This window comes from Aphis gossypii, unplaced genomic scaffold (assembly GCF_020184175.1).
Source record: "Aphis gossypii isolate Hap1 unplaced genomic scaffold, ASM2018417v2 Contig00201, whole genome shotgun sequence".
Lineage (NCBI taxonomy): Eukaryota > Metazoa > Arthropoda > Insecta > Hemiptera > Aphididae > Aphis > Aphis gossypii.
This window is the reverse complement of record NW_026083025.1, coordinates 129,536-199,777: the sequence shown is the minus strand read 5'-3', so window position 1 is coordinate 199,777 and position 70,242 is coordinate 129,536. Positions and strand designations below refer to the sequence as shown.

At 30.6% G+C, this 70,242-nt stretch overlaps 1 protein-coding gene across 3 annotated transcripts; it reads left to right on the top strand.

Annotated features, from left to right (window-relative positions):
* The first annotated feature begins 19,945 nt into the window (after positions 1 to 19,945).
* On the top strand, positions 19,946 to 44,712 carry LOC114129215 (uncharacterized). Of its 3 annotated transcripts, none has more exons than XM_027993873.2 (5): positions 19,948 to 20,477; positions 32,681 to 33,266; positions 33,629 to 33,769; positions 41,243 to 41,473; positions 43,061 to 44,712. In XM_027993873.2, exons 2-5 carry the CDS (start codon positions 32,772 to 32,774, stop codon positions 43,334 to 43,336), a joined length of 1,143 nt encoding a protein of 380 aa, XP_027849674.2. In that variant the 5' UTR covers positions 19,948 to 20,477; positions 32,681 to 32,771; the 3' UTR covers positions 43,337 to 44,712. The 3 variants fall into 3 exon arrangements, with proteins under 3 accessions (XP_027849675.2, XP_027849674.2, XP_050064403.1); XM_050208446.1 differs by lacking the exon at positions 19,948 to 20,477 and adding an exon at positions 28,055 to 28,190; XM_027993874.2 differs by lacking the exons at positions 41,243 to 41,473; positions 43,061 to 44,712 and adding an exon at positions 36,819 to 39,056 and having other exon boundaries at positions 19,946 to 20,477.
* Positions 44,713 to 70,242: the final 25,530 nt, after the last annotated feature.

The following is a 70,242-nucleotide window of genomic DNA, read 5'->3' as shown; positions in this document are numbered from 1 at the left end:
TGTAGGCTATGTTGAAGTGTTGGTCCGAGTTGATTATTGCGAATTTCATTTACAAGAGATTGACAATTAAAAAGAACCTGTATGACAGAATTAGCATAACATGATACACCATCAGTGTTAGTAAAGCCACAAAATGTACTACTTGATGTTATGTCAAATTTATTCTTAATACTAGATATTTTTATTGTTTTTGGATTTTTTGACACAGTTGCATTATCACTTATTGTTTCTAATAATGAATCTGACCTTATGTTGCAATTTTCTGTAACTTTGAGAGTATTACTATTGACCTGAATAAATTGAATATCATTAATTATGATATTATAATCAACTATTTTGGTTGATTTAGTTTTAGTTTCTGGAACCAAAATAGTGTTACTATCAACCTGTATGAACTCAATATCGTCCAAGTTATTATTATTCAGGACCTTAGTTGATTTAATCGATTTTTTAGATTTTTCCACAGGAAATCCATCGATTACAGGAACGTTTGGTTTAATAAAACTGTTTTTGACTTCTTCTTGTACACTTTGGTCATCAACAGTCTCAGAATATTTTTCTATTTCCTTGAAAGTATCTATGTCCATAACCAAAATAGGTTTGTGATCACTTATGAGGGACTAGTACACCAAAGCCGCAATGTCAACATTTGTAATGACATTGTCAATGGATGTTCCGTGATCTGTAGTAATACCGTCAACCAATATTTTGTAATTGAAATGTTTTAATATTTGAACTAGTTGTTTTGGCGGTTTGTTAAAGTTTATATTGAAATCACCAATAAAGATAAAATTGTTTTTGGTGGAAGCTACCGTTTCAATGAAATCACAAAGCTTCTGTACAGGAAAATTTGGCGATGAATATATCCCAATATAGGTAATATTTTCAATGATAACTTCAATGGCTTCTAAGTGTGTGTTTTTCTTTTGATGTTGAAGCAATGTTGTGCTGCAGGTTATTTCTTTATGATTAATGGATTCTCCAACAAAACAAATAGAACCACTTTTACCATTTGCATGTATACTGTCTATTCTACAGCATTCAGTATGGTTCTTAATAGTATATGTGTCAGTTGATTTTGAACCAGTTTCTTGGAAGAACATTATTTTAGATTGTAAAAGAACGATATCCGCATTAATATGAGCTTCATATTTTTTTAAAGACCTTATATTGTGTGACATGCAGGAGAGTGGCATGTTGTGTGTCACAATTCTAGAAAAGCGCGGAATAAGAGCACAACTTGGTGTCCTGAGTCTGCACATTTCATGTTCAACTTTTGCAGAAGGTTTTGGTGGCTTATTCTCAATTAAATAAAAAAATCTAACAAAAACTAAAAGAAACAATTTCTCCATTCCAAAATAAATTGTTATCTTTTATAGAGCAAACGGGGTCTAATGATTCTGACAAACAATTTTTATTGTCGTTATTGCAGGATTACAAAAATCTAAACCCTTCACAAAAATTAGATTTTCGTATTTATGTTCTGAATTTTTTTAAAAATTTACATCAACCTGATAATAATAGTTCATCTTCCTTAACTTACGATAATTTCTATCAACACTCTGCGTCTATGTATATACCTCCACCCAGACAACCTGACATTAATAATACATATTATTCAAATACATCTCATAACATTCCATCTACTTATCTTCAACCTGTAGCATATTCACCTGCACCTCAATCTTCATTCTCTCATTATCAACAAAACCTTGCACCTCAATCTCCATTATCTCATCAACAAGGAGTTACAAGTTCAACATTTTTACAAAATAAAAATCTTGCGAATTCCTCTCCTAATAATCCTAATATCTCCTCAAATAAATAAGTTTTTATTTAGTTGTATTTAATATTTCAATTAAAACATGGTTTATAATTTTTATTTTATTTATATTACTACAGTGCCTAGGTAAAGGTGATTTTTATTTTTATTAGTTATGTATAATTATGTAAAAATGTTGTTAATATTATTTAAAAATTATAAGTACTTATATGATTATGTATTTTACTACATGGTAATACTTTTAGGTTTCATTTTTATCATTTTTATTATTTTTATTTGTAATTGCTTACATATTGTCTTATTATTAATATTCAAAACAAATATCTACAGCTTCGATGCATTTTATATTAAATTATATTATAATTCCAAGTGCAGGAAATAAATGTTGTTTTTCAGTTTTAAAATTTAAATAAAAAGAAAATGATTTGCTATCACTTATAAATTAAAGTTATATGTTGTTTTTATTTTACCACTTCCTCAAATGACTCCTTATAATAAATTAATTACTGATTGCTTATTAAATACCTATGATTACTATAATTAATATATTATTATTTCAATTATTGTATAATATAATATTATATATTCGATGTAATGTATTATTATATAGGTAGAGAACTTAATATGATAATTTTTTTAAATTGTTCTTACCTTATAGTAATTGTAAGTCTTTGCCCAACGCAAATAGGATTCCTCATGTTGGTATGCTGTTTTGTTAAATGAGGACGCATAGTTTCTAACAACTCATCAAAAGAAGTTACCTACTGACATTCGGTAATATTCTAAAAATTTTTTAGGATATTTTCGAATTGAACTATAAAAATTTTTAAACAAATCCTCTTCATCTCTTTTTTGATTGAGTGGATGTACCCAATACTTTCTTGTGGTTTTAACAGCGTGTGAAGTAGAATCATCTAGTTCACCGGCTGCTTCCGCGGCACAAATAATACTTAAAAAGTCGTAGTCACTCATAATGAAAAAAAAATCGACTGTACTGGTCGCAAACAGAACTTTAACTGTGCTATGTACCTATGGCAGGCAATGATCAGGTATACTTAAAGTACAATATTAGTATTTAAATTTAAAATATTTTCATATAAATAAATGTCGCATCCGGTAATTTCGCATCGTATGGTCAAACACGACTGTTGCGGAATTTCCGCATTCATATTTTCCGTGCGGAAAAAACGCATCGTGTGGCCCGAAGCATAGTTGGTTCGGAAACAATAATGTTAATTACGGAATATTTGTTTTATTATTTTCATAAAACCCATTTCGTAGTTAATATTTCGTATAATAGTATTCTGCTCACCGTATTTTTTTAAACAAATTAAAAATCTTTCGTTGTATAATTGTTAAAAATCGTTTAAAAACTACGATTTGAATTATTATTTTTTTAATTTTGTAGAGAATTTGACGATAAACTAATTTTTTTAACGTTGACCAAACAAATATGAAATTTAAATTTGTATTACAAAAAACCTTAGATACATACGAATAAATAAAAAGCTGTTGAATAAAGTGACCAAAATAATTTTATAATGTACGACGTATTTCGATAACTTATATAAAGTATAATAACTAAAACAATAAGTCACAACAATAGGAACATAATTTGTATATATAAGGAGTAGGTATATAATGGGGATATACTTTGTTACAAAAGTAATATTAACACCATAGGCATACGCAGACTTTCATTGCAGATGCAGCATATAAAATTAAGTAGCCCATTTTTTTAACAATTTGTCAATTAAATATTAAACAGTCAAAATTATTGATCATATTATACACAGGCAGTGTTATTGTTACCTAAGTGGCAATAATAGAATTTTTTTTTAACAATTTACAAATGTTAACATACTTCCTTACATTTGTTCACTACTTTTGAAAACACCAAGTTACAGTTACTATCAGACTTTATTAGTTATATTACCTACATAAAATCATAAAATAATCTGCTAACCACTACCAGACACCACCTCCTAGCCGACGACAATAACCAAAACATAGAACATATACATAGCATTATAGTATACATGTTATATTTTTATATTTTATTTAATAAAATATTAACTGATTGCTTTGTCTACACTCTATTTTAAAAATAATTATTTAATTTTTCAAATCAATTTTATTTACTTATTAATTATTATAATTTATATTGAATTTTTAAACAATGAATTGCCCCGATCGGCCCAAAAAATGTGGCAGATGCAGCATATGAACTTTCTGCTGCACACGTGCTCACGCCTATGATTAACACTCATTGACACCGGTATATTACTATTTTGTATCAAACTTGGGTGCAGCACAAAACTCTTAGCAGTATTACCCATAATTTGATATTCCAATCTCATAAAAACAACTACGTTAAAAAAACCGAGGATTTGATGAAGATTCATCGAAAAAAATCACTGCATCATAAATCATAGTAATAAAAATAATATTCATTCAAAACTTCCCCATGAAATGGCTTAAAACCAATAAAACAAAATTAATTTAAATATATGTATTTATATGTTGATTTTTTTTATATAAATATTATTATGTACGTAAAAAGGGCATTATTACCCAAGTAATAGCTAATGAAATAGAATATAAAATATAAAATTTAATTTTATGTATTTATTTGCCGCGGTAATCGAAAATCATCTATGACAATTTATAGACACAAATAAAATCTATTACAGTTACAGATGGTTTTTTATTACTGTGGTGAATAAATAAATAAGTAAAATATTTAGGTACATAATGTTATATTATATATTTTATTTTATTATAATGTATGTATAGGTAATCATGTCTTTTTTAGATACCTGAATAATAATATGTACATATTATCATATTTCATTCAATAAAAACATATAGGTACGTTAGTTATCCAATATTCATTGTCTATTAATTTAAGTTCTCAATATTCGATAATTAAAAGCTGGTATTAAAAAATATAAAAAACGGATGTCGCCCTGCTTTTATCCAATATTATAATGATAACTAACTAAAAAAAAAAATATGGTCACAATTTTTTTTTTTAATAAGCATTAAAAGTTCGAATTTTGATATAATACGTAAAAATTACGAAAATTTGCAATTTATTATCACAACTATATTCTGTACTGTTTATTGTTATTTTATGTTAACACATAATAATTGTAATTGGGCTTGAGCGTTTAATTTATTAAATGAATCAATTTTGTGTTTCAATTAATTATGATACATAAACTATATGGTGTTCTGTACATTTGTAACTTGTAAGTACCAACTTGTTTTAATTTTAATTTATATTGATGATATTATGAACATGTTTAGTTTGTATACAGATTGTATTTTTACTGCAAATTGCTACTGTGTTAAATAATATAAAAAACAATAATGTATTCAAGTATTCAATATAATATATTATGAAAAAAAATCAACTTCCTAAAATAAGTTTTAAAATAAAAGAAGTAAACAGGTATGTATTTTATACTAATATGTATATTGGAGATTAATATCGTACGATTCAGTACTGAAGGTCACTTATAAATTAATATGTAAAAAACGCGACACATTAACTAAAAAAAAAAAATATTAAATCGTAATAAAATTATAATTTTAAGTGTAGGTATATTAAAAAGTAATTGGGTCAGAAATATGTATCAAGTTATAGCGTATAATAATTTGTATGCCTTATGTGTTCGTTAATATTTTTAAACAAGCAAGCGAGCTTTAATTAATAGATAGGTCGCAGCTCGTGAACAAGCAGCCTAACATTTCAAAATTTAATTTTAATATTAAGCTTCTTAAAAATGGGGTGAAAAACTAAAAGAATATGATGTTGAAGAACGTATAAAATGTATGTAACATCCTAAAACAATAATATTAAATATCAATAATCAAAAATCAAATAAAGAAAAAGAAAAAAAAAGCGGGCAAGTGGGTACCGTTCTGCTGTACATTAGGGGGCGGGGTTGACCTCGGACTAGGGTAAGTTAAATTTGAATGCAATGATAGGTATCATTGTATACGAAAAACGATTCTGAACGGAGATGATTTGTCAGCCTAGGATATAATTTCCAGTGGTTGGTGAAAAAGGTGGTTTATGTTTTAATGGCCTGAATACATCAACATTTAAGTTCTTTTATAATTATTGTAAGCTAAACTTATGAAAAATCTTGTATTAAATTTTTAACTCTTAGCTACCTATACAAACATTTTTAAGAATTATACCTACACAATAATTTGCAAATATTCATAATTTTGACGAATTTTTGTCAAAATTTGAACTTCAAATGCTAATAAAAAAAAATTGTGCCTATGTATTCTTATAATTTTTTAATCACTATAAGAATAACATATGAGGAACTTTGTATAAAATTTCAAGTATTTAAATAGGGCCAAAAAAATTTTATCGACACTTCAAAAAAAATTTTTTAGAAAAATTGAAAATTTCAGTTGTCTATAAATAGCTCAAAAAAACTCAAAATATTTTGAAAATTAAATCGTGTAAAGAAAATGCCAATCTAAATAACTGGTAAAATTTTCATGTATCTACGACTTATACTTTTTGAATAATAACAAATATTTAAAATCGTTTGAGGATAAATCGTTATTTAACGCGGTTTTGTAAAAATTTAAATTTCAAACACTCATAAAATTTTTTTGTCTGAATACAGATATTTGAAGAAAAATTTATGGAGAACCTTATACCAAATTTTAAAACTTAGTTATAAAAGAAAAAAAATTTACGATTTTCCAACCACAAAATTACTTGCAAATTTTCGCAATTTTGACATATTTCGTATAAATTTGAACTTTAAGAGCTTATAAAAAAAAATTGTGACTAACGATTTTTAATTTTTTTTAACTACAATAAAAACAACTCATAAGGAACCTTGTATTAAATTTTCAAAATTTTTTGGTCATCCAAAAATTTTTTATCGACACTTTAAAAAAAATTTCTCAAAAAAATCGAAAATTTCAGTGGTATATAAATAACTCAAAAAAAGTCAAAATTTTTTGAAAATTTAACTATAAACAAATACCACTGACATTAACATTTGGTGAAAATTTCAAGTATTTTCAGTGATAAGTTTTTGAATTACAACCATAAAAAAAAATCGATTTGGTCGAAAACTGGTTTTGCGTAAAAATTGCCGTTTTTACGTCATTTTAGATTCTGAACGAAGTGATGAATGTATTGATTTTACAATGATGTGTTTTTTTTTTTTTTTTTTTTTTTTTTTTTTTTTTTGTGTCTGTGTACAGCATAACTAGTCGAAATAATGCTCCAATTTCAAACTATGGGGGTGGTTTCCGATGTAAAAGTGAATATCCTTGGTGCATTATAGAGGTAAAAAGTTAACATTTTCCAACAGTTTTCAAAAAAATCGAGAAAAACAAAAAAAAAATGACGGAAAAACGGCAATTTTTACGCAAAACCAGTTTTCGACCAAATCGATTTTTTTTTATGGTTGTAATTCAAAAACTAATCACTGAAAATACTTGAAATTTTCACCAAATGTGAATGTCAGCGGTATCTGTATATAATTAAATTTTCAAAAAATTTTGACTTTTTTTGAGTTATTTATAGACCACTGAAATTTTCGATTTTTTTGAGAAATTTTTTTTAAAGTGTCGATAAAAAATTTTTGGATGACCAAAAAGTTTTGAAAATTTAATACAAGGTTCCTTATGAGTTGTTTTTAATGTAGCTAAAAAAAATTAAAAATCGTTAGTCACAATTTTTTTTTATAAGCGTTTTTAGTTCAAATTTTTACGAAATCTGTCGAAAACGCGAAAATTTGCAAGTAATTTTGAAGTTGAAAAATCATAAAATTTTTTTCTTTTATAACTAAGTTTTGAAAATTTGGTACAAGGTTCTCCATACATTTTTCTTCAAATATCTGTAAAATAAACTCTACCGGATTCAGACAACAAATTTTTATGAGTGTTTGAAATTTAAATTTTTACAAAACCGCGTTAAATAACGGTTTAGCCTCAAACGATTTTTGATATTTGTTATAATTCAAAAAGTATAATTCGTAGATACTTGAAAATTTTACCAGTTATTAAGATTGGCACTTTATTTACTTGATTTAATTTTCAAAATATTTTGAGTTTTTTTGAGCTATTTATAGACAACTGAAATTTTCAATTTTTCTGAAAAATTTTTTTTGAAGGGTCGATAAAATTTTTTTGGCCCTATCAAAATACTTGAAAATTTTATACAAAGTTCCTCATATGTTATTCTTATAGTGATTAAAAAATTATAAGAATACATAGGCACAATTTTTTTTTATTAGCATTTGAAGTTCAAATTTTGACGAAAATTCGTCAAAAGCATGAATATTTGCAAATTATTTGAAGTTGAAAAATCATAAAATTTTTTGTGTTTATAACTAAGGATTAAAAATACAACACTAAGTTTTCCATAAGTTTACCTTCAAGTATCTATAGAGAAAACTCGAAGCATCATTATAGGAAAAATTTTAAGGGCGTTTGAATTTTAAATTTTAACGAAATAGCGTAACGATAACGATTTATCCTCAAACGATTTTAAATATTTGTTATTATTCAAAAAGTATAAGTCGTAGATACTTGAAAATTTTACCAGTTATTAAGATTCTCGTTTTCTTTACGTGATTTAATTTTCAAAATATTTTTTAATATAAGCTGGTTTTTTTAAACCACCTTTTTTACCAACCACTAGAAATTATATCCTAGGCTGACAAATCATCTTCGTTCAGAATCGTTTTTCGTATACAATGATAACTATCATTGGATTCAAATTTAACACTCCTATAATATATAATAATGATCCATACGGCACCTAATGTACAGCAGAGCGGTACTCACTAGCCCACTTTTTTTTTTTGTTTTTCTCGATTTTTTTGTAAACTATTGGAAAATGTTAACTTTTTACCTCTATAATGCACCAAGGATTTTTACATCGGAAACCACCCCCATAGTTTGAAATTGGAGCATTATTTAGACTAGTTATGCTGTACACAGACACAAAAAAAAAAAAAAAAAACACACATTGTAAAATCAATACATTCATCACTTCGTTCAGAATCTAAAAAGGCAGTAGTCCAACTAGTAGAGAAAAATTAGAGAATATTAATGATCCTTGATTTGAAAAAGACGTCATATGATGGTAAGTATACAATTACCTGTTTTAATAATCATACGTTAATTCATCATTTAACATAATTTTTGGAAGCCACCAACTTATGGTGGCTCATAATCATAAACATGATAAGCAGAGATCAGAAACTTCACAGTCATAAATTATAGGCGTCACATAGCGATCGTAAAAAAACGGTCCCCTGGGCGGTCGGTCACTTATTGCTGTACAACCGAGACCGGTGTGCACTCTAGATTCATAAATATCTTGTAGAGAATTTTCCTAGCTTTCCGAATGTACTACCTAGTCGCTTTGCTATCTTCCGGAACATAGTCAAAAAAATTTATTTAAGTACTTATATAATAATCAGTATTCACTGGGTGAATTGTATAGCGCTCTCTTGTGGAATAATGTAATTTAAGTGTCGGGCGCCTTGAATATAATAAACTGCACCCAGGCGTAAGAGGTTTCTTATGACTAGTCGTCCGAAAAAATAGTCCCCTAGCTTTGGTGTACCCCAACTTCACACACATTACAATACATTGGTATTTGTGAAATCTTTTTTTTCAAAATTACATAATCGTGTATACTATAAATAAAAACTTAACAAAAATTTAAAAAAAATTCGTAAGAAAAATAAAAATATAAAAAACGATTAAAATATAAATAATATTATACATACCATAGAAAGCAAAGACTGAACTGAAATTGATGGTTCGGTATTAGGTACTGGTACTCGCCACGGTTCTTATATAAAAAATAACATACAAATAAAAATAAGTAAAACCAACAGTTTAAATTACATAATATGGTTAATAAAAAAATTAGTTAAAATTAGTCAATTAAAAAATTTTTATCCTTAGCTTAAATTTTTACAAAATCCAAAATTTACTCGTAAAATAACGATTTACTATAAAATAATTTTAGATTTTTTTATAGTTAAAAATTACTAGTCCTAGAAACTTGAAACATAAACCACCGTTTTTACCACCCAATTTAAAATATAGGTAATATATTTTTTAATAATAATAATATATTATATTCGAAAAAAGTGTTATCTTATTAGCCAGTATTAATATTCTTTTACGTTGCAATTGTCTTGTGATATTTGAAACCCAATAATAATAGTATAATTTATGTAATATAATGCGAGTATGTAATTTATTCTACACTTAAAATTAAGTATTTGTAATAATGTAATAGCAGCGGAAGTGTATAGTTTGATGGTAAATTAGGTATCTAGTTAATGGTAAATATTAAACAAACATCATCGTGTTTTTATATATTGTTTATAAAAATTGAAACACACACACCAGGATAATAATATTATACAAAAAATAAATGCATATAGTATTGTTTAGTTATGTACACAATTAATATTATGGCATCTGCGGCTATACAACCAGGATAATGGTATAGGTATTATAAACTTTTACCGCGATGATACTTTGTTGTGTGTGTAAACTATAAATATTACGTAAATAATCGTAGATGCCATCACGCCATTAATAAACATAAATTACAATAATAGCGCTAATAATAGTAATAATTGTATAGCTAATGATAATGATTGTACCTAATTTTTTTCATTTATTTTTAAAACAAACATTGTCATCGTTTTTAATTTTCGATGGTGGCATAATATATAATATTGCATAATAATATACAGTATAATAGCATATACCTACCTAATTATATTCTAGAATACTCGCGGCCGGCTGTATTTTCGAAATATTATGCATAACAGCAAACCCCGTGTCGGTCCGACTTAGTTATGTCTTAGAAATATTCCCAAAATAATGAAATATATAAAAGGGATTTTATCGCAAATATTTCCACAACATATTTAAGGTATTTCTCTTCCTTAAATTAGGATTTTTTTTTCCGTTGAGTTGGTTTGTCCACGTAGTTACATCTACCTTAAACCGTGGTAACTATTAAACTGCATGTGAATATGTGATACACTTGCATGTTGCGTCTATGGTATAATCTAACGATTAATACTTAATAGTATGTTATTAATATTAAATAAATATTTTACAAAATCTTGAAATGGGTAGACACCAGGACCAAGTAATTTATTAGTACCTACTTATTTTATTAGTGTAAAAGTTAACAAAAAACGTGTTTCATTGAAAAAAGTAGGTATCGTAATACTAATCATAAATCATAATATGTTTGTGTTTGAATTGGCTATCATTTAATTTTGACTTATCTATTATAATTTTTTAATGTATACTAAAAATTCTTATTATTGGAAATATATTATAAATTCTGGGAATATACCTTCACTTTTTAATACCTACCTGAAGAAATTATCCATCGGACATCACTAGTCTGACTTAAACCGAAAAAACTGCAGTTTTTCCTGGATATACGTATTTATATAAACGTCTATAGATTATTCAGTGTTAACCAGTATTTGACTTAATTTTAATTTTTCGGTGCTACTCAAAAGTGAAGAACCCTAACTAGATACTTTAAATTTGTTTTCGATTAATTTCGAAAAAAATATGTTTAGTGGATCAAAAAGCTTGACAATTTTCGTATACAGTGATGCCTATCATTGGATTCAAATTTAATACATCCATTATAGTGACCTACTATACAGCAGAGCGGTATCCACTTGACCACTCTATTTATTATTTAAATTTTGCTTTATAGGTAAATTAAAAAAAAAAAGTATCAACTGATAAGTTAAAATATTTTGTAAAAGTGTAAAACCATTGAATTTTTTAAAACATTTAACAATTTAATTTAGTTTTTAAATTTATCTAAGGAAATTTTATTTTTTATAAATAAGCTTAAAAACCTATAGCAACAATTTATAAATAGATAATTGTGGCCATTTAAAATTTATTTGATCTTTGTATAAATAATAAGAGGAAACGAAAACTACTGTTACGAGTTATACCAGGTATAAAGTTGAAGTTTATTATTACAGTACCTATTATTTTTTTTTTTTTTTGAAATAATGATAACAATTTTTTAAAATGTATTACAAGTTTTTTTGTGATTTATGCTTATTGTAGTTAAAAAAAATCAAAATATTTAGTCACATTTTTTACTTTTTTTTCTAAAAGTCAAGTACAAATTTTTAAGAAATATTTTTAAATCGAGAAAATTTGCAAGTTATTTTATAGCTAAGAATTCATAAAAACATTTATATCTATAAGGTTAAAAAATTCAACACAAAGTTGTTCATGAGTTTTACTTCATATAATTAATGATAACTCGAAGCGTAACGATAACAATTTTAAATATTTGTTATTACCTATCAAAAAACTATAAGTTGTAGATACTTGAAACTTTCATTAGTTTAATTAGATTGATATTTTGTTTACATGATTTAATTTTCAAAATATTTCGCTAGTTTTAAGGCTATTTTTGGCATTTGAAATATTTTGTTTTTTTTTTCATAAATATAAATAAAAAAAATTTTGGCTAAGTCAAATTACTTGAAAATTTTAATTTTAATACAAATTTCCTCATGAGTTAGTCTTATAAGTTATAGTTATTCAAAAATTATAAGAATATAGTCACAATTTTTCTTTATTAGCTTTTGGAGTTCTAAGATATTGAAAAAATGTGTTAAATTCATGAATACTTTCAAATTATTTTGTAGTAAAAAAATGATAAAAAATATTGTATAATTAGCTAAGAATTGAAAATCTAATACAAGATTTTCCACAAGTGTGGCTTACAATAATTATACAGAGTTTGGTTAATTAAAATAATTTTATCTAAAGTTTAAATTTATATGGAATCGAAAATTCACGCTTAAAACTACGATTTACTATCAAATAATCTTAGATTTTTATTTCAGTTAAAAATTATTAGTCATAAAAACTTGAAATATACACTAGTTGTTTAAATTGCCGTATTTTTTTTTAAAGTATTCAATACGATATTTTGAATACTTCTTACAAGTAATATGAATACAGTAGGTACTCGGAATACTTTTTTAATGTCCAATCACACTTAAAAAATAATTTCATAACTTTGTTCGTCATTGAAGCTTTTACACTTGTGTATAATCATAAATAAAACAAGATTAATATTATATTCATTTATAAACAATGAATTAAAAAAAAATATATTTTCATCATTGAAATCTAAATCTACTAAAAAAAAGTATTCGAAAAATATTTGGAATACTTTTTGTGAAGTATTCCAAATACTTGGAAATATTATTATTATAAAGTATTCAAATATATATTCTGATTACTTTTTATTTAAGTATTTGGAATATGAATTCAAAATACTTTTAAAAAGTATTTTACCCAATTCTGGCATTCTGAATTTAACATATTTATTAAAGCGACCTAATATATGTTCTATAAAGGACATAAGTCCGAGGTCAACTCAATACCTACTGTACAGCAGAGCGTTACCCACTTGACCACCTTTTTTTTTTAATATTGTAGGTAATAGGTATCTAATATAATATTTGATTTTTTTTCTATTCATTTATTAATCATAAGATATTTTACACTTAATAATTTACAATGATCAATTTTAAAGACTACCATACTCAAGCCTGATAAAGTTAATGATAGTTTGTAACTGAGTTAAGTTCAGTTAGATAATAGAAAACATTTTGAAAAGTTTATAATTAACAGTTAATCTAATTTTTTTCAAAACTCAGTGAAGTTAAAAGTTATATGTGAACTTTCAATTAACTTATTAACTTAAATTAGGTTATTATTATTATTTTTTTGTGTATATATAAAATATAAATATTATAAATAGCTAGTATATGGTTTGAAATAATAAAATTCATAAATATTACACCCAGAAAATAGACATAAAACTAAATTTGGAAAATAAAGGTACAGATGGAAATAATTATGTAGTAAGTACTAAAACTAACTAAGTACTAAAAGCATACAAAATAAGATATAATAATAATCTTTTGATTTATTCAAATAGATAATATACCTACCTAATTTTAAACTGAATACTTTTTCAGAGAACTAAGCAAGGAGCAAACTTTATAATTCAGTAAAATATTTGTTAAATTTTATCAAATGAGTTATCTCAAAACGTTCCACATGAGCAGAAAAGGGAATCACTGTATTATATTAGATATAAGCATATTTTAAAACCAATGGCAAATCTAATGGAGTTTTTAGATTAATATTCTAAAAATAGTTATTTATTAGAATTTTATTATTAGAAAAAACTTATTTGGTTATTAATGACGAAAATATTTCATAATGTTATATTCTTGAAAATTGTACATTAGTGATTAATACGTTGTACCATTTACCTAGATCATATCATGTTATATTATATTAATAATTATTACCACAAATTAAATATATAATATATATTTTAAATCGTAGTTATTAGTATTTACTATTTACTATTTAATATAATTATTATTTCACTAGTAATTTAAAGCAAAGTAAATTATACTTCAAATTTTCTTAAAAGAGAAAAAATTAAAGTTAGTAAGTTATTATGCCAATATTAGTAAAGTATAATGATTAATAATAATTATTATTATTATTATTTATTAAAAATACGGGCAAGAGCCCAATATTATAATAATACATGAAACGGTATTTGGTACATTATACAATAATTTAAATTGACTAGGTAGCTTATTATAACATACTTGCAAAAATTAGTTATGAGTACCTAGATAATACATAGACACTGATAAAATTATAACAAGACGTAAAACAAGTATAATACATTTATAACATAATAATAACTAATAATTAATAATATTATTTATTTATAATATTATTTTGTATAATGTAGAGAGCGTTTTTATTTTTTGTTTTATTATTTTTTTTTTTTTAAGCATAAATGTTAACTACCAAAAATTATTATGCTATAATACAATAATTTTTCCGTTATTGTAATATAAACGTGTTTTGTACCTAGAAGAGTACATATTTTTAAAAGACGTTTTAATATATTATAGTAACACTACTTAAAAATGTGGACACGTGTAAGATATAAATCGAAGTATTACAATTCACAAGCCATTATAATACATAGGTATTATACGAGTACATGGTGGCGAAGAAGGTAATTACGTTTACTTTTAACGTGATTTTTGGCTATACAAATCTACCTTTAAAAACTCATTTTCACAATTGACAGAAGGACTTACATTTGTTTGTTACGTATATTATGTATTTTTTATAATCCATAATCTATATACTTAATGCTCTTAATTTTAAAATTGGCAGCCATTATAATGTTAACGCAATAAGGATGAATAATAATGAAGTTGCAAATGGTATACCGTTTTTTTTCTTACTATGTCCATAAATAAATTTTTCGGGTTGAAGAAGTGCTCTGACAATCTCCATACATACTACTATGGTGACCTATAAATATTAATAGAGGACGCAAAAATACCATTACTTATGTGGCTGCAATTATGCACTGTTCACTAGACAGTAAATATGAAAAAATTATGTTTTTATAGTTTTGTTCATAATTAATCAATACAATTTATAAAATAATAACCTTTTACATTTTAAAGTGTGATATTTACAATAAGATATTTCGTTTTTAAATAAAAATAAGTAAATATTCAAATATACAGTAAATTATAACTATAATATATAATTTTATAGTTTAATCTAAATAAATAAATAATTTTATTAATTAAAAAGTGTTGTTAAAAGAATTTTACGTTCACTAGTATAAAATATGTTTCAAGAACTACAATATTCCATCAATAAAATAATTTGTAAGACAATAATTATTTTTAAAGTGTATTTTATATTTAATTACCAAATAATGACTCAACATATTAAACTGTGTCAATACTGAATAATACTATTGAATGCATTTGATACAATTTAATGCAATTGCGTTATGTATTTCGTCTCATAACAAGTTTATAATAATTTGATAGAGAATAGTTGGTTAGATACCTAATTACTTTAGAAGTTAATAAAGATTGTTTTTCATACTAATATTTAATAGTTTATTCATAGTTTTTCGCCCTTTTTACACTTTCCTATAATTTAAATTATATTATTTTGTATTATTTTTTACAAACCATTTACTATTTCAGACATGGATAAATTTAAGTATTGTATTGTATATTATAATTTATAGTTAATTTTTCAAATGCTATCTATATTTATTACAATATGATTTATAATACAAAAATAAAACCAAACCTAGACTAATTGTAACTAGAAAAGCTTCCATAGGCAAGTAAGGTAGTATTTGAAAGTATTAAAAATAATTGTATAATATAACTAATAATCTTAGTAGAAACTAAAAATATACTTAAATGCTTTTTATTTCAATTTATTTTCACATAACTATTTGAAGTCCATTTTAATAAGTATCGTGTGATAGGTACCGGTGAGTAGTTATTAACAGCAGATCATAATTACTGGTGCAATATTGCATTATAACATAACATTACGGTTGTATAAGTTCGTGAAATTCACTTTTAATGTATTAAACAATGGTGGTAAATGCGAAATGGCGATAATTGATTTTGATAATATATCATATTACTATACAACACTATTACTTATCTATTATATAGAGTCGTTAAGTTACTCTTATGTACCTATAATTTAGGTTTTACCTCGCTACATCTAGTTATAGTTTGATGATTATATTATTATATTATGCACATTGATTCGACATTTCGACGCGACAGCGGTGACCAGCGAGAGTGGCCTGAGCAGGAGTGCTACAACATCGAATGAGTGTGTTGTCGCTGTCGTAATACCCGGTTGACCAGTTATTACGACACACGCATTAGACTTAACGCAAATCGTTTATACACTCACTCTACGTTACTTCACGTTACTTCATAACGCAACTCTCTCTGTCGCCGCCGTCAATAATATATCTTCTTGTGTAGGTACTTTTTCGGGATAAAACGTTTTTATCTCATTATCTTGGTTTTGTGATTTGGCGAGGTTTTTTTTTTCAATAATAAAATTTAAATTGTCATTTATTAAAATCGTGGATTTTGGAGTGCGTGCACAACTTACTGTGTGTGATTGTTATATGGTTGGTGGATGAGTGATTTGCTGGTTAGAAGGATAGATCTTTTCATTTGGATGTACTTAATAGCCTTCTAAAAATGAAAATAATTCTTAATTAATTTTATTATTCAAGTAAAACATATACTTTAATCATATGCAGTCTCACGAGCAAAAAAAAAATTATATATAATAGTATTATATAAGCGAAATGAAATAATATTAGTTAAAAATCGTGTTTTTATATTTTTAACGATGTGAAGTTGATTTGATTTTTTTTTTTTGTTCTATTATATGATCTGTTTTTAATTTTTTAAGTAGGAAGGCTGCGAAATTTGTGTACACTTTATCCATTTAAATTACTTTAATTAGGAAACGAAAGTCACAAAATAAATATATGCTAATTTAATAAAAATTTTATCCTTATTTTATTTTAGATTCTTAACGAAATGATGAATGTATTGATTTTACAATGATGTATGTATTTTTTTTGTGTGTGTACAGCATAACTAGTCAAAAAACTACTTAAATTTCAAACTTCGGCAGTGGTTTCCGATATAAAAATGAGTATCGAATATCCTTGGTGCATAATAGAGGTCAAAAATAAACATTTTCCAACAGTTTTCAAAAAATCAACTTTTTTATAATATGGTTGTAACTCAAAAACTAATCACTGTAAATACTTGAAATTTTCACCAAATATTAATATTAGTGTTATATATATACAGTTAAATTTTCGATTTTTCTGAAATACATTTTTTGAAGTGTCGATAAAAAAATTTTGGATTACCAAAAAAACTTGAAAATTTAATACTAGGTTCTTTATGAGTTGTTTTTATTGTAGTTAAAAAAATCAAAAATCGTTAGTCACAATTTTTTTTTTATAAACGTTTATAGTTCTAATTTTTATGAAATATGTCAAAATTACAAAAATTTGCAAGTAATTTAGTAATTAAAAATTCATAAAATTGTTTGTATTTATATTTAAGGTTAAAAAATTCAACGCTAAGTTTTCCATAAGTTCTCCTTTGAATAGCTATAGAGAAAACTCGAAACGTCATTACAGGAAAAATGTTATGAGCGTTTGAATTTTAAATTTTTACGAAATTGCGTAACGATTTATCCACAAATGATTTTAAATATTTGTTATTATTCACATAGTATAAGTCGTACATACTTGAAAATTTCACCAGTTATTTAAATTGTCATTTTCTTTACATGATTTAATTTTCAAAATATTTCGCTTATTTTAATACTATTTTTAGACATTTGAAATATTCATTTTTGTTAAGTTTTTTTTTTTATAAATATCGATAAAGTTTTTTTGGCTGAGTCAAAATTCGTAAAAATTTATTATAAAGTTTCTCGTAAATAAGTCTTATAGTGATTTAAAAATTATTATAAGAATACATATGCACAATGTTTTTTTACTAACGTTTGAAGTTCAAATATTGACAAAAATTCATCATAATCATGAATATTTGTTAATTATTTTGTAGGTATAATTCATAAATTTTTTTGTTTAAGTAGCTAAGAGTTGAACATTTTTATATACGATTTTCCATAAGTTTGGCTTACAATAATTATAAAAGAACTTAAATTTTGGTGTATTCAGGCCATTAAAACATAAATCACATTTTTCACCAAACCCTGGAAATTATATTCTAGGCTGACAAATCATTTCCGTTCAGAGTCATTTTTTGTATATAATGATACCTATCATTGGATTCAAATTTAACACTCCTATAATATATAATAATGATCCATACGACACCTGATGTATTTTATTTTTGTACTTTATAATTAAATAGTAGTAGAGACTTGAGATTTTCACTGATTATAGATTTATATACTATATGTTTGCATGTATATCTTTGTTTTTCAAATAAAATACAGGCCCTAAATATAATATTTAATGTTTGTTATTAATTCTTGATTTATTATAACTTGTATTAAACAATAATACGTAAGTTATGCACATGCTGATAATCGGCATATAGTGCGTAACCAATGGTTTAAACCAGCCTTGTAAAAATGGTATACATTAACAAGTTTTACAAGTAAATGCTATTAGGAGTTATTTCTATTGGTATTTACTATTTATTAATATTTCTTACTGTACTGTGTGTTCGGGAATATTCAATGGAGAGAAGGGAAAAGTTTTTACCAGCCCATTTCACTGAAAAAAAAATAATTTCAATAGCTTCAATTTTATTTAAAATTGTTAACACAAATGTATACATATATTCCTAAACCAGGTTAGGTTAGGAATATAACTTATGCCGGCAGTGGTGCTGACGACAATGGTTTACCTATCATTCCTGCAAGAATATTTATATGTTAAACATTGGTTATTTTTTCTAATACCCATTAAAATATTGAATATGATATATTCAACGTATTGATCTTAATTATTACGTAGAAGAAAAAATACATTTTAGGTATTTGTTGTACCAATAAAGTACCAAATTATAGTGAAACGCGTATAGTAATTGATGTTTTTCTTTTATGTGCCATGACACTGTAACAAATTGCTAGCAAATGGGCTAATGGACAAATTCACCCATCGAATTAACCTGATGAAATAATATGATGGATCGCCTTGTGTACTCGGAACTCAACAGTCCTCGTGTCTGTCTCATTTATAAATAATTAATAATTTGTGTATTGTAAGTAATTGGTTGATTGTCCTGTTTAGCGTAGGCCATCGTAGTATGATTATGTACATGCGTATACACGCCAAATTGCGTACATAGACGGTACATACTTAAACTGCACAGTCCCTCTGAACTTATACAAACACTTATGCACCGACTGCATTGCAGCGAGTATGTGCAATTATCACCGGGTCTAGGCAAACTATTAAACGCTACACACAAACTCGTGCGCGCCACTCGATATAGTATTATAAGTATTATATTATAGAATGTATGGCATTATTACTGTATATGACTGCATGTATATAATATTATACATACCTACTACTTACAACTAAATAATAATATTATACTACTTTCATTTTTTTCTTCTCGCACTGGTCGCCACCGCCACCGCTCGCTTTGCCCTCACATTCACCGTGTACATCGCACGCGTCCAACCACCGATCCGATCGCACAGTACAGTTGCTCGCCCGCGTCCGGCAGATCAGTCAGACAAATTTTTTTCCTATACGCGCTCGCTCGCACGCCCGCACACACGTTGTTCTCGTATGCTTATATACAAAATATAAGTACGAAATACGCGTATATAATAAGCGCCGGCACCGCTGCTGCTGTTGGGACGTCGTATAATATCTGTCGCGTGTGTGCGTGTGTGAGTGTGAGTGTATACTGTACACGTACATTAGGTACGTGAGTGTGTGCACAAAGATAACAATCGCACAATATTAGTAATAATATTATAACTGTAATAATTCAAAGTCGTAGTTTAACATACAGCTGCAACGCTGCTAGCAAAGCGGTGCAATCCGCAGTCGTCGTCCATAACAGGGTTCGGCGCGACCAGTAAAGCACGGGGTAGACCGGGCCAAACGCGGTCGTCGCGACTGCAAGTGGCAGCAGAGTTACGCCGGAAAACAAGAACGATCGGCTGACAAAAGGTATATTTTATCGTTATTATTATTATTATTATCATCATCACCATACATACATAATATACATTGTAAGACGATTAATGACATTTTGACGCATCAGCCGATGAGAGTACATAGGTATAGAGCAATATAGAGCAATTCATGGTGTTTCAATTGTTATACCTGTCGGCTACACGCCACCGTAAAAGTGCATAAAGTACACACATGTATAAGTGCCATTGATTATTTTTATTTCTATACGTGTAAATAGTCAAAATACTAAATAGTCAGTCGTAGAGTAAATGTATAGTATTTATCATTTAAAATCAACGAATCGGAGGATACAATGCATTTTTATTGCGTTTTTCGTTACGTGTTCGACCGAATACATACAATAAAAAATTTAACATGCTTACATGCTAATAAGATCCGAAATCCGCGATAATTATCGCTCTCTCAACGCGCGTGATTTATTTCCCGACCATACTTCCTGTTTGTCCGTTAGTAATTTTTTTAAATTTTACGATAATATTAATACATAATATAGGTAAGTTTTAAATAAGGTATAGATGAGATGCAGCTGTAAAACCTGTTTAATTACAAGTAAAAGTCTTAGCAATAAATACTGTCGTGTATAACTATGGGCGCGCGAATAATATAACAACTCGTCGAACGAGATACAGTACCTACGTAATAAAAAACACTATACGCATGCACACGTGTATAAGACGACCACACGCATAATAAACACGTCGTGGCGCGAAACTATTTTTTTTTTTTTATTATTCGGCGTTACGTGATTCTAATTAAGAATTCGACCCGATGTATACCCGATACATACGTAAAAATGGCTTTCGGTGACGTTTACTCTCTCCCAGTCTTAACGACTAAAAATCTTAATTTAATAAATAATTCTTAAACCTCCCGTCATCAGTTTATCTGATCTATATAACAATATAACATATCAGACATGATTTAACTTATATATATATATATATATATATATATTGTTATTTATAATCAAATATTTACAATCTGTAGAAAATATACAATGAGTACAATAAGTAAATTTGATTGCTGGAATCTGGCAATATTTCAAAATGATATTTTATTGTAATTTTAAATATCTTTTGAAGAAATCGTTATAAATTATAAATGTGATCAAATGCTTGGTCTTGACCATTTTCGAGTTACTTAAGGCCAGTTTGAAAATTAAAAACATGTATTTGTTTGTCGAATTAAAATTAGTTAAATGTCATATGATAATTCGTAGTATGATGTAATATGTTATAATAAACTATTATGTAAATATGTAAAAAATAAAAAATAAAAAGAACGGAAACTTGTTGCCGAGATCCAGGCAGTTTTTTTTTTGTCTGTGCATTATTACACTATGGTTATGCACACATATGACGGTATTCAGCTGACACATTGGGTGTCCGGTTTTTGATTTTTCGTCTTTCACTTTTTATATATTTTTTTATAACCATCATCGCCGTTTTTCCAATGCCAAATCATGACGCGTTTGTATTTATTCATTCTGTATATTTATGATTTTGTTATTTTTTATTAGTCATTCCACCGTTCCATTGCTCGTCGCTGTCGACCGCAGTTGCATAATTTCTCTTCTGCAAAAATTACATATAACGTGTGCAGTAATCGTAATAGTATCGTATATTTATTATCATTATTTAATAACCGGACAACGGGACCAGTACCGTTCGCCGAATACGCTCACTCTCGGAGTAGGTTGCCGCCGTTGTTGGAACATTAAAATGATGAATACTCGTATACGTAGGTAGGTACACTACCTATACGTTATTATAATGCTGACGACGACTTTCACCGCTCCGACTGCCACGGCCCGCGACGTTTCACTCTTTTATTTTAAACACACGCTATTATAACACACATTACATATTAATATTTTTTATTATTTCCTGGCTGTAGTGGGTGGTCAAAGGGGGTATTATGGGGGATGTAATTCACTGACATCGCATGTCCACACGGTTCCTGTGTATTGTTTGTTTTCACTCAACTGTACTGTGTACAATACAAACGTTATTTTATCAAAAATGTGTACATAAGATTTCAAGAAGAAATACTCGATATTATATAGTAATTACTCGCTTAAATAATTTGGTACTCTTACACCGGCAATGGTAGGTCACTAAATAGTAAATTCCATGTCCCGCAGAGAACTTAACTATATGTCCCGCCGTAATTGCGGCGTCACGTGGGTCGATAATAAGTAATCATGTTAGTATGATACATCGTGTTAGTGTTTTTTCATTATTCTATTATTATTTCTAGATCTTATGACCGTTTTCTACGACATTTACTGCAAGTACAAACGCTAATCTAAGTTAAATTTAAATTGTTTACAATGAATACGAAAAATCCTATATCGTCGACCAATAAACAATTTCTTTGAGAAATGTATTAAATAAATCGCCTATTCGCGTCCTGTTGAACGGAGCTAATAACAACTGATTTTACTTTGCAATCATTGTGTGGACAAAAAACAAAAAAAATACAATTATACTTTTTCAACTTTCTACTCTTCTTTTTTTAAAAATATAATTATTATAACTAACATTTCTTTAGGTATCATTCGCAGTACTAATTTTTTTTTTTAATTTCTCAAATAATTTAATTCGGAGATGCAAATAACGTTATCTACTGAAATACTGATAACTGATATTGTGCGTAATATTATAGTGGATACCATACGGTACACGCGTATATTGGTGCCTGCCGAATATAGGTGCGTATACTGTATATTATGTCTGCTAATCGACGGTAATGATTTCCGCGTGTCAAAAATACTGAGACGATCGGATACAAGCGCCGTGAGCGTAGGAGAGAGGGAGAGGGACCTAGAGAGACCGGAAGGACGCGTCGTAGAATGTTTATAATAATATGATATTACGGCACGATAATAACGTCGAGCGGGTGTGTAGTAGATAGGAGGGAAACGACACGATGACGAGAGTGAAAACCGGACAACCGCAGTGACTTCATTTTGCCGCCGGCACCATCAGTGACTACCTGTATAATAATATTATCATTGCCGCGTTTGTTGTTGTTTCGCGTATAGTTCACGTAATTTCACGCGACTGCGGCGACGAAATACGTATAAAACACGGTTACCCATTATTCGAGAACGGATGCGCCAGTGTTCGCCGTTGCTGAACAACACTCATCTGCTGGCGAAACGCGAATAATAAACGCCGGACACGACGATGTAACTGAGCAGCGTATTTACGGTGATCGCGGTCGTTTCGTTCGATCTTTTTAAGTAGGATTCTCACTACGCCGCGTCGTTTACAGTTGTAAAATTATATTAAAATTGCATCGGTAACTTGTCACTGACATCTGTTTAACCTATTAAATACCATACGGAACACAACGCCGATGCCGTGTAGTGTGGACTCGGTTTTACGTAATTTTTTTCCGACGCGGTACGACGGTCGGCCCACTGCAACAGTGATGCGATGCTGCCCGTACCAGTGGCGTAATTTGGTCATGTGTGTAGGATGTACATTTTTCCTATAACACCCTCCCCCAAAAAAAAAAAAATTCAGTGCAATAAATGTCGCACGGAAACAAATGGAAACATCCAAATCCCCATCCTCTCGTAATTATGCCACTGGCCAATACTTAATCGACGCTAGCTCTGTTAGCGAATGTCGTCGATGTACATCGAGAGAATGTGATTATACTTAGATAGATGATATAACCGCGTATACTTAAACTTTACACTGTTTTGATCTGTCGATTTGATTATATTTGTATATCAAAATCGAATTCTCCATATCTAAGTTAGCATTATAGTTTAACTACAATATTTGATAATTTAGAGTGGACAACCTAACGTCATAACCTTTTTTTTTATTGTCCAATAAAAAGTTTTAGCGTCTTATGTCTTCTTATACACCTGCCTATACTTAGGTGCATTATTAAAATGTATAATGTAGTACTTATCACCCATACTATTGTCACTTATTTGATAGACAATATTTTGTAATACTCATATAGAATTATTTCGAAAAGATTATCATCTTCGAATTTGGTAACTAAAACTCTGATGCTTTATACTTAGGTACATTGCTTGTAGCATTATTATTAATTATAGGTATTTAGTATTCTCGATAACATTTTTTTAGCGTACTTTAAGTTCATTTCTATTTAGTCTTTTGAACCGATTTATAATTTTTGATCACTGTTTACTTAAAGGCAGTAACCTATCATTAAAACCATCGATACCCGCTTATGCATACCAATATAAAATTATATATTGTATAATTATTATAACCGAAGTACTAAAATAACGCAAGTTCATAATATTATTTGCAAATAGTATAAACCTATTTGTTATTTAACTATTTAATGGAGTTCGATCTTAAAATATCTTTATCTAGTACAAATTTATGTATAATTAAATTGACTATGAATTGGTTAAAAACTAATAAAACTTCTATAAACAAAACATAATTAAATATAAACTCTGAATCCCTTTAAAATTTGAAATGTTACCTAATAATATTGAACTCAAAAATTAATTTAAGAAGGCAATACAATATATTGTCAATTATATTAATTGACTTATTTGATACGATTTCTGAAACCAAATTTAAATTCGTTACGAAATTTACAAGAAAACGATTTTCTTAAATTGTTAAGGTTATATTATTCACTTTACCTATATCTATAATGTTTCTGTCTTGTTAACGCTTACAATAGCAAATCTTATGTTTAGAATAAACCTTCAACGTATTCTGTAAATTTTAATATTAAAATACGCACGTTTGTAAAATATTGATTACATAATATGAAGGTGATGCTAAAGTGATAAATACTATTAAATAATAAAATTAATTAATGAATAATTAGTTTAGCTATTAATAGAAGTTCGTTGATATATGTTAATGTTATGTTCAAATTGCCTCTCTATTTTACATCACAGTTACGCACACATATTAATTAGCACTTTTTTAGCACACATCACACAATAGGTACGTACGTATCTATGCAGAATGTAGGTACTTAGTAAATTGCCTATACTCTTTATAAAACGGTTGGTATCGAATCCCGTTAACGAAAATATGATGCAACAGTGCATTGATCAAAAACAATTTAAGTGCTAAATAGAATATAATACCTACTTTTTATTAGTATTTAGTAATGCAGTATAATGTAATTAAACTACTTAGTCCTATTCATATAGGTATTAAAAAAAAAAAATTATTGTTTAATATTTTCAGTTCTTTTGGCTGCTGCTTTCGAGTCCTTCGTCGGCACATAATATGCTATATATTTAATTTTTTTTATTAGTTTTTTGCATTTTCTTGCAATATGACTGTAGGCTGTAGCCGTTACAATTAAAGCATCGACGTGTGACCTCTTTTTGTTGTCTACGGGTTTGCTGGTTTATTGTCGTGATAATGAAGTGATAAAAATTGTGAGTTTGTTTGTAGAAAATAATATTTGTAACTGTTGAACCAATTTTGAAAATTTTTTCACAATTTGAAAGCTAGGAAAGCTAGTTACATTATTTCTGAGTTACATAAGCTATATTAATTGATCGTGATTAATAATATATTTTTATTGTAAAATAACAATATTTGATTTTTTTTTTCATCCGTGTTTCTAATTTTAGTTATTATTAGAAATTAGTATACTAATAAATTAATAAATATTTTTGTAACAGTACAAAAACTTTTCGTTATTTTTGATTTACGCTACTAAAACTTCACGGGTTGTTGGTTTTTGGTTCAGAATGAAAAGGAAACAAATAATTATAATAATAATTTTAAAAAAATGCTGCTATTAAATGGTCAAAAAAAACCAACGCTGGGGGACAGCTATGTAACGTTGATATGTCGGAAATATTATCTATACACCAAATCAGTAAACCAAAAGTATTATTTATCCTCACGTGTTACGCTTAACATTAGCATTAGGTAACCAAATTTAACATGGATGCATTTTATAAGAGCAAAGAAGTTCACGGGGATAGCTAGTAAATTTAATAAAATAAATTAATAACAATCTGAATAGCTTTGTTATTTATTATAATTTATGATGATAGAATTCAGAACATTATAAAAAGTTATAACAATTTTAGAACTTTAAACTTAAACCAGTCGATATGATTTTAAGTTTTCAACTAGAATGGTATTTTTAAACCGTAATCCTTTCTTTCGTGGTGATCAATGCTCCCTTTATTGGAGACTTGTGTATATACAGAGTGTAGGTAACGGAAAAAACTAACAAATCAACTAAATTATTAAACTTGTTTTAATCAATATTTGTTTAGAGCTACTCGTATTATAAATGATTTTTTTTTTTTTACATTTTCTTTATAAAAAGTTGTCACATAGTTATGAATCAGTTATGACAGTAGGCAGTCGGGTTTTTTTTCTTATATCCTGTACAGCGTACACTATATAATATAGAAAATGGTAGAAAACGAAGTTGGCCACGTGTCTTAATACAACAATTGCAACACAATGATATAAAACATACTCGGACATATAAGTACCTAATCGTAATAACAGTAAGCGGTGCAACGACCCGGGCACCAACGGTGTATGTACGTACACGATTTATATTATACTTATTTTAGTATAATAATATAATATAGTGCATTATATTATTAAAAGTATAACGAGTGCGAGAGAAAAAAAACTACGGTGATTGTAGTGTACCTTGGCCAACGATCTAGATCCACGTATCGTATCGTATCCAACTGCCACCTACTCCAAACACAGCACAAATACACGTAATGATATTATATTTATATAAATACAAATAATATATATAATAAATGTGTATCGTATGTCTGTACGGTGCAACGTAAAGTATATATATCATAATAATATTAATACAACATAACGCGTTTTTAGCGAACGGGAAATGCCGCCTTTTACCGCCCCCGGCGAAACCAGCTCATAAACCGCCACCGCACCGTCGCCGTACACGTTAAATTCATCCGCGTGCGGATTAGCGCCGCGAACGGATTATAAAATGAGTTACGACACTCGGTCCGTTAATGATTATGATTTTTTTCCCTCGTCCGTTCCTCGCTGCAGACGGATCGCGGTGGTGACCGCACGGACTTTCCAAATATTATCCGTTTTATTCATTCTTTGCAAAACGCGTGTTCGTTATTGATTTATTATAAAGTATCATTGTATCACTGGTTTTTCAAGCACCGTCATAATGTAAAAAACTGTGGTTTTGTAGAAAACATTCTACCCATATTTTGTACCCGGCTCAAGGTAATAAGTCAACGGACGCTGTTCTGGAAAAACGCATCGAAACACCTAACAATAATTATTATCGTTTTAAAATTTACTTACTGTTGAATTCCCGTGGATTTCTCAATGTTTATTTTCATCAGAATCATTGTCATCAGATGTTCATTGAGACGTTGTCTCATCGACTATTGCTGGCTCATAAATAACAAACACATATTGACGCACATTGAATACAACCTATAATAAACTTATTTTAGAACTATGTCATAGCTTTTATGAAAATGAAAAATAACATTTCGGAACGTATTTCATTTTAATCCTTTCATAGACAATCATTTTAACAACCATCTAATGCATATAAAATATAGCTAAACATTTAGAAAATTGAATTTTTAGAAGTATACTTAATGTTACCAAACCCGTTACGAGATGCTTTAAACAATGTTGTGATTTTTCATATTAAATTCTGTGCTGAGTAAGTGCATTAAATACATGTATTTTTAAATAGTGTATAATATGTTACAGTTAAAATGTTGAATCAGATAGTTTATGAAATGCCTAGGTAATTTATGAAATAACTAGAACATGTAGGTAATGGATAGAATTTATACTTTAACTAGTCATTTTATACATCATCTGTCATCACTTCATTAATGTGTCAAATTTTACAAACTATGATCACCGTTCACTGACGACGTTGGGTGGTCTGTGCGCTTATCTTTCGTCTTATCAAATAAAAAATTCATTAAAATTCATATTAAAAAATATAAATTACCGCTCGACCGCCAGTAGGCAATATTTATGCATGTTTACCGTATTATAAGATTATCGTTTAGTAATAGTTTTATAGTCATACGTGTTCGCTGTGGTGTTTGTAGGGAAAATAAGTTTTATGTTGCTCTAAATATATAATGCCGTGCGTGTACAAATAAATAATTAATTCAATTAAAAATAAGTGTAACAATATAATATATATTTTAAATTTAAATGTATTCTATATTTTAACAAAAAAACAAACTAAAATTTTATAGAATAACTAGATAGTCTATAAAATAAGTACCTAGTTAAAGTATATTATTTCATATATAAACTATTAATATGTCATGACTACCTAGTTAATTCATAAAAGAACGGAATTCAATGCATTAGCTGTTACATATTAATTATAGTTTTAATTCTTAGTTACGCAACTAGCAATGGTATAATGGGCAATGAATGACTAGCGAGTTACTTTGAATTGGTATTTAAAAAATATAATACAAATAAATTGTAATTTACATTTATCTTAGAATGTCGTTTAAATTGCCTATACTAAACTCCTTATAAATGTCACAATATTACTCTTTATAACAGTCGACTAATTTGTTTGAAACTCAGGTTTTATTAAATATATGACAATGTATACTGCAGTTCGAACTTCGAATTTCTCCGTAGATTTCACACGACATAGTCGTGAGTGGTTACAAATATGTACAGCATCCGTTGCAGCAGTTGAATACGATATGGATAATGTAGTAAAACGTGGTGGCTGCGGTCGAAAGACTTATTTTAAGAAATAAGAATGTAATATTATTATGCACATACCGTATCTTAAACATTTATAATATGATGTGCACAATCCGTAAATAACGCATATAAATAATAAGTAGGTTATTTCTATTATGATCTTATATCCGTACGACGGTCGTATTACTGAATAAAATATATAATATACACTACTCGTATACATATTATGTACCATTAACCAGTAACCATAGAGAAATATTACAGGGCTATAATACTAAGAAGAGTAAACAAAACCTTTACTTTTTTAACTATTCTCAAAATATTTTCTCGTAATACATGTACGGTGTATGAATACATTATAAATTATGATATTATGTTTAAAACTTTAAAAACTTATAAATATTTTGTTTTGAAAAAAAAATAACTTGAAAATTCTTTTAGTTTTACATAGAATGGTTCATAACTAAAGTAATATTTATATATTTAAGTATATATAAACCTAAAACTATGACAGGGATGATAATTTTTGAGTTGTATACATAACCAATTAATTATTATTATTAATTGTATGTAAGTGGTAACCTAAGAAAGTAGATTCATGGTTACGTTTAACTACTTATTTCTACTATTTAATACATGTAATATCAAAGGTATTTATATCTAATTAGTAATTGGTGATTAAAATCTTGTATGTATCACCACTAACCACATACCTATGATATAAAAAAAAATTATAAAGATAATATATATATATATAGAGAAATATTAACAGTAAATTGCATGAAAATTTAAGTGAAAAAAAACCGGTTTCAGCTAATACTAACTACCTATATTTTTATTTTTTTGTTTCGTCATACCGAAATTTTTTTTTAATGCGATCCACATTTTTTGCGCAACAACTCGGAGAAATGTATTATATTTTCAGATTTTATAACGAAATATCAAATATTAATACGGAGCCAATGATTGTGTAAAACATACAACATAGTGGACCGCCTTGGTTAACACGCGCTAGATGCGCATACGATTAATATGTACAGCTGCGGGTTGTACCTATGTGTTTGTCGCGAGTGAAAGTGCACGAGTACTTCACCCTCGGGGGCGTTATTGCGGGCGTTTCCGCGGCAGTTTGCGAAAAAGTCTAACTCGTTACGACATTTTTCGTTTTGTTTCGCCCTCGTAAAAATCTCGTAAAAAAGTAATTCATTCGACCAATGCATATATTTTATCAATATGGTATACACACAAGCAGCTGTTATTATGTTAGTCGTCGTCAGTTAACGACCACGCCCGTTCAATAGTTCAATACTTCGCAGACCGCGAGACCGCAACGTCGCCGTGCTTTCCAATGTTATAATGGTAGTTATTAAAACCAATAACGGCTTTTCGTTATTATTATCCGTTTAACCTCTGCGGGTAGAAATAAGTACCTAAAGGTAATCATAAATTGCGTGCTCGACTTGGAGATAGAAGCCCCGATGAGGTGGTGCCGTGTTAAGACAGTACGTGGGGAAATGTATATAGGCAGTCGTCACTATAGTCATCGATGAACAAATATTGAAGTATCCATTTCATATTTTATGATTATTGCACACGAAAAACGTTAATTAATTTTCTGCAAAGCATCATGCGGTTATGATAGGAAAACACTTCGTCGGGCACGGTATTAACGTGGGTATGCAGATACGCAAGTGTCTGTTTTGTTATAACGCGTTATTCAGAAATCGGGTCACCGGTTCACATTACGGCAATACCTACGTCGTTCGTGTATATAATTTTTTTTTTTTTTTATTATGTTTTATTATTATTATACAATGATTAGTGCGCGCATTGCGGCGGTGTACACACCTCGACGATTCGGGTTAACGAGCAAATAATAATATTATTACAATATATTTTAATAACATTATTCGTTACTTTTATTATAATAATGTATTATAAGTTAGGTATAACACATTATTATTCCCCGTTGTAGGTAATGAGTGCAATCGCCTAGTAAACCGTCCGAATTGTTCGATTGAAATCGCGGTTGGATCGATGGCGGAGTGTGTACACGTACCTATACTATGTAGGATACGAATAAACGATTGATTTGCATTACTAATGAGAAAAGTGTTGTATCTTGTTTAGTTTATTACCGTATACCCGCAGGCGGAGGTTATGTGAATTATAATACTGTGGCTGGTAAACTATCTTTATCGCACCACAGCGCTTATACGTGGATGTAAACACGCATCTACAATTTCGCGGCTTTAACCAAACAATAATATCTATCATATTATCTATTCGATTAAAAGGACTAATTTTTATTAATAAAAACTCGCGTCTATATCATATTAAGTTTTAATTTAAACGTTGAATTTTTAAACACATTTGTTATTGTTATTATTATTTTTTTTAACGTAATAATGTAACATCGAATAATTCAATATAGGTACACAGTATCATATATACACATTACATCATACATGGTGTATTATGTATATTCCCTTCTGTTCACAATACAATTTTGGTTATTCTATTTTAAACATGATGTGAAAAATATGAATAATTTTTACCAAGTTGTTTTGTGTATATCACACCAGTAAGAAATTCGTTCACCTTAATCGGTGTAGGTAAAACAAAAAATGCACACATTTTATATAGTTCACTATCTCGGTGCGAGATTATTTTATGCCGGTTTGTACCAATGAATTTTAGTAGATTTATAGGTTATTATAGGTGATAACTTAGTGTTTTGTCATATTTTTATTATTTCTTGTCAATTTATCTCGCTGCATGTTTTAAACAAATGTCTATTGTATATGTCTTTTGTATATTGAATTATAACATAATATTATTATTATTATTATTATTATTTAAGTCCCGGGAAAAAAGCTCCTTACTAACAAAAATACAATACTCAACAATTATACTCTAATTATTGGTATTATTTATTATCTATTTTAGCATTATTTATTTTCGTGCAATCATACATACATAACATCATATTTATTTATATTATTTGAATCCAAATAATAATTACACACACATATTTGCATAACATATTCAATAGTTCTTAATATTAATTAGGTATATTTCTATTATACCCAATCTTTTTAAGTAGAAACTTGTGTTAAAATTATGGAGTTCACAATTAGCTTACAATATAAATTGTAAAGTAGATGTTAAAAATTATAAAGCAAAATGTTCTTTAAGTATATAAATTCACGCAATAAAATTAGTAAAATTAAAATCTAATTCAATACCTAGTATTGTTTTCCAATGTTGTGACTTACTACCATCAGAAAATCTATTATACTAATTTCATTATTTTTAACGGATTTCTTCCAAGGCTGTTTTTTTTTATATATATATATAAAGATGAATAATACTTGACACAACCATCAATATGTCGTCATAGTATTAAATAATATCGAACGTCTTTTTCTATACCTGTCGGTTTTATCTGTTTCGCAGATCTTGGGGCCAATCATCATTGTAAGCTGCTGTCGTCGACGATACAACGACATATATTATCGTATTGTTCAAATACCCAAGATCAATCGAAATGATACCACCATCGACTTCGATGACATCGGTCAGACGGTGTTCCGTCCTGACCGCCACTCTACTGCTGTTGTTAGCGGTAGCCGCCACTTTGCCATCCAGCGCCCGGTCGTCCGCCATACGTCCAGCGTCATCTGCCATATCCACCGACACCGCAGCCGCTGATTCCCCGTTAGTGCCAAGCAACTGGCACGGGGCTTCGGACGTTCCTGCTGACGTACCGACGTCGGCCGCCGGAAGGACTGTGGTTGTCAGAAAAAAAAGGACGTTGCTCAAACTCAAGCCGCTCATCGTGTTGCCAGTGAAGGTGGCGCTGGGCACTGGCGCCAAGCTGGTGGCCGGGGCCAAGCTCGGAGCCAAGGCGGTCGGGGTAGGCTCGAAAGCACTGGGCGTCAGTCTAGTTGGACTGAAAGCCGTCCATAAGGTTGCTAAAGTGACGGTGAAGGCGGCCACCGCGTTGGGCGTTAAGGCGGTTCTGCTCAACTTTTTGTTTCAGGTACAATATTACTCATCCATGATTATGAATGCGTCGAGTCGGCGGCGTAGCTAGTGGTAATTTTAACTTGAATCATCAAAGTACACTGCAACGTCGACCGAAACTATAATTTTTATAGTAGTAAAAGAATTTAACATTTCAATGTTCCACATAAAATTATCTGTTATGTAACGTACAAGATTGCAGTGTAAAAATCATGGTGTTTGTATATCTTTTTACCTGTCTTGAAGACAATTTCTAGCTACGTTGTCTTTGCAACATGCATAGACCTGGCCCACACTAATCATTCGCATATTTTTTCCTTATCGTAATTGTAATAAATTCTGATGGCATCGTTTTATTTGTTTTTTACGCGTATGTAGAAAATCAATCAGGTGATTGACTTTAAGACTCGTTTACTGAGCAATCTTGATCAGCGCAACCGGCAGCAGAATGCACAATTCCTGTCACCAGTGTTGACCCAATCCTCTTCGTCTGCGAAATCAGGATCGATCGGAAACAAGGTAAGTTCGCAGTGATTCACGATTTAAATTGTATTTAATATTAAAATGAGTATAGAAATGAAAAAGGTGTATAATATGCAAATGTATAATATAATAATGCTGCTTATACGTAGATAGTGAACAGAAAACAAGTGAATGTATGTAAAGTGATATTATCGTATTGAATTAATTATAGTATTGTGTAATGTATATAGACTATCAAAGTGGTATACCGTCTGTATAATTTATTGTGGTAGAGAATGGAAAGGATAAAGAAGCAATTGAAGTATCTCAACATTTTTGTGGAGGGTTATACTGAAATATAAATTGTAAAGTACCTATGATGTGTAGTGATTATCGTATAATATTTTAAATTCAGTTAATAAATAAAATTAGTAAATAATATTTTGTATGCGAAACCTTGGTTGTTGAAGTTGAAACGATGAGCAGTCATCCGATGTACACACGTAATATAAAGAAAGAGGAAAAGGTTGTTAATATTCATATACCATTAGTTAGGTTAGGTTAACCTACAGACATGGTTTGTAATCTATAAATTACTATATATAAATAGATAACTATATAGCTTAAAGTTATTATACACCATTTTATGTACCTACTGCACGAATTTCACACTATTTTATACTCACATATAGTAAATATAATATACATACAGTGGATTATCAATAATTTTGGAATTACAACGAAAAAAATCATAACTATTTTTTTTTTCAAAAAATTAATTTTATAAAAATTTAATTTGAACATAAAACATTAAACAGTATAACGTTGATGTATTAATAATTGTATTTAAATTAACTTTTTAAATCAGCTGTTTTTAAACACGCAGATAAATGAAAAACAAAATCATACTAAATTGGGTTTATTTCGTCATATATTAATATATTATACACCTATAATTTCATACATAAAATAAGGCAATCATTTCAGAATCGTACCGTATTGTAGTTTATTATTAAATTAAATATTTTACTATGTTAGACATACAAGCCTAATTATCGGTAATTCACTGTATACGTATGTAAAAAACGAATAACCAAGCGCACTTGTACAATTACATTAACCTCTTACACTTGTTCACTATATTTTAACAATCACCACTGGCACCAACACCAATTACACTAAATAACCCACCCACAACTATACTCGCCCTCGCTTTCTTTGTCTAAACATATCATTTAAAGAAAATTTGTACAGGTAATATAATAATATTATATAATAGTTATGTTTATTATAATATAAATTTAGTATGTTTAATGAACGCGATACACCTATTAAAATTAATAATCATAGAAATACATAGGCTATAATAATATAATAGCTACAAATTGTATTATATTATACAATGACGATTAAATTGAAAAATATTATGTAACTTGACGTATGGGTTTATGACAACGCGGTGTGGTACAAATACTGAAATACTACTATATATCATATTCTCATATTCATATTTATATTATTACTTACGATGACGATGACGACGACGGTAAGTGATGGTGACGACGATGACGAAATTTGTATTTGATAAATAATGTGACTTTTATAATTCACATGTACGTGTACAAATATATACGATTATACCTGCAGAATGATGACGAGAAGAAAATTGTACAACAAAAATTAAAAAATAAAATAAAATTATCTACAGAAACCGACAACAACAACAAAAACAAACGTCGGTGACAATTAAATTTTTTCTAGATACCTACTAAAAACATAGAATAGTTTTGACGGATGGCTACAACAGAAATTAAAAACACATTTACATTACAAAATGACGAGTTATGTATAATCGGATCATGTCAGTAATAATTGATTCTCGATAGACATCATTTACTACATAACGTGTAAAAATCGGGTAATGCATTCGAAATAAAGTATTACAAATACTTAAGTACCTACCTACCTATGCATAAGTACAAAATATGTTGGTATAAAACACGTTTTAAACATTTCAGTTTTTCCAGTTGATACTGTAACGCATTTCACTCTACCAACATTTAATACATTTTTGAACTAGCCCATAGGGTATTAATGCAAGAGTAACGTACCTAAACGTTAAAGTTTTATATAGGTACCTATTGAAAAATCTACATTATTTCCTTGTTACTGAAATACAACATAAATTGACAATAATGACGACGATTTTTTTTTTAAATGCACTTTCGAACAACGGTGTGCGTGTGTCTACTTTGTGTATGATTACGCGCCCGTGTAGACATTTTAGTGTGTGTGTGTGTGTGGTGTGTGTGTGTGTGTGGTATGTGTGTGTGTTGCAAAGGGCGTACAATATAATGTAGTTTTGTGTACGATAGTAGTTGTAATAATATTAATATTGTAACAAATTCAGTGCTCGGGAATTTAGAAAATAGTAACTGATCCGTGTGACCATACGGTAGAAACTGATGATTTATATATTTTATTCTCATATGACAGCAAACCATAATGGATAATAATTAATAATATCGTACGTCCGAAAGGGACAAAAGTTTGAATACATTGTATAACATCGCATTCACCAGTTAATCGTAACTAATAATATCAGTAATTTATACTGTGGGTTTCTATTCACATTCCGACTATAGTCTATAGATAAATATCTTATTAATTACACTATAACCGTCTTGTCTATAATCAAATTATATTCAGATTATAAAATAGCCGACACAATTCCCCTTTATTTTCTTTTATACCCTTACAGAATAATCGACATCGACAGTAATTCAAAATCAAATAAATCCGTGACTTCTACCGTTGTATTATTATTTATCTACTACCAAACGTAACGTTTTACATGTACTCAACATTCGAATACAATATAACCGGCGCGCACAAACAAATTAAATAATATTATCAATAGTAGGTACTGTGAAAGGACTAAAGCAATTTGCGTCATATGCTTATGTTGCTGTAACTGTAGTCGAATTCGGGCACTGAATTGTTTATTAATAATATATTATTATATAATAAAATAATATGATATTACAATGAATAACATCGAACGACGAACGTGTGTGTGTGTATGCGTGCGTGTATGTGTGTTTAGGACAATGCCACATTCAACGGTGTTGCCGCCTCAGCTTCAGTCGACACTTTCGTCGCTGCACCAGACTTCGTGGTCGCTGCTGATGCACCGGGATTTGTCACAAACTCGCCACCGACAGCCTTTGTCCCCGGATCGGATCTGATCGCTTCGCCACCTCCACCGTCACAGCAGGACTTTGCGGGAGCACCACCGAACTTTGCCGGAACCCCAGCAAATTTTGAGGGTACTTCATCGAGCTTTGCCGGCGCTCCTCCTGGATTTCCAGCCTTCCAGCCAAGTTTCGCCGCCGAACCGTCGAGCTTTGCTGCGACAAACGATGATGGATCACCATCGTCGGAGACTTCATTCTAAAAATATGCGTCCTCTCGTCGTCGTCATATCGTCGTTTCCTCAATCGCATCGACACTTGCCAGCCACACCGCCATAATATATTCCATAATCGTCATTTATACATATTATCCATCATTATATGTCTAAGTATAATCATAAATCATAACATATAGTAATAATAGTTGTTGAAAAGTATAGGCAAGTAGTACAAACGGTCGGGTCGTGTTTTTTGACCAACTCACCTATAAGATCAGAATTATAACAACCGTTCGACTGTACCTATGTATAAAACGAAATTTTAGACATAGGCTAAAACCACAAGTATAAACTACCAGTCTTCGTTATTCTTTGACACAATGATTCGTATAATTAAAAAAGAAAAAGATTCGTTTGATTTTGCAGTCCTGATCGATTATTTTATAACATTTAATTCAAGGTACGGATTAAACTGTGAATAGCACGTTTATTAGCTATCACTATATGACTATATGTGTTATAAAATGTCATGTATGACATTAAAACGAGTATACTCGTACGTGATATTGTATAACCAATTTAAATTAAATTATTATTAACGTATTTTTATAGTTATATTATAAATAAATTATTTGATAATACAGCCACATAAGCTCGAGTGTAACCGATAATCAAAATTTAGTTTTAATATGTAAAATTATGCAATATTTATAAACGCATATACATTATTATATTAACACAACTCTGTAATGCATGTCAGTAAATTTACCGTAATTGTACGTTTTATAAATTATAAATTCAAGAGTTACAGTGCATTATATAGTACTCAGTACACTTAATAAATAATAATTTGACTACATATACGAGTATATAACTACGTAAGCATCTAATAATATTCGTGTATTTTATTTATTATATATTATAATATATACCACAGAGGGATCGGCAATTATTCCATTTTACTTTCATATTATACTAAATACTTAGGTACGTTAATAATTAATAGGTTGTAATTTTTTTTGTTGCGAAATCCATCAATGTTATGTGCAATCACTTGTCTCTTCTTCATCGCGTCGTTTTCATAATTTTCATAATTTTAACCATGCATGTCGACTGCAGATTTTTTAACAGTCCTTTCATCACACCAATAACCATTATTATTATTATTAACTATTATTAAACCACATTATCATTAGTACTATTTTCGATTTTCATTCATCATAATTATCATTATCATTAGTCAATAACCATTTTATCAGTCAATCATTGTCATCTTATATGTAACATCATTAATTCATCATAAATGAATGTTAAATAAAAATTACATATTGTATTACATAATAGTTGGTCTCGTAGCCTTACTAAGTTAGTGTCATTTATATAGGTTTTAGTAAATTTTAGTAGTTAAAGTAAATACAACTGTTAGTATATTATTTATTACTGTAGTTGTAGAGTGCTTATTTTTTTTTTCAAAAGTAGATACTTCAACTCCATCAACTATATTTATATAATATTATAGAACGTTAAAATAAATAAGCTTGTTTCCGATTATTAGACAATAGTATATTATTGTTGAAAACAATGAGATGTATTGTAACATTTGCGAACAAGCCTTATCGTACTGTATGCTGTGTCATTTTTTTGATACGATATTAATATATTATTATTATTTTCGGTGTAAATATTTATTTATCATTTTTTATTGATATTTTATCTGTGGCTTGGAATGTAAGTATTTTTAAAGGGTCTAATGACATTTTTAAAATTATTATTGGTAATGTTCAATTTAAGGATTCAGTCTAATTTTTTTTCAACATTATACACAATTATATTAAGTACCACTATAGGATTTATTTTTTCTGAAATTTAAAAAAATTAATAAGTATTCTAGAACATCGTAATAAAATAAATCAACGATAATTGAAACTCAATTGCTATTAAATGTCACTAAATTTTCGTGGTTATATTTATAGAACGATACGTTAAATCCGATAATCAAAGTAACTTCTTCTGTTTCTTATAAAAATTAACAAATGAAACTCATCATAAACTGTAAATGAATATTATATTGATATATAACTCTTTCGCTCTAAGCATATGCCATTCATATTGATATCGACTAGAAAGTATATCGTTGATATTAATATTGTTATTATTATTATAGCTTTTGTATGTAGGTATAAAAGGTACATAGTTGTAAACTTAAAAGTCATATAGGGTGGGTGTTTAAGTTATATTTACTAATAGCTTATAAAAATAGAAAAAAATCATAATCTTTACTATTTTATAGTCAATAATATATTACACTACTACAATACGTCTATATTGTAGTAAACGTATACAATCGTAGAGGATATTTTAACATTGACTATAGTATAGTCTATAAGCCTTCGCCTATAGACATATATTATTCCGGATACTCTCGTACACAACGCTACAGTGAATAACAATTTCAAACTGAGGACATGTTAGTTCTTAATTTTTTATTAAAATTCTTCAGTATATTTCTTACATTTTGATCACCAATTCTCCAGTTATGTATATTTAATATTTAGATATATTAAAATGAAGACTAAGTATAAATTTTTTTAATTTATCATTATTTAATACTTATATAATTCAATAATTCACCCTTGAGCCCTTGTTTAATCTGTCTGTATATAATATACGTAAAGATTACCCCATTTTAACATTAAGGTGAAGTAATTAAATATAATAGTCGATTATTCAAAATTACATTATTATATAATATTTTATGTGTATACTTATATTATTATATTTGTGGTGATATTCGTATATTATTATTGTAATATTCGTTAATGTATTTAATAAATAAAAATAAATATATTACTGTTTTAATGTAATTTGTATTATTGTATTAATGGTCAAGACGCTGTTAACATCTACTTATTAATTTTTATAATACCCACACGATATCTTAGTTAATTTTACCATCTGCCAATCTCATCGTATTCTACGTCTATGTATATCATGGATAGAAATAATATTTCAGCTGAACACAAGTCATGTTGCAGTTATCATATAATATGATATTAATCTTCTACTTGGTTCACTATAACAATTGTTTAAAATGGATAATGGCGTACCGTTACACTTAAAATATTTTATTATTGACTGTAAGTGTTCATGAAGAATTCTAAGGAGATCGGTAGGTATAGGTAGGTGTCAAAGTTTTTTTAAAAAAAAAAATTCAATTTGGAATGAAAAAAATAAAATGGACGTGTAGCATCATTGGAACCTATTTATTAGGGGTAATCAATTAATTACATTTTATTACGGTGCAGATAATTTGAAAAAAAATGTTTGTAGAAAATATTTAAATACCTATTAATATTAGGTAATAATGTATATTTACTTTTGTGTTAAAAATACATTTTTAGTTACTTAATAAAATTATTTAATATAATATAATTTATAGTAGTAATAATATAATTTTATACTTAAAGGTTTAATGGAAAAATTAAATTTCGTATACTCTTTTCAGTTTTTTGAAATTTGATACTCTTCAAGTAAGTCTTATGTATAGAGTATTTTCAAGATGAAGATCAGTTAAAATTAAACGAAATTTATTCTTTAAAATCTTTAAATGCATCATAAAAAAAATACATTAAATATCTATTACGTGCGGAGAACTATCATAAAAAAAATATTTTTGGTGGTCTATTTATTTTTGCTCCGCGAGATTCTTATTGCTGACCCATGATATCTTTGTTTCGGCATTTGAATAACGTATATTAAAACATAATACTGTTAAATAATAATTGCTTTCATAGTTTATATGTTTAAGTGTCATTAAAAAAATACAATAAAATTCAAGTTTAAAACATTTCACATTAAAAAAAAAAAACCAAATACTTTTATTGAATTTAACAAACTGATTGTACCTAATATATAATATATAGGATATAGGTCATCACGTTACAAATTTTTCAATTTTTTGGATCTAGTTGATAATTTTTATAATTCGTATATTGCTATCAAAACATGATTTCATTAATATTATACCGATTAAATATATGAATATTAAATTATGATTGAATGTCATATTATTAAACTTATTTAAATATTTTATAACACTGTGGGACATTACATTGCAGGAAGACGATGACTTTCTGGCATCAGTACCAGGCACCAACGACCAACAAGTTTTAGCCCAAGAACAGACAAAATCTTCTGCCATAGCACCTGCAGCTGTTGCGCCACTGGAAGACGATAGTGAGGTGACATTTGATGCCAACAAAGTCACTCTCCAGGTCCCAGACAGACTATTCGGTCCTAGTTTCACAGCCGTTAACGGTATATCACAAGCCATCGGCAACGTTATACAGGTTATTATGCACATTTACTATGCAGTGATTATTATATAATCATAACATAATTACATAATTTGAATTTAATTTCTAGTTACTTACATTTTATTTAAGTTTTAAATAAGGTTGATTAGACAATTAAATTTCATAGATAAGTTCAATAAAAACATGTAATAACTTAATGAGAAATCAAACGTATATAATAGTGTACAAGATGTATAATATTTTTTTAAAAATCTTATAGTTTTCGACTGACACATTAAAAAAAAATAATACTATACTAATTTTGAACAATTTTGAACACTCTTAGTTCGAACTACAAGACCATCTCTTCTTAAACTTTAAACATTAATTGATTTATCGTAGATTCGATAAAATATATTTTTAAGTAATTTAAGTGATTCTACTTAATTCTTTTTTTAATCAGTAAAATTTAATTTTATGATAGATATTTTATTATACAGTTATACCAAATTTTGATTTAAACTTCTATATATATATAAAAAATAAAGAAATAAAATAGTCGTTTAGGCACAACCATGATTTGCGTTATAATGATTAAACATTAAATTTATATAATTCATAACAGTCAAAATCCTAACTATGGTAGTATTTTATATTTAAAGTAACCGGATATAAAAAATAAAAATTAAACTAGTAATTATAATACGTTAATACGTATATACGTTCATTAGGTGATAAAAACAAAAAATATTTTACTGGCACAAATCTGTGATGAATTTTATCATGTATAACGTTTTTGCCAGTTTACCAATTTGTATAAAAAAATGTTAAGTTAATCAAATTTTGAATTATAGCAGTTAAGTTAGGTTCCAAAGGTACGGTATATTAACACACACTGCAAAAATTAGAAACGTGTAATTTTTTCATAAGATGTAATGTTTGGTAAACATTACGCTTTTCGTTGTGTGACGAAATCTTTGTTTGATTTGAAAACCCATTTCATTTTTATACGTCTAACGTTTTGGAAAATAATATATATATATATTTGCATTTATGAGTATCCTAACCTATAGCAGTCTTTATCAAGATTAGTTACATACGTGGACTTTAATTTATGGTCATACTCTAGGAGCCTTACATGTAATGAAATTTAGGTTTGTTAATTGAAAGTACCTAACTATTTCATAAGGGGTTCATTTATGGGCTTATAAAAATAATTTTTCGCTTATAAATAACTTATTGAGTAATTTAGATCAATAATAATATATTTAGAATTTGATACCTACCTACTATTTAGGTATATACGCGAACGTTCAGTTTAAAAGTACCGTCTTAGAACTTATTGAAACTCCACGATATTAGCATAACTTTACACTGATTGCGTTGCTCGTATGTTTTCTCTTTCTTACATTTTACATACCTAGTGAATTTATTTATGTTTACTCTTAACGTAAATTTTCTGTTATGCGTTTGTAAGACAGAGACAATTGTGCCAACACATACAGGACACGTTATCCTTTAAACTATATTGTCCTCGGGGTTATTTTTAGAAACAAAATCATCTTTTATTCAGTTTACAGTATTATAATATTTATTATGCATAATTTTATTACCACTATCGTTTTCGTTTTCATCACACAGAACGCAGCAGGCAGACTGGCCCGGCTCGTGGATGCCATCAAGGCGGCCATTTGGCGCAAAGCGGCCGGCGTTTCAGCCATCAGCAATTCGAGTGGTGGAGGAGGTTCATCAGGCTCGTCGATGGCCAACAGAGGATCTCGAGATGCATCGGCCGACCTACAGAACGACGACGGACTGGACTTAGATCCGCTGGACGAGGCCGCGTCTGCGCCGTCTGCGTCGCCCACAAAAATCAATACGACCGACTTAGGCGCAAGTGCCACTAGCAACAAGTGATGTTCACGCGGTGACGTTCTAAAACAGTTGTTTGTATATTAGCCGTTTCTCTGTCGGCACCACAACATTTTAATGTTATTGATAACGAAAAATAATATTATTATATTATCATCGTCCATTCGAGAGTCGATACGATGTATAGATTGTATGTATATTATACACTGTGGCGGTCAGTAAACGGTTGATATCACTATTTTTAAAAAACTGGTTCAATTACTATGATTATTAATATAATGTAATAAATTACTAACTATGATATCGATTTTTAGTTACGCTTTATCACTATTTATAACTTCCGTCTTATATATCGCACGATAATCGAGTATCATCGATTCATAGGTACTTAGTTCATACTACCATCGTTATACATTATAACAAACACACACAACTTTTACCCGAAATATTTTCAAAACTAAATTTCATACCTACTATTGATATTATCTATTACGAGATATTGATATTAAGTATAATTATTATAATTATTAATTATAAAGTATTTATATTATGATCTTTCATGATTATTCTGAAGATCTATATCAAATATTTTTTATGATAACTTATTGAAGAATAATTAATAATAGTTTGTTTATTTACGATGAAAACCAATTGCTTCCCCCCATACACACGAGAATGTTGTATAAAATATTATATTTATTGATCGGACCGTATTTTTTAAACCAATTTAGGATTTCACACTTTTTTGTACGGCTTTCGATGAATGACATTTGAAATAATTATTACTCTGTACATTTGTATAATATACCTAAATGTATTGAAATAGTTTATGTATTTTAATATTATAAAAAAAATGTACGAAATAGACCTGAATGTAGCTTAAATTCTATAATTACTCGTAAAGTTATTTATAAACGGGGCTATATTATACTGTTGTAAATAATTTATATTTATGTATATTAAAAGTATATCATACATGTTTTATTATTTTTAACGATAATCAAAACTAAACGAGAAAGATGTAGTATTACCTTAGGTGTATTCGGGGTAGTTAGGTATGTACTATTATCGCCATGTGACGTACACTACTAATATAATAATATTAAATATAAAGGTATATGTACTTAAGTATTGTAGTATAAAATATTAAATTATAAGCGTAGTTGTAAACATATTTTATCGGCTACCTATAACAATGTATACCGTCAACGTTTGTTGATGCACATCTCATACTGCACTGTACTGTTCTGCATATTGTATTTTTATGTTATAATATTTTACTGTTGTGTAGCTATATTACAAATTTTTGGGATGTGATAAACTGTATCCATAAATTAGTTAGTATATTTTTTTATATATAGTGTTTATCTGTACCTTCTGTTTGTGTGCAAAAAATATACATTATATTAATCAATTGCCAATTTTATTGTTGTTTATAGTAGTATTGTACCTTTAATATTATTTGATCGAATGAATGTTATACTTTTCCCATGTTTCCATTAAATGTGCGGGGAACTCGAAATTTGTTAATGTAGAACAGCTGTAGAATTTGATAAATTGAAAGCAAATCAGACAATTTTTTTTTTTTAAAACAGTTGGTACAATATATTTTTATTCCTATGTATTTATTATAATATGTAATAAAAAAATATTCATGTATTTTTTTAAAAAGAGATGTGTATGTATTAACAAAAATTAATTAGAAAATTATTTAAAAATATATTTATTATTGTTTGAGTTTTACTGTTGATCGCAGCAACCGTGAATCGTTCTATTTTATTTAAAACGTTAAAAAGTTCATTATTATCCTCTGGTTTGTTTTCGATAAATCGCCTCAATTTATTATAATGTATCTGTATTTGTGTAATAAGAATGGGAATCAATATATTCTTAATCATCTTCTTTATCTGATGATTGAGTAAATCTTACAGATGACAAAATGTTTGAATCTGTCATTTGAGAAATATCCGCACACTTCCAAGTCGTTGTCCATGTTGGTATATAGTAATCGAAAAGAATATTGAACTATACACTTAGTAGCAGGCGTGGGTTTTATCACTCACCAAGGGGAGGGCTAATAGAGGTTCAAGAATTTAGTTAGTTGTTTTTTAAATCTATATAAAATTTAAAATTACAGATTATATTTTTGAGTCATTTTTTTTCACAATAGTGATAAATTTTGAATAGTCACATTATTGGTATCAATTTTAATCTGAAACCGTTTAAAAAATATAGAGATACAAATTAACAACAAAAATTAGCTATTTATTTATTCTAAATTTCTTTTTTTAACTTTTGAAAACCGTGCAATGATGTTATCTGTTGATACTTCTTTTTCCTTATGAAGATGAAGTAAATAATAGATTATTTTATATTTACCTTCATTTTTAACTCTGGTCTATTTGGCAATCCATAATTCAAGTTCAAAAGTAAAATATTGCTTTTCTATGTGTAAATATGAGTATTCTTTATCAACAATTTCTGCAATATAATTTATATCATCCGACTTGATATCAACAACACTTTTAGGTATAAGAAGTAATAATTTATAAACAGTTAAATTTTTTTTACTTAAAAATCTGTATTTTAGATCATCAAGTACATGATCATATAGAGAATTATTAACAGAAATTCTAAAGTATTCTTCAATAGAAACAGATAAAGTATTTGGCTGTGTATTTGATACTTAGTAATGCGTGGTAACTTAAGTTCCACATCTAATTTTCCCATCAGTTTTTTACTTTCTTCAAATATTGTTTTGAAATATATATCACTGTTTGACCGCCTATTTACCATAACGTTTATATTATCTTTAAAGCAATCTTCAGCAAAATTTAAATCATTTTGGATACCTTGAAGTAGTTTAGTTGCAGGTGCTGTTAAGCAAAGTCAATCTGATAGTGTAAACAATGATATCATAATTTGACATGTAGTTAATGAATTTAAAAATGAATATGCTTTCACTGACGAATCATTATCTTGCCACTCGGTTATAAGGTTCAGAGATTTAATGATATATTGTAGAGAATTCTTAAATATTAAAATGCTATCATGTCTTTTAATCCATCTGGTTTCACATAGACTCATTAAATATTTTTCTTTACCAAATACTTTTTTTAGAACAAAATTTCTTTTGGCTGACCTATTAAAAAATTATACAGTTTCTTTAATAATACCAATAGAGTTTTTAATTGACATGGCACTAGATGACTTAGAAATTGATAAATTTAAACAATGATTAGAACATGGGCTATAGACCGCATTTGGAGCTGCGCTAAAATCGAGCAACCATCGGTAGCAATTCCAACACAGTGTTCTAAGTTTAAATTAAAATTTTTTAGAATATTAATTACTGTTTTTCCAAGTACATCACCAGTGAGTTTAGGTTCAATAAGAGTGTTTTCATCATTTTCTGTAGATTCTTCATTGTCATTGATAATATATAATATATTGTCTGTGCCTCATGGTTTGATTTTTGATTATTATAAAAGTATGTGTGGCAGTTTATGAATGAAACAAAGTCTTATTTTATTTTTCCATCAAAAATATATCTTAAAACTAGTATCATTTGAAATGAATGTGATACATCTGTAGTTTTAGCAATATAATACTATAAAACTTATTAGATTTAATATCTGTTAATATTTTATAAATAATTTCTTCTTTACAACATTCTATTATTTCTTCTTGAATTGTATTACTTATATAAGTAGCTTTAGCATGATCAGAGATGATTTTCTAATATCTTATCGCCAGATTTGATTCGAAATCTAAAAGTTCTCTAACGTTTCCTTCATAAATAACAGATGTGTTTGAACTAGCCAATAAATCACCGTCATCTCTATGTCCTCTTAGAGGAATGTTTTGTCTTGCCAAAAAAATAATAGTTCAATAATTGGTAAAATTCTTTCTCTATTTTCAAGTATTTGACGTTTTCTCTCACTATCAATCATATTAATAACTTCTTTTTCAGGTTGCTCATGCCGGGACAAAAAGTCATCAGCTGTAAAACTGCATTTTTATGATATAAATTATTTTGGTGAGATTCTAAATCTCCATCTTTTTCCAGTAGTTAAGATTCTGTATTTAATGGTACAGAGACTAATTTTTTAAAGGTTCAGTATTTTTCAACCCTCCTTTATTATTAACAAGAAAAAGTACACACAATTTACAGAATAACCTAGATTTAATTGATGAATATTCTAACCAAGGAAATTTTGTAAAGTGAGATTGATTTAAGAATCGTTTGCCTTCTTTGCCTTTTTTAACATGTGTTAATAACGGATAAATAAAATCAGATTCAGGCAAATAATTTTTTTACTAAACGATATTTTTTATTTTGATTTATTGAAATTGAGTTTATATAATATGCAATATCGTCAATAAAAGTTGAAGATTCTAAAATATTATTTTCTATAGTGCAATCAGTATTTTGTTCATCTTCAGATAATTGAGAAGTAGATGGGATCGGATAATTTTATATTTTATTAATTGGTTCTCATAAAATATGTAGAAATATTTACTTATTTTCTTTTTGCAGTTGTATTTTTTTTAGTACGATCTCCATCCTAAATTGCTCATTGTGATGATTATCGGAAACGTGTCGTTAACGATCGAAAATCGGATTAAACACTAAACGAACTTTTTAAATTCAATCGAGCTTAATACTACGACCGTTGATGTTGATGCGTCGATCGTCGACGGCAAAAAGTAATCGTTATATGCACTGCACACTGTCGTTTGAAATTTCGGCTATTTTTGTACCATTGGTGCTCGATTCTCGTAATAATGGAAGATAACCAATTCTTTATAAGTAATATATATATATATATAATTATTACTAACATAATTAAACTGGGCTCCACGTAGAGCCATATATATATATATATTCATCATAATATTATACGTCATGTCAGTCGTCGAATGAAAAACAATCTAAAATAGCCTGGAGCATAAATATTAAATAATCACATTTATCAATGACGATCAACGATATTTTTATATTTTTTATCAATATATCATAATACTTGACTTTGTAAAATAGTTAGCTTAGTCCCAAGGGAGGGGGCTATTGCCCCCTTAGCCACCCCCTCAAACCCTCCCCGCTTAGTAGAGTAAGAAGGGTAGTAAAAAATGCATTTGGAATTGTATCTTAAGTTTTCAGGTGTTTACAAAAACCATTTTTATTACAACCAAAAACTTCAGGAATTAAAGTTATGGTAAAATCGTTAACTTACATTATTTTTAGAAAGAGCATAACTTTAATAGATTTACTCACTATCAGGGACTTTTGATTTTGAAGATATGGTGAAATAATGCCGCTGAACTGGAGATTGAATGAAAATGGAATTACGTCAATGTTAACCATAAGAAGTGTACCACAGAGAAATACAATTGTGGTAGAAGAAATTAGGAATTAATTGCTGTTGACATTGTTGCTGCTTTCATAAATGTCTTTCCAAATATTTCTCCTATGTCTTTTAAGGTTACTACTTTTGGAATATTCGATCTTAACCAATTGGTGACTTGTATCGTAATAAGTAGATATTGGTTTCATCACTCCAACATCCAAAGGCTTAGGCGGTGTGCACAATGAGGAGGAAAACATAACATAACTACACCATTTTCTCTAGCTAAATCTATCAAATTTATATTTTTAGTATGTGTTGCATGACCATCTAGTAATAATAGAACTAGATTATTCTTAGAAGCATGAGTAAACTGAATAAATTTTTGTAGCCATCTATAAAATATATCAGTTTGCATCCAACCTGATGGATTGAATTCAGCAGTAAACCCGGGTGGAAAATTGCAGATATTCCAAATTTGTACGTACTCAGGAAAATATCATCACTGGGGGCATATAAATGCCTGAAGCACTTATGTAGAGTTCGACGGTTACTGTTTGTCCTCGTTCTGCTGATGTTAGAGATCTAACTTGTTTACGACCTTTTGAATCGTAAGATTTTGGATTTGGGTTTCGGCACATAACTAATTCCAGGTGCATCACAGTTGAAAATTCAATCTGATTGAAATTTGTATTTATCAAGCACTTCACCCAGCTTACGAAAAAATGTTGTAATCACTAAACCCATAGCTCTGGCTGCTGATGTTTTTTCTGGTACTCGAAATGATAAGTCTGAATACCTCTAAAAAATCCTTTGAGCCATTCATAACCAGCTTCTTTTTTACCATTAGTAAAATTATGATTTTTATTATTTTTCATTGCAAGATGGCCAGTTTTCTAAAATCCCCTGAACTTAGAACAAAAAGTCTTCTTTTCATTAATTTGAGGTAAGCAACTAACTCTTTTTCTTCATTAACTGAATATACTGTAGTTATAGGATCCATATTAACTTTTAATACTTCTGTATTTTATTTTTTCTTGTTTACCTTTAAAAACAATTTTTATTACCAAATTGATATTAAAATAATAATACTATGAGGTAATGTATAGTATAATATTTTTTTTATATAAAAAGTAACATAGGTAATTTACCTATATTAAATATATATATTATCTAATTATAAAATAATGTATAACATTATAAATTATAATTATAATCAGATAACTACCATTCTTAACAATGTACTCTTAGGAAGTTCATAGGCATCTTGAACTTCTCTTTAAGTCATAGCCTTATCATTATATTACCTTTCCATCAAACGGTTGATGTTCGGCGGAAGTACGATCGGAGCGGGCTCTTTGTCTCCTGTCTTGTGCTTGGCGACCACTACAATGGTTTTGTCCACCTCCTGCCTGCGGGATGTCCATTCGTCGGTAGTCATGTCCGACACGACACCACTGCGTTGTTTGGACAGCCACAGGACGAGGACGGCGAGACCGCAACACGCTTTTCGCCACCAGGCGCTCATCTGAAAGTTCAAACAAACTGCACAAGCTGACACGATTGTGTGCCATATCCATTATCCATTATCGCATAATCGGTCGATATTTCCAATTAGCCATGAACACATATGCTATAGATTAGATATCGATGGTATACGAGTCATATATACACGACGAAATAATACACACAAGCTTTGGCGATTATGATAGAGGTAGTATATAACTATTTATACTTTATAAGAATTTTCCACTTTGCCCGTAACATATGTATAATTTATTTCGGTATACAAAAACTGTATACAGTTACAAAATATAAAAATATTGTAAAATCGTGTGTCTTAAAATGTGCACGATTCCTACCACTTTTTTCGACGGGAGCCGTTTGGGAATTTACCTGTTCGTAAAACCTTTTTCGACAGGAGCCGTTTGGGTATTGACCTGTTCGTAAAACCTTTTTTGACGGGAGCCGTTTGGGAATAATAAACAATAGACGGGAGCCGTTTGGGTATTGACGATAAAAATAACTTTTATTTAATACCTATTATTCAGTCTTGTCTTTTCTGTAAGACTTATTTTCATATTATATTATTAAAGAGAACAGTACCTGTATATTATTAAAAATATATAACCATTTACCATAACAACAAATTATAAAATTATTATAACAATACAAAATTAAAAACTTAAAAATATTTTATATCTGTTCAGTCTTGTTGTTTCTGTCAGATTAAATATTAAACTGTATTAGACTTTTCTCACATCAACAGAATGTGTTAATTTGTATTTAATACTATCTTCAGTACCTTCTATAACTGGAAACTTTAAAACTGCTTGAATGTTCTTTATAGAAACATCAAACACATCACATTTTACAAGTTTAAATGTTTGCTTGGATGTATCTATGGATGTTAATCCTGTTACTTCAATTATGTTATCAGTAATACCGTTTATGACAGCAAGATATATATATGTTGATGCACAACGTTTTCCAATTTTGACCTTCACTAAAATAAATGTGCCAATTTTAAGATTTTCTGTACTTGGTTCTTGGTATTCTGGAATTGATTCATCATAAGCTTCATGATCTGATTCTCAATCATCAATTGTCATTAGTAAGTGATTCAACTCTATTTTTTCATCAGATGAGACCAAACCAAGTGTGACTGATGTTATGCTTGCTCCAGGAGCTACTGTTATTTTCTTCCTTTTTTTTCTGGCATTTCATCAGAGTTAAAATACCTTTGACTCTTTAGATAATCAGTTACCTTGTCATTTATTAGTACTGAGTTGTCTTGCTGTGGTAACTTTTCCAATAAACATTGTTTATTTAATGGAAAAATACCAGTAGCCTTAAAAGAAGATTGTAAATCTCTTGTTATCGAACCACCACCATTAAACTGTCCATAGTATTAAGAGGTTTGCGTACTAGTGTTGGAAAAGATGATTTTAGGATAGCCTTTAATCTGGTATTTTGATTTTTCCATTCATTTAAACAATATCTCCATGCCCGCTTTAAAGGTCTGAAAAACCCAACATCCAGAGGCTGTGTAAGATGGGTTGAAATTTTTGGAAGACAGACAAAATCAATATTATTTTGTTCACATAGATAAAAAATTTCAGGTTAAATATGGCTAGAAAAGTTGTCTCCAATTAACACTTTTTTACCCTCTTAACGTTTTGCATGAGGCAAAAAACTTGTAAGAACCAATCTTTAAAAGTTATTCCATCAATCCAGCCGTGAGCTGTACGATTAAAGCGAGACCCTTTTGAACAGCAAGGTTCTGAACAACATGGTTGGCCTTTTGGTCAACCTACTGTCCATGGTTGTCACATTTCACTAGCTTTGAAAGTAATGTATGGTGGCAAAAGTACTCAAGCAGCTGAACCACAAACCATAATGGAAGTTGCGGACTTAGAATGGTTCTGAAAGTCAAATTGCCGATTGAATCATAAATCATGTGAATCAAATGAATCAGTGAACGAATCATTTAAAAGATTCATTTTTCCCATCTCTAGTTGTTTCATTTAGTCACTAATAATTGAACACTAAGGATTTTTTTAAAGTAATCTTTCATTTCACATTCATGTTTAACGGCGGTGTTCGTCAATTGTGCCGGATTCGGGACACTACCTGTCAGTGGCGTATTTACTGGGGTGGTGTAAGGGGTTTCCGACCCCCTTAAAACCAAAATATTTTATATAATGGTTAGATCAAAATAAAAAAGGAGTACTAATATCTCCGTTATAACCATTATACCAATTTTGTAGGTTTTTTTAAGTTTACTAAATACAAATTAGTTATTACAATTTTCTTCGCTGATCTACTTGATTTTGATTGACAAAGTGAATTTTACCTATTTGAATTACCTAAATGTTTGTATAACTATTAAACCAAAAATACAATACCATCTTCGGATCCGTGCTGTATGTTACACTTATGTTTCATAAGCTAAACTTATGAAAAATCTTGTATTAAATTTTCAACTCTTAGCTACCTGTACAAACATTTTTATGAATTATACCTACTATATAATTTGCAAATATTCATAATTTTGACGAATTTTCGTCAAAATTTGAACTTCAAATGCTAATAAAAAAAAATTGTGCTTATGTATTCTTATAATTTTTTAATCACTATAAGAATAACATATGAGGAACTTTGTATAAAATTTTCAAGTATTTTGATAGGGCCAAAAAAATTTTATCAACACTTCACAAAAATTGAAAATTTCAGTTGTCTCTAAATAGCTCAAAAAAAACTCAAAATATTTTGAAAATTAAATCAAGTAAAGAAAATGCCAATCTAAATAACTGGTAAAATTTTCAAGTATCTACAACTTATACTTTTTGAATTATAACAAATATCAAAAATCGTTTGAGGCTAAACCGTTATTTAACGCGGTTTTGTAAAAATTTAATTCAAACACATATAATAAAATATAATAAATATAATTTTCAGCATTGACAGTACGGAACGGACTGCCGAGTGCCGACTCCCGGCGGCTGTGATAATTATTTTCGTTCCAGCGAGAAGGTGGCGGTTGATATCCAGTCACGCACAATCTACATATTATATAACTCACAATTCACATTTTTTTTTATTTATAGTTATTATCTATAAATATTAAATATATCATAACTATTAACTCTTATAAGGTAGGTAATTTCAATAGATTCATCACTTGATTCAGAATCTAAAAATATATTGTATTTGTCTACTTATATTTATATTTTTAAAACTGATTTAGGTATATTGATTTATAAAAATATTTGTATTATATTACTATAAACTGTACGCCATTAAAAATATTAACATGAGAATAATGAGTAAGTAGGTAATAATAACGATATTAGATATTATTGATTAAAGAAATTGGGTATGTAAATATGATAAGTATTATAATTAATAAACAATAATATAAGTACAATTTTCATAAATAATATTTTATCAAAAAACGTAGGTACTACCTAGCGTAGATAAATTGTGTAATTAAATCGGTCGTCATTGTGACAAAAAATAAATATTCGTATACGGATACTAGGATTCTATTACGGTACATCACACGACCCATTCGTAGTAGAATCCTACTGCCATAGCAGTAGTGTCTGTTTATGTGATAACTAACTGTTCTATATTATAATTCAGTAAAAAGTGCATTGTGCAGGAGTATTTTACTGAAAATTAGACAAACTTAATTAGATTTACTAAACATTTCCGATATTTTAATAGTTATTCTTCTACTAAAGCAGAAATCAATCCAGCAATTAATAAGAGTTCGACTTAATAATTTTTTGTATTTATTTTACGTCACCTAATAAAATCGTTTAGTTAACCTAAAAGTTTACTTAAGCTTGCCGGGTTACCTAAATTTTTAAAATTATATAGATTTTTATAATGTCTTAAAATTTAAACAATTAGTATTAGAAATTGAATAATTATTTAAAATATTTTTTAGTTATTGTCAGGATAATCTCAATGCAATATACCTATACTTTTGGAAAAATATCAATTAGATTCCGTTCATAGAGAAGTTTTGTTGTTATAGCAACACAATATTATCAACAACTGAAGAAATTGTTTTAAACAAAATAACACGTATATTTCGTATTGTATGTACGTACGTATCTGATTCAATAACATGGTGGCCATGGAAAATGATTAATTTGGATTTATCTTTAAATAAATATCGCTAAAATCATTTTTATTTTTTTAAATTGTATATCTATAGTTGTTGAAAAGCTGCAAATCCATAAATATTTCGTGTCGGGCCCTGGGTTATAGCCCGCTTAGCAATTCCTCTTTATCCGGTTCTGCCGATACCTAAATTAATGTTTCGTGTAATTTGTACTCTTATATTAGAACACCACTGACCTCATGCAGGGTATTAAATTGGGCGAATTCGTTGGAATATTATTTATTTTTGTATCCCATTTCCATACAACATTTTTCGAATCATGAAAATAGCATTCCTATATTTAAAAAACACCCGATTACTAGCATGTGATCGGCTAGATGTAATACAACGCCCCTGGCGGATTGTTTTTTAACTACATCTACAGGCGAATCGTACCTACCAGTCGCGCTGCCGCGCCGGCAGCTAGTCACTTGTTGGTCATCTGTCGTTAACGTCGTGCGTGTGGTTAAACGATTGAGCACGGACTATTTAACATATTGTTTTGTTCGCGTTACCCACGTGTTAAGAAATCAGTTTATTTAGTGAAATAGTACTATTCTATTACCTAGCTCATGAACGTATAAAATTTTATGAGGCTATCATGACAGATATATAATATAAACGTGATACGTATATTATTTAATGTTTTGACGTGTAAAACGTAATTATTTAACAGCATCCATTAATAATTGAAATACAAGAACAAAAACCTAAGTGGACAAACGAAACTTAAAACACAAAGGTTTTTTTTTCCAAACAATTGGTCTGCGCAAATTAGCTTACGATTGTATGATACATAACGCTGTTTACTATTACTTGATAATATGCGATCTATTTGAAAAATATATTTTTATGAGCTCAGAAAACGTGGGTTACTATTGGTGTAACTATGAACAAAACCTTCCTCAAAAAGTAGAAATGTACAAGACTTAAAGTGATTGGTGTGTAAAAATTAGTCTACTAATTTATTTATTTGTCATAAACTTACTTAGGCTTTTTAAGTGTCTCGCATCGTATTTGTACTTAAAACCACACATTATTTTAACTAAAGAAAAAAAATCAAATACAAAATAATATTATGTTTTACTTACTTACAATTCTCTTACCAATAAATTTATTAAATCTATCCGAAATATGTTGAAACTCTAAAAACGTATACCTAACAAGAGTTTTAATTGGTTGATAATTTAAAATTATCCATGTATTTTTGTGTATCAGATGCGTTAGTATTCAGTACATCTTTTCCATCGTGCGAGCGAAGAGTTTTTTTTCTCAATAGTTTCCATTATTATTTATATTTTTTTACGTGCAATGATTCTAATGTTAGGTCAATATTACTTAACAACAATCGAACTTATGAGTTGAATATAATTTGGTGTAAAAACGTGTTTTTATAATATACTATGTTTTTTAAGGTATATGCTAGTGTGTTTTCAATGAAGAGAGAAAAATAAAAATATCTTTTGTATTACATTATACATAACATTTTTATTTAATTTTTTCTTCATTGGTTGTGCTGTTAATGTTTGTTTAAACATGTTTAAAGTTTAAAACACAGTCCTCTGCTTGTAAATATTTTATTACAATATTGTTACATAGGTACCTACATTTGTTTATTTGTTTACAAAATATTCACGGTATTACAATTTTTTGTCAGAAGATTATTGAATACCTATATTGTCATTTTGCATTCTAGCCTCATATCTGCTGATGTAATAGAATTATCTCTGAGTTGTGATGGTATAGTTAGTGAAAAAATGCAACTCTGCAGATCCGATCATCATTAACACGTCTTATTAAAAAGAAGTGCATATCATTTTACTAATATAATATTTTATAGTTATTTTTGTAAAAAAAAAATTTCGTCTCAGTTTATACAGTTTACTATTGAACATTATCTATGTAGATTTGTGCATAGCTGATGTTTAAAATGCATATTATTGAGATGATACAATAATGTTGATTTAAATATGGATTTGTATTTACAAAACGGACAATTAATATTCATTAACACATTCTGTTATTCATGTTGAATAACATTCTACACTTCTACAGCTTTAAAAAAAAAAAATTGTGGAAAGCACATACAGGTTGCTATCCTGTGAATGTATTTACAAGTTTAACACCTTGCGATTTACAAAGTCATGCCCCAAATGTTATATTTTGTGTTGTATAATTATTTATTGCTGTTGCAATTGTCGTTGGTATATCCTATTAAAAAAAGGTAATTATTATTTACATACCTTATTAATAATTTAGGAAGATTTATTGCTTACACGCAATAATAGCAATAATAATAATAATAATAATATATATAATTACAAAATATACGTACGGTCACGGGCCAGAAGGCCTTTTTTGCCACAGCTATAGCATCCTGAAAAATAAAAGTGTATAGGTAACATTGTAATTGTTCATTATTTTTGATATTCATACTTTTTGGCTTTTTTGGTCGGAGTTGACCATCACCGCGCAGTTTTTGATTTTTACGTTGAACATTATCTATAACATTTAATATTAATTTATTAATTAAGTAAAATGACATATTACAGTTAACCTATAAACAAACAAAAAATACACGCGAAAAGGTTAAAATTACTAATACGTTTACTCACTACGAAGGAACAATTCAAATTGAATGGCACCCGTAAGACATTCGTTGTTCCATTGCATATTACGCATTTATGGTTGGTATTGGTACTATAAGTAACCGCAAGTCTGGTCCATCGGTCTATCCATCAGTAACGATTGACAATTAATATTTAATAATATTCTTTGTAATATTAATTAAATTATATTATGTGCGGTATTTAATATTTGGTAATACTGGTGCCATGTTGTGCGGAGTGGAGAGCGAAAAGCGTTGAGGACCTGGGTCCGGTGCTCCTGCATCAGGCAACTTTTCTTTGACGTTCATGCAACACGTTTGTCTTTACGTAAACAAAAATTTGCACTTTTGTTGTCAACACCAAAATATAAATCACTGTACTAGATTGTTACTTTACCACACTATGGGTTTAGTGGTCGTAATAAAAATTTGATATTTCATTTTCCTAAGGGAACCAATCTGTATTTGGATCACAGGAGTGATTAAAAAGGCTTCAGGCCCTAGGAGAACTTCTTACTATTTGTGCGACCACGGTGAATAAATGGGAAATCATTGTCGCATAATGATATGTAAAAAAAAATATATAAAACGTATTTAAACATACTGCAATATTGTTCTGTCAATTGTATAGAAAATTAACTAATTTTCTCGTAAACAAAAATTTAATTTTTTCTCTTTTAATTCCCTGAGTGGTTTTAAACAACGGGTAGAAGGATATTTTTGATTTTGATGTCGGAGCGAGTGAATACGCTGTCAGTAAATGTACTTTTTAAAATAATTTGCAACAAAGATAATTCTTAGAAAAAATGTTAGGTTAGGTAGAAAAGTATAAAAGTTCTTTTCAATATAATATATAAAACATATTTCTTCAAAACTAACATTTTCAATTATTGTCTGGGTTATTTTTGCTTTTATGTAGTTTTCTAATTTAGCGTGTGTATTTTTAAAGTATGAAATACAATTTTGTTAATGTTAAACTTATTTTTACAATTACGAACGTTATTTGAATTTTTAATACGTTGGTCCTTTTAAACATAAATCAGGCCCGTTGCCACGGGGGGATGAGAGGGGGAGTTGCCCCCCCTAACCTTGCCCCCTCTATAAATATTAAAAATATAAGAAAGACATTGTTTTTATATATAATGCCCCCCCAAAAAAATTTACTTTGCCCCACCTGAAAATTTGGTCTGGCTACGGGCCTGACATTAATGCTCTGCAGGTTGACTGCATCCGAAGATTAACCGCAACATGCAACTGTACAATTTTAATGGTATGATTAAATGGATCTAAAAACCTACTTATAAATGAAACAGTTCCATCTGGGGGCAGTTGAAGTTCATGAGCGGCACAATAAAATCTACATTTCATACATATAATAAAAAAAAAAACAACAATCAATGTACAAAAAGAGTAAACGCAAAATTATACGAACAAAAAATAAACTTACAAATGCTGTCCGAAAATGTTATAACGACTAGGGCTTTTAGCACTTAATCGTACTATAGCAAGTCCAAATACCAAATCAAAAAATTTTTTCCTCCAATCTATATCCACCGTGTTGAGGAAAACCTCCTCATCGGATGAGTCCGAAGACTCTTCTTATAACACTTACCAGTACCCTAATGGACAGAGCTGGGTAACCCTCAAGGGTGAACTCAACGTGTATATAGTCTAAACAAAATTTTAAGTTACAAAATTACCAATTATTCGGTCATCATAAAACACCTAAACCTACTCTTTCGGTTGTGGCCAAATAAACCATCTAATAGTTTGGTATTTTTGCATGGAGAACATGTACCTTCAACTGCAACATCGAAGGCTGCGTTGGCCTATACGCAGATAACGATGAAAATGCATATACAATGCTTTCCACATCAGTAGTTATTTCCGTCAATTTAGACAAGTGGTCAAACTTGAGTGTCTTAAACTAAACAGCAACGCTTGGGCGCTGGTTCGTCCACCTCCATCGTTTCCACCGGTGTCGGTTCCGACGGATCACTGCAGGCGGCCTCTGGATCCGAAGTGGGCGTAGGTTGCTTGGCTAGCCTGTGTTGTTGGCTTACCGATAGCTTCCTGGCCCTCTCTTCTCCTTCAGCTGTTGGAACTTCTTACGGTTCCTCGCCTGCTGTGCGTCCGTCTTCACTGCCACCGGGGGGGGAGGAGTCGTTCCAGAAACCTTGGGCGCCGGTGCCGGCGCCCTTGGTGTCGTGAAGCTCGGTCGACTCGCCGTACCGGCGGCCGCCTGGTTTTGCGGCCGTCTTGCCGGCGAGTGTCCGGGGGCTCGGCCTTTGTGACCGGGCCAGTGATGGAGTCGGTTGTGGTCGGCGGGTGCTCGGCTGTGGAGGTTGTTGCAGTGTCCTTTGGATGCTCGCAGCCCTGTCCTCCCAACCTCATCGGTAGATCGCCGCCCGCACCGGGTCTTGTAGCAGCTGTGCGGTGGATATCCTCGCCACCTGAATTGCGGTCTGCGGTGCGTCGCCCTCGTTGACCAGCCCCAACCGACAGATCAGGTTAGCTACCGGCTGCCATGGCCCGGCGGATTGTCGGCCACTCATGATACTCTGCGGAATCTGTAAAACGGCGGCTAGGGTACAACACACATGTATATATATAATAAAATTTTAGCGTGTATTGTGTTATTTGGCAATCTTGTTATGCGGTGCGCGTTTTAGGCAGGACACATGTATTTTCCGCGATGGCTGTTGGTCGGTGAGGAAAACACCTTTCCCGACCTGCCTCTCCAGCCTTACCGGTCCCCACCACTTTGGTGCGAATCCGGCGTGGAAATCTTTGTGTGCCTTTGATAGGTGGTGTGCTTTGTAGTATACTACATCGCCCTTGTCGAACTTCACCGGTGTCACGGTGTTCGCACTCGGTTGTACCCCTACCTTCTTGCCCAAAAATTGTTGCTCACGCACTACCCTCTCTTCCTGCGATTTCCCTATACTAACCGGTGTTGAATTTGACAGCGCCCAATCTCCGGGCCTTTTACATTCCCTACCGAGAACGAGGACCGTGGGTGAGTATCATGTCTGTTCGTTACACCTGTTCCGTATCGAAAATAGAATTGCGGGTAGTTTTGTGTCCCAAGATTTGTGGTTGCCATCAACCAGCTGGGCGCGAAACCCTTTTTTCAAATCTTAAAGTTTAAGTTATAATACGTAAACTCGCGCACCGAACAGGTCAAAAAATATCTGTGAACCAACGAACGTTATTTGAATTTTTAATACGTTGGTCCTTTTAAACATAAATCAGGCCAGTAGCCAGGGGGGCAGAGAGGGGCGTTGTCCCCCCCTAACCTTGCCCCCTCTATAAATATTAAAAATATAATGCCCCCCCAAAAAAATTTGGTCTGGCTACGGGCCTGACATTAATGCTGGCCTATACGCAGATAGCGATGAAAATGCATGTACAATGCTGTAACCGGATATAGTTTGTAAGTGACCGTCATTCCCGCGTTTCTCCGGCACGCCGTTCCCTAGCTATTTGTACCCGTCAGTGAGACAATCCGCGGATTGAACTGCATCTATGAAATTTACCGACTCTCGCGGTACCTACCACGGCTAGAAACGGGCGTAACGGCCCGGCGAGTAAAAAAAGTCGATTTTCAAAGAAATGTCCAAGAAAAAAATGTCGCTATTTTCCAAACCACCACTGAGGTATAGCGAAAGGCTCTTTTTTTTTATAGTGGTATCCCTTGTAGGCCTATTCCACTGGACCGACGTCTGCGCCCGATGCTAAAAAAAAACTATTATTTATTTTGTTTGAGATAACGTTTTTGATGAGCTTTTCCTTTTCGTAGTGTAGAAAATGGGTAATTTTATTTAACTTAGCGCAATCAACGATGGCGATGCGGCTGATGTTATCATCGTTGTAGTCATTGGTCATCATCTGCGTTAAGATGTGGACGCGGGCGTCCAGCACATTGTCATTAAACATGGAACATATTTTGTGGACAAAGGTGCTGGATACCTTGGCCGTGGGGTGCGCCGAATACGCGTCTTGCGTTAGTAGTCGTTCCAGTGCGGTCTGTTCGGCGGGGAACAAATCGTAAAATCTGAAACGAAAAAATAAGATTGTTTTGCGTTCTTTCCGTTATGTCGAAGCGTACGTTTGGAGCACTCACTCGTTGAGTACGGCGACCTCGAACGCCGCCGTTTGGTCCACTTTGTCGATGGTCGATTGTCGGCGAATCGCCTCGTTGGCGTCGGGCACTTGGTAATAGCGGAGGTTCGTGTCTTCGGAATGCTGAAGACCTTTTGCCACTCCGCTACTAGTTTGCTGGTTGTGCGTCCTAGCCATGGACTCCACCATTCTTCGAAAAATATTGGCCGACAGTCGTGATCCGTATATCTCATTGATTTCATCGTAGATCTTTACCAAACGCTTCCTCTTGTTTGTTACGAAGAAATTGTTATTTTCCGTAGGTATTCTCTTCTGAGGTCGTAGTATCTGCGAACAAGGCGAGATACGTCGGTTATTCGTTTTGTGTTACACGCGCAATGTGACCGATACGGTACGTGTCGCGAAGATATATTACCTTTCCATCAAGCGATTGATGTTCGGCGGTAGTACGATCGGAGCGGGCTCTTTGTCTCCTGTCTTGTGCTTGGCGACGACTACAATGGTTTTGTCCGCCTCCTGCCTGCGGGCTGCCCATTCGTCGGTAGTCATGTCCGACACGACACCGCTGAAGTGTTTGACAGCCACAGCACGAGGACGGCCAGCCCGCAACACGCTTTTCTCCACCAGGCGCTCATCTGAAAACACAGAGGTCGGGGGTCGGTGAGACGACAACGCGGGACACGGCGCGCAGCGGTGTATAGCCACCATCTTCTGCATGCCGCTGCAACCGGGCTCTGACGATAAGTTCACGACGGCTTCGGGTCCCAGGTTTTCTTCCATGGAGGCGAGTAGGACTTGTACTTTCTCCTCGATACGGTCTATGACCGTCTTTACCGCAAAGTATTCGGGCAGTGTGTTAGCTTCGTCTGTTTTTCGTAAAAACAACTCCGCTGGTTGTCTGCCCAATTTACTCTTGTACAGTAAGTCTAGCCTTTTCTTCAGCACCTTTATACCGTTGACGGTGGTGGCTCTGGGTCCGCCGTCGAAGAATTTGGGGAACCTTGGATCGTCGTACGAGTAAGTCGATATCGACGAGGTTTCCCAGATTCTTGAGGTTGTTGATGGACGTAGAAACCGTTTTTCCGAGTCTTTCGCGTCTGCGGAACACGAAAAAATGTGTTATCGTTTAAAAGCAAAAAAAAAAAAATGATATCCAACGTTCCACCGATTACACCACCACTCACTTTTCCAAATACTCGACGCTCGACGTACGGCTCAACGCCGCACCCCAACAAGTCCGACCAATGGGTAGCCGGTGTTTTTTTATTTTTCAGGTACTGGTCCACGTAGCTCAGCACTCGGGAAATGTTCGCCATATAATTAGCGACGATCGGCGAATGCTTTGGGTGGCTCAGAGTCAAAGACTTCAGACTCAAAGATCCCATGATCCGCCGTATACTTTCATTCAACCCATGATGCAAAGTCTATAAATTCGAATAATCGACGGTCAATCCATACACTCTCAAACTATAAAGAATGATAATTACCTAAACGCTATCCTTCTGAAACTCGCGTCGTCCCAATAAGCGCCGACCTGCTGCCGGACGACGCTCATCGGGACGAGCGTTATTGACCGCCGCCATTCGCTCCCGTAAACTTTGCCAATTGCAGCGAGGGATGCGTTTAAAGGTTTGCGGATTTCATTCTTATGTTTTATACCAATGTGCCGCACCATTTTGTTATTGTCAGTGTTAAAATTACAGAACGGGCAGTATTTGGTGAGCTGAAAATTAAAAGATTTATCTCAACGCTACTCGCTTTAGCGTGTAAATATAACAATTACCCGCTGACTAATGCTATATACATCTCTGTCACAGATGTCCCGGCGTCGTCTCCGGCAATGCGCCGTTCCTACGTCGTCCTCGTCACTGGTCATGTGCGAAAGCCGCAGGGGACTCCTGGGGTTCGTACACCTGATGGAATCGTCGGTTTCTGCCACAGCAAAACAAATACGCACGAACGTAAAAAACGATGAATAAATAAATAAAAAGAAAGTAAAAAATACAATACCATAACCGGAATCGTGCATAGACTAGTTTTCGAGAAATCGCAAAATCAGAAAAAAATAATAAAAACAAATCTTCGGGAAACATCTTCGGATTTACCGATTTGTCTATAAAACGCTTAAAAAAAATCGGAATGTTCTGAAAATTTAGCCACGTATATAAAACGACATTATAAACGTTTGGTAAAAAATTTCGTGCTGTTCTATCGACTAGTTTTCGAGAAATCGCAAAATCAACGCTGAGTGACGACTTCCGACCGAAACTAGCCAACTTTCGTCGCATCGATTTCATCTACGCGATCACGGATACCTCATTATTCATTGTCGGTAATTACAATATTACAATATTTTGAAGTTACATAATCTCTCCAAGTCGCGTAAGTCTGCCCGGGTGGGTCTTACTACGACGTCGGAGAGAAAAAAAAATGAAAACGCCCACAATATAATGAAATATCCGCTACATGCGTACGACATACACGTTGGAGTAATTCAGTCAGCATGGAAAAAAACTTTCGTTTAATCGATGAAATTAAAAAACTTTAAACACTTTGAAATAATTACTACTAGGGTTCTTGGTGAGAATCCAATGGCAAATGACACCGATACGTAGCGATACGCCAAAGCGCTATAGTGTCGTAGCGCTGGTGCCGGGACGCAACGGTACCGGTCAGACACTCGTACCGGCGTCAGTTCTCGTGTAGCAGTCAAAGTGAAAAGTTGTGCTCTCTTAAATAATTTTTTTTTGTTCCTAAATAGTTTTCAAAGTGTTTTTTTCCTTTCTACGCTAATCGTTCGCAAGTAGCGAATATCTTTTTACGGGTATTCGTGATCGCGTGAATGAAATCGATGAGATTAGCTATTATTTATTTTCCTTTCTATGCTAATCGTTCGCAAGTAGCGAATATCTTTTTACGGGTATTCGTGATCGCGTGGATGAAATCGATGAGATTAGCTATTATTTTTTTTTCCTAGAAATAGTTATTAGCAGACGTCTGTAAAGTGGATCAGTCCTCATGGAGAAACCACTATAAAAAAAACGTACCTTTCGGGTGGTGTGGAAATTCGGCAAAACATCTCGCACGTAACGGCCCGGCGAGTAAAAAAAAAAGTTGATTTTCAATAAATGTCCAAGAAAAAAATGTCGCTATTTTCCAAACCACCACTGAGGTATAGCAAAAGGCTCGTTTTTTTATAGTGGTATCCCCTGTAGGCCTATTCCACTGGACCGGCGTCCGCGCCCAACGCCGTCATTCTCAATTTACATGATCGTGTAAACTATTGTTTTTTCATTTTTTTGACGTTCGAGATATCACGTTTTTGATAAACGTGTCCTTTTCGTTAGAAATAATGTAGTTTGTTTGATTTTGCGCAATCGACGACGGCGATGCGGCTGATGTTGTTCGCGTCGTAGTCTTTGGCGAAGATCTCGACACGGGCATCCAGCACCTTGCCATTAAACATGGAACATATTTTTTGGACAAAGGTGCTGGAGACCTTGGCCGTGGGGTGCGCCGAATACGCGTCCGACGTGAGAAGCTTTTCCAGTGCGGTCTGCTCGTTCACTTTGGAATAAGGCTCGGCGAGGAACAAATCGTCGAATCTGAAACGAAAAAATAAGATTGTTTTGCATTCTTTTCGTTATGTCGAAGTACGTTTGGAGGACTCATTCGTCGAGTGCGGTGACCTCGAACGCCGCCGTTTGGTCCACCGTATCGAGAGTCGATTGTCGCCGAATCGCCTCATTGGCGTCGGGCACTTGGTAATAGCGGAGGGCCGTGTCCTCGAAATGCTGAAGAGCTTTTGCCACTCCGCTACTAGTCTGCTGGTCGTGCGCCCTAGCCATGGACTACCTTAAATAATGGTTTGCACCAAACAGAAAAAACGTCAAAATGATCATAACATTTAGCTCTATACGATTAAAGGAATGAATTACACGATATCATTGGCGGAAAAATCATGGAAAGTACATTTTGGTTCACCGGTGTCGGGGTAGTCTACAATACGCTGAACCCAACACCGGTGAACCAAAATGTACTTTCCATGATTTTTCCGCCAATGATATCGTGTAATTCATTCCTTTAATCGTATAGAGCTAAATGTTATGATCATTTTGACGTTTTTTCTGTTTGGTGCAAACCATTATTTAAGGTAGTTTATGGCGGGGAAGTGATTTGTGGTGCGGGGGGCGGTAATATTACGTAATATCAAACATCGCGAATTTAGCCTGCTATAACCAATTAATTTTACTAACGAATCAAATGTTAGTATCGAGGGACATTTGTTGTGAAACGCACTATAGTCTTTTTCATATTAGTTTTTATTAGAAATACTTATTACACTGCAGTTGAATACTTAAAATTACTATAAATTATATATTAAGTATTATTTATTAGGTACTGAACTTCATCAGTAAAGTTATTACTATTTTAATAATTAATATTGTAATGACCATTTGTTTGTCCGAGGCTAGTGAATCAGTGGTTTCTAGTAGACTGTTATTTAGTTTATATAGATATAGCATGTCATACTGATTAAAGTTATAATCTTCTATAGTCTATAGAACTTCCTGTCTTCTATTAGTTTGGATACTTAGCATCTGACTGAAATTCTTTGGCATTATATAAAAAATAAAAATATACAAAATAATGTATGGTTTAAATGTCGAGTTAAGGTTTGATATTATATATTTATAATTTTGAATGGATAAGATAAAATTAAATTATTAAACCATAATAATGCAACGTGCTCTGATACTACACACTAAATATAATACAAAAACTCCACACCATAACCAAAAATAACCAAACATTAGGGGTAGCAACTATTATTATAATTGGGCTATTATAAAAGATTATAATTTAAACCTAAAAATGAAGAGTAAGAACTAATCAAAAAGTTATCATCGCACGTACGCTTTCTACCCGGTGGAATATTATAGATATATAGTTGACGCACACTTATGACTAAACAGGAAATAATCTCTATATATGATTGACGCAAAGCGTGGGAAGGCGAAGGCCGCACGTACCACTGAGCAGCAGGGATCTGCAGGTACCGCGGGAGTCTCTGGATGATATATAAGGGGGCCCTGAATAGACACATTTAAGACGTGATTTACCAGAGTTGGAGCAAGCACCTTCACGTCACCCAGTTCAATAATTTTATTATTTGGACTTATAATATTTTTCAAAGTTTAACTTATTTAATTATTTGAACAGTCTTCATTTTTTATTAAATCAAACCACTCGATACTACATCATTCTGTTGCTCGTACGTGGCACGTTACAATAGGTATAAAAAATACTGTAAACCCTAAATTAAAATATAGAAACTGAGAGAAACCATGTGATTATGATATCTTGAACCAACTTAAAAAATTATGTGAATATATAGCTTTTATAATTTACCATTTGCTGATTGGAGTTGGCAGTAGATAATATTTTGTGTGAATTCTTCTCTACAACCTGCAGCTCTAATATATTATACGAGGGTGGTTCAAATATGATCGAGACAAATGCTGTAACACGTTTATTTATTATCGAAAAAATTTACAAAAAATCACATTTTTTCTAGGTAATTCCCCTCAATATTTATACATTTTTTCCACCTTTCCGGAAGTTTTTTGATGCCGGTATCGAAAAATTCCTTGGGCAACTCGGACAGCCATGTGCGCACGAACCCCAATACCCCAATAACTTTTGACCTCTGAGAGCCTCTTTCAGTGGTCCAAACATATGGTATTCGCAGGGCGATAAATCCGGACTGTAGGGGTTGTGTTCCAGTACCTTCCACCCCAATTTCGATATTGTATCGAGCGTGAGACGCGCGGTATGAGGGCGCGCGTTATCCTGGAGGAGAATCGCACTTCGTGCTGGAATGCTCCTCCGTTTCGACCGATAAGCGGGTTTCACGTGTGTTTTCAGAAGGTTAGAGTAGTATACAGCATTAATGGTAAGTTGAGTGCGCAGGAAATCGACGTACAGCACGCCCTGCCTGTTGTTAGATTAACCTATGTTGTCTGGTGTGACGCTGGTTCGCGGTCGACGATCATGTGGCTCATTCTCAACGGTTTTGCGGCCATCCTTGAATGCTTTGGTCCATTTAAACACAGCAGCCCTACCGAACTGCTTTTGCAAACGCACAAAAATATCCGTGTTTTTAATGTCTTCTCCCACTAAAAAACGAATGATAATACGTTGCGCAACGGCAGTCGGCACTTGACGTTCACTCAGGGTCGTAGCACACGAATCCGACGAAAACAATGCCACACTGTTCGTAAGAAACCCAGCTATCACATAATCAAGCCACGACCGTCGAAACATACATGCGCGCCATTTACTGCGTTTGTCTCGATCATATTTGAACCACCCTCGTATACTAAAAAAAGTATAATTGTTAGTTTTTTTAAACTGTCATTATAAATATGTTCATGTTATATACCTCATACCTCATAATATATATACTTTGCCTTCTTCTTCAGATTCAGAAGAATCTGAGTCCTTATTAAAATTAGATTTTTGTGTTTGGCTACATAGATTTTTATTTTTTAATTCATCGACTTCGTTAACAGATGAGTCTGAGCTCAAAACAAATTTGTGATGCCATGCTTTCTTGAAACTAGCTATAATTGAGATTTGTAATCATTAAAGTTAGGAAGTTGTAGGTAGGTATAGCGAGTCAAAATAACATTTGGTATTGTGTTATTATTATTATTATTGTATATTTTATGACTTGGAGCTATGTAAATTATATGGATTTATATGGAGTTTAACTTACTAAATTATTTTCCATTATTTGGCAACCTAATCTTATAGCTTGGCCAATCAATCTGAGATTCACTTGCTATATCAATGATGTCACTAGGTAGTAACAGTAGTCGGTGGTGGTGGCCATTTACAATAGATAATAGTCCGGTCATCTGGACTTGATGTCCTAATCAACCAATTTGTTGGTATAACGCTGAATTCATTTGTATATGTAAAACTCCCTATGACCCATCTTTTGGTTTTTGGAACCTAAATTGTATTAAAATATTAAAATAAATAATGCATTTTTTTATTAGGCTTCAAGATAATAAACCAATTATTTTACTTATTTTAGGACATTAGCATTTAGCAATATATAACTAAATAGGTACTAATTTACTAACAGTACCTACTAACACGCGTTAATAAAAGCACAGCACCAAGTAATAATTATTAATATCATAATATTTAGTATTTTATATAAATTAATGTAACTTACCGTTCTACTAGTATATTGGATATCCATCATGCATTACGTAGGTAATAAAGTTTTTGTACGCAAAAATATTAAATAATAAATACAAGCAATAAATACCAACGTGTGAAATGTGAGCAATTCCAAAAATGCAATACAAAAATGTCATGTGTGGTGGGTGGATATTTGCAGTGTCTTAGCGAACCTTGCAGCAGTCGCGTCGGGCGGGATAAGTTGACAATAACAAATATATAAAAATAGCGCTATATTTGTCTATTATTATAAATAATAATTGGAAATATTTTTTATTATAATATATTAATAATTATTATTATTGAAAATATAAATTGTTTTCCATCACATCACTATGCTGTTTCTGCGATGTTACAGATAGGTACTTGTTTCAGAGATGTTGAAACATATTTTTACGTCAACGTTTCTAGGATGTTGATATATAAACTTAAAATATTGGTAAAACTAAACCGTTAAATATCATGTTTTGGTAACGTTGAGGTGCGATGTTAGCATTGAAACTTAAATTAGACATTGCTACAAAGTTCTGTAACCTAAAATGTACAGTGGGCGCATACGCGGTTTATATCGGACTAACTGTAAATATCACGATTCACGACATTGCTGTTCAATATTGTTCGATGTCTAACTAGATCAATACAATCTTTCCCATTTAATTTTCTATTAGATTTTATTACAACATGAGTTGTATTGGTCTTAAAATTTATATCTGTAACGAAAGATTACATAGTCTGTATAAGTATATAAAAATAATTGTAATATGAGTAATAAAATAAATAACTTAAATACCATATACCTTCTTTTACTTCAAAGTTAGGTTAGGTTAGGAATATACACATTTATTTAAAAAAAAATAATTACTGTTAAAAATAGTTAAATTTACCAAATAAAATGAAAATAAAAGTATTGTAAATAAATAAAATAATACTAGCCGTTGTAGAATAATATTTATTTATTTAAACGGGATGCGAGACGTTCATCGCATCACCGTCGTGAACTAACTGCGTAGCTGTGTGCAGTGTTGCCCACAGCAACCGTATAAAGATATAACATAGATAACATTGTAATAATAATTTTGAGTCTTACAGTATGTACATAATAACATAAATTATGAAGCCTATAATTATATTGATGATAGAATTATCTTATGAATTATGTAGTAATATAACTGCATATCACTCATTGCCATCATAAAAAAGACACATTTTTTTAAAACATCTATTGAAATGACTTTCTTCCTTTTTTACTTAATCGACCCAACTTCATAATTCCGATATTTGTCGAATTGCTAAGATATTTGAAAGCATTTGTGATACTCTCAAAGATAAACCCATGAAAAAAAATGTTATGACTTTTTTTCTTTATTCTCATAATACTAAAAACATCACCAGAATTCAGCTTAACAATATTGTTAGGACTTAATGTAGTTAACTCAAATCCGAGTAAAATTATGCTTTTTATATCAACTTTAGTTTTACATGTAATGACAAGATTGACTATGAGAAACTTTTTCTTATAAAAAGCATTTTTCTTAATTATCTTTAGACATGCTTTCTGTTCTGACACTCTTCTAACTAACTGTGATACAGAATTACTTCTTCCACGAATCATCCTTTTAATTTTACCCAGAACATTTTCAAAAGGAAAAGCAGATATTTCTGACAAAGCCATTTTCTCATGTTCCACATCATCAGCTAAATGTATTAAATTATGATTGTTCATAATTTGCTAATCGGGACCGTAAAATGAAGGAAGAAGTTCAACAAATTTCTTCAACTCTTGCATAGCTGACATATTTAACACACAATTCTGGGTTATTTAATATTCTACAAGCAACTACTAAAAGTAGAAAGTGACAGTACATTTTTGAGGTAGAATTGTACGTAGTACCAAAGCACCACAATAGTTTAATAAAAACGAAACTGTGTTGCTTTC

Coding starts and splice junctions, on each gene's coding strand:
- LOC114129215 (XM_027993873.2), top strand. CDS start 32,772: ATGATACCACCATCGACTTCGATGACATCGGTCAGACGGTGTTCCGTC. Junction 33,267..33,628: donor TGCTCAACTTTTTGTTTCAG/GTACAATATTAC, acceptor ACGCGTATGTAG/AAAATCAATCAGGTGATTGA. Junction 33,770..41,242: donor CAGGATCGATCGGAAACAAG/GTAAGTTCGCAG, acceptor ATTACATTGCAG/GAAGACGATGACTTTCTGGC.